The 56,543-nt window shown below is 47.2% G+C and overlaps 1 protein-coding gene, 1 long non-coding RNA gene and 1 pseudogene across 3 annotated transcripts; 1 reads left to right on the forward strand and 2 right to left on the reverse strand.

Annotated features, from left to right (window-relative positions):
- The first annotated feature begins 8,392 nt into the window (after positions 1-8,392).
- B4GALT1 (beta-1,4-galactosyltransferase 1) lies at positions 8,393-41,227 on the forward strand. Of its 2 annotated transcripts, none has more exons than XM_064140762.1 (6): positions 8,393-8,718; positions 22,474-22,709; positions 29,962-30,149; positions 31,455-31,577; positions 33,277-33,381; positions 40,599-41,227. In XM_064140762.1, exons 1-6 carry the CDS (start codon positions 8,445-8,447, stop codon positions 40,660-40,662), a joined length of 990 nt encoding a protein of 329 aa, XP_063996832.1. In that variant the 5' UTR covers positions 8,393-8,444; the 3' UTR covers positions 40,663-41,227. The 2 variants fall into 2 exon arrangements, with proteins under 2 accessions (XP_063996832.1, XP_063996831.1); XM_064140761.1 differs by lacking the exon at positions 40,599-41,227 and adding an exon at positions 34,626-35,403.
- Positions 35,548-37,867, reverse strand: LOC135173674 (SNW domain-containing protein 1-like; annotated as a pseudogene).
- Positions 41,228-53,447: 12,220 nt separating the features above from the next.
- On the reverse strand, positions 53,448-56,058 carry LOC135173677 (uncharacterized). The gene is made up of 3 exons (XR_010301399.1): positions 54,849-56,058; positions 53,876-54,052; positions 53,448-53,789 (listed from the first exon to the last, which is right to left on the reverse strand). It is a non-coding gene; the product is annotated as an uncharacterized LOC135173677 (long non-coding RNA).
- Between the last annotated feature and the right edge of the window lie 485 nt (positions 56,059-56,543).

The following is a 56,543-nucleotide window of genomic DNA, read 5'->3' on the forward strand; positions in this document are numbered from 1 at the left end:
TAAATATATCAGCTCTCATAAGCACATAAATTTTCACTTTCGTTTGGGAACTTGCACCCAGTGTAGTTTACCTAAAAATCAGATCTTTTTGAGTCTCTTTCTCTCTGGATTTGCTTCTGTATGAACAAACCTGTATGGGGACCTTGGTCTTTTGTACCTACTGAGAACAGTGTTGCTAATGCCGTCTTACATGGGACTGAATGCTTCAGCATCCCACATCTAGTATCACGCTGGTGGAAAATGGACAGCACATATCCCAGGTCTGTCCTTCACAGTGATAGCTGCTCTCAGCAAGTATTGTGGAGGACATCTCTTGGCTTTTGCAGGAAAGGTTTGGTCTTCCTGATCTGCTGGTTGCTAAAGCCTCTGAAGCCACCTCAGGATGAATTAATGTAAAGAGGGGTGTAAGAGAATCAGGGAAGTCTTTTTGCTTCTCTGTGCAATGAGGAGCTGTTGCTCAGTGATGCTGCATTCACATGGATCTGTGGCAGCAGGCTCACACAGCTGTGTCTGTTTCCACTTCCTTCTACCTGCCCAACAGCATCCATCTGAAGAAAACTCAAGGAGTAACACTCCAATGCACTGTTCACAGACTGGATGTGTGGATACATTGGTCCTTTGGTCTTCAGAAGAGGAGGCTGAGGGGAGATCTCAACACTTTCTACAACTACCTCAAAGGAGGTTGGAGTGATGTGGGCACCTGTCTCCATGCAACAAATGACAGGATAAGAAGCGACAGCCTCAAGCTGTGCCAAGGGAGGTTCAGGTTGGATATTAGGAAAGTTTTCTTCACAGAAAGGGTTCTTAGGCATTGGAACAGGCTGCCCAAGGAGGCTGTGGAGTCGCCATCCCTGGAGGTATCTAAAAGAGACATAGATGTGGTGCTGAGGGATGTAATGTAGTGGTAGCAGCTTAACAGCAGTGATGGGATTGTGAGCTCTAGTTGAGCAGTTGGACTTGGTGATCTCAAAGGTCTCTTCCAATCTCAACAGTTTTATGATGATTCTATGATTCTATGCTCAGCACTTTAAATTGTAAGAGGAGGAAGAAGCAGATCTCAGTCAGAGATACTAGAAGCAGAGCTGTGTCTCCTTGAGGTTGCCAGCTACTTCTGACTTTAGAGCCCACCTACTGTGCAGGTATCATCTTTTCAAATGGCACATTTGAAAATACATTAATACATACACTTGGGTATGTATGAATTAACACCAGCAAGTGGCATTGAACAGAAGGACACTGTTTCCCCTTGTGAAATCCATCCTGCTTCATCCATCTCATTCCCACAGCTTTTGGTTTCTATTTGTCTCAAAAGCTGCAGAGTGAACTTTGTGGTTTGCAGAGCAGAGATTTCTCTGAGACAGCTGTCAAGAGTCAGGTCTGGTGTGGCCACTAAATGAGTGACAGATGCTTTTTATAGACTTCTCTCACTTCTCAAGGGGACGATAAAGGGAAAAGGGAGAGAGACTGATTGGATAGGAAAGAAATTAGACCATTTGGGATGGAAATAAGAGCAATCCAATGAATCACAGGACCAGAGAATAACAGAATATCTTAGGTTGGAAGGGACCGTACAGATCATCTAACCTCCCTGCCATGGGTAGGGGCACTTGTCAACTAGACTTGGATACTCAAGGCCTCATCCAACTTGACCTTGAACACTGCCAGGGCGAGGCTTCCACAGCTCTGGGCAGCCTATTCCAGAGTTTCACCACCCTCATACTGAAGAACTTCTTCCTAAGACCCAGTCTAAACCTACTGTCTCCCAGCTTCAAACAATTTGCTCTTGTCCTATCACTAGACAGTCTCCAGCCAAATCCCTCTGCAGTCTTCCTGTAAGATCCCTTCAGGCAGCTCTAAGGTCTCCCTGGAGTCTTCTCTTCTTCAGCCTGTCTTCATATCAGAGATGCTCCAGCCCTTGGATCATCTTTGTGGCCCTCCTCTGCACTTGCTCCAATAGGTCTGTCTCCTTCTTATGATGTGCACAACAGAACTGGATACTGTATTCACAGTGGGGTGTCATAAGAGCACAGTAAAAGGGAAGAATCCTCTCTTGTCCTTATGGCTACTCTCCTCTTGATGCAGCCGAAGAGACATTTGCCTTCTGGGCTAATGAGGATGCTGCTGGCTCATAGTGAGCTTCTCATCAATCAACACGTCCAAGTCTCTTTCTTCACAGCTATTTTTAACCCACTCTGTACCCAGCCTAGGACTGACCCAACCCAGATGCAGGACCTTGCAGTTTGACTTGTTGAACTTCATGCAGTTGTCACCAGACCACTTTTCCAGCCTGCCAAGATCCTTCTGGATGGATTCCTTCTCTCAAGTGAGTCCAGCACACCACACACCATGGTGTCATTGGCAGACTTGCTGAAACTGCATTCAATGCCACTGTCCGTGTCACTGACAAAGATGTTAAACAGCACTGGACCCACTACAGATCCCTGAGGAGCTCAACTGGTCACTGGTCAAGAGATACAAACCAATATGCAACCCAACCCTTGATGGCAATTAGTCACCATTGTCACCTCTGGGTAAGTCCAAGACTGGACTCAGTAGCAACCCCATAGAATGGGTAATGAGATGAAGACTCATGAACTTTTTCTGCTAGAGGCATGGGATATCCTCAGTCTGTAGCAGGACCTGCTGGCAGTATTCGAGAGGAAGGGAGGTCAGCAGGAGATGTTCTATACCAGCATCTGCTATTTCAGAGCTCCTTGACACCCTTTCCAAATAGTTTCACTGTGCAGAACCACCTCACAAGAACAAGTCACTATTGGTGGCAGAAATTAAAGAGGAAATGCACAAAAAGACTTCTAGGTTTGTAAGATGATGTCAAATATGAGCCGTGCACTCTGACCAGCTGGGCTAGGCTCAAGCCTTCATTTCGAGTAGTGAGAAATGCAAACTGTAGATTAAGCTTGTTGTCAGGTCTTTCATGAAACTTCTTTCCCTAGAGACAATGCTGACCCTGATTTGATTTTTCTGGGATTTCAGCAAAGTGCAGCTGGATACTGCTATTGTATCTCCAGAGCTTTCCACCTGTCTTCACCTGCTGTCTTGCCTGCTACCTCTCCTTCCAGTTATGCTCAGCCCTTCCCAACCCTCGTGATAAACCAGCACCTTGGCAGAAGAGCTCTGTAGCCCACAGTGGCAAGCAAGTGGCCTTGCAAAGCAGGATCCCAAGAGCAGGAGGTCATGCTGGGACACCCAGCCTTGTTGCTCTGCAGCAGAATGATCTGCAGGAAGTGTGGAGCCATGATCCTTGCTTTGCAGAAATGTGGTGCTTAGTGCTGCTGCCACAATGGTGCTGGAGAAAATGTGCTTGAATGGTGCACTGCTACACACAAGTGATGCTCAGCATGTCCGAGAGTGAAGAAGTAATAGATACAGGGGATGTCTTTAGGGTTTTGCATGCCTGGAAGGGAGAAATGCCCTCAAAGAGGGTCCTCCCTGTCCCACACTGCAGGACACACTCATTGCAAGTCAGGCAATTTTCCCAATCCTTGTGATCCAGCTTCTTGAAGTCCTGAAAGAAGATGCATCCTCCTCACCAACTCTGTAGTTTCAGCAGCTTCTTGGCATGCTTCTGTCTGTCCTGTTGACACTCCTGGAAGAAGCATTTCTGCTAAGGCAGTTCCATTAAAATTTTCTGGAGAGCACAGATGTATGGCATCTGGAATTGAGAGCCTGCATGGGCTGGAGTTGAGAACCTGCGTGGACTGAAGTAAGAGCCTGTGTGGGGTGAATCCAGAGCCTGGACAAGCTGGAGTAAAAGCCTGTGTGGGCTGGAGTCCAGAGCCTGCGTGGGCTGAGTGAAGAGCCTGTGTGAGCTAGAGTCAAGATCCTGTGTGGGCTCAGTCTAGAGCCTGCATGTACACAAAGGGTCAAGGTGCTCAGTGCCAGCAGAGGGCACCTGTGAACCGGGGCACTCCCCGCAGGATTCTCCCACCCAGCTCAGGTGCAGAGCCCCATTGCTACTCACCATTGCCCAGCTGCATCTGGCCCTTCCCTAAATACCCACGTCACCTGCCTGCCTCTCATCTTGCCTGATTCTTGCTTCAGCTGTGATCATTGCAGGCACTGCGCTCAAGTCCTGGGGCAGTGTGCTGTATGTTTTTTCCTCTCATGAGAAGCTACCAGGGCTGTGGGCTTTCAGTCCAGTGTAATCAGAGGTTGCTCTCACAAGAAGGGTCTGATGCTGTCCCTTCCTGAAGCTCAACTCCCACTGTCCCTGGAGAAGTCAATGCTGAACTTGGGGTAAGCTGGTAGGAGAGATACTGTGAGGGCTATGATTCTCTGTGTCCTCCCTGTCCAGAAAAGAGCTTGTGAGGTTTGACACAGAGGTATTTGGAAGGACTAGGCCAGCTCCTGCACCTCCATTGTCCCAGCCACCTTCATGTCTGCAAGGCCACACACTTAGAGAGCCAATGTTTCACTGCAGACCAAGGGAGAGGGTATTTCCATCTGGATACACCCCTACAGTGCTGGTGGCGACCATGTGCTGCTCTTCATGGAGTGGTTGCCACCTGACAAGAGTTGGTGCTACCTCCATGGCTAAGACACTGGCACATTTGGCACATAGCCACATTCTTTCCTGGATTCTGCCATGCTCCTTGAGAACTTTATTTTTCTTCTAAGGCTACAGGACTTATAACTTTGATTTTCCCACTCACATTTTGATGCCTAGCTACGAATGTCTCACCACATTACTGGTGAACTTTCACTCTGTTCCACCCCAACGGCTTGTTTCAGCAGGTATTTTGGATATTTATGAGCTCTTCCAACTGCCAAGTTCAATTAAAATCAGATTTCCAAGTTATTAGGCATGGTGGATGGACAGAAATATTCATGTGCAGCAAAGCAGTACCGTCACACTGTCTTGCCCCCCTCCCCCCCCTTTTTTTTTTTAGGGGAGGAAAAGGCTAAAAATCAGCTTAAAACAAAAAAAAAAAAAAAAAAAAAAAAAAAAAAAAAAAAAAAAAAAGAACACCACCATAAGGAAACTACATCAGGCATGACTGGAAAAGTGAGATTTACAAGAACTCTTCACAGGTTAGGCTGGGGTGGAGATCGCAGTCGTGAAAAACTGGAGAGGGCTGACAAGGCTGGACCCTGCCTGAGGGCGTGCACGCCTGCATTCTTCCTGTAGGTCCTGTGTTTCTGTTCACAGGTTCAAGAGGAAGTCTCTTACCTCCGTACCAAAGCCGGACATGCTGTTACGTGCTTTCACTTACATCCCAGTGTTTTCCCATGGACACATGATTGCACCTTGGTCTTCTGTGCAGAGTGCAAATGATCCTTGGCTGCAGCAGAGGCTTCTCTTGTCACAAAAACCTGCTCTACTTTCAGAGCCTTGCTAAGGGTGAAGAAAACAGTAGTTCCATGAGACACAAAAAAAAAAAAAAAAAAAAAAAAAGGGCAGTATTTTCACCACTACAATTCGTGGTAGAGTGCTATAACAGATCTGTGGCAAAACATGTTAGATAGTTCCTGACTCTCTGATGTTTGCAATCTGCGATGTGTTGAAGCTTCTTTGGTGATTGCTAGCTGGATTTAAGATGTGACATGCATAACAGCATCATGAGAAATCACACTGACTCTGCCTTGAGTCACAGTTGAAGTCTGATGCTCTACAAGGAACTTTTCCCTACACATGCCCAGTTTAAAACTGAAAGAAAGAAATTTTCCTAGCACAAGGTCCAGTATTTGCTGACAGTAATGAAACATGGAGACTCTGGAACAACCAGTAAGCTCTAAAGAATGAATTCCCTAAATGAATTATCAGAAAAGAGTCATATTTGCTGAGTAGCCTTTCAGTCCATAAAAGGTACCTGGAGAGCCTGGAGACCTTGAAAGCTGGGTTTTCTCTTTGAAGAAAGCAGTTTACAAGCTGATCCTCAGTTAAATGTTGACTAAGAATGTCAGCAGTGATGGCATGAGTGTCATGGATGCCAGCATTGTCATTATGAAGGGCTCGTAATGATAGGACAAGGGGCAACAGCTTTAAGCTGGGAGAGGGCAGATTTAGACAGGATACTACAAAGAAATTCTTTATAGTAAGGGTGGTGAGACACTCAAACATGTTGCTCAGAGAAGTGGTGGATGCACTGGGTCAGGCTGGGTGAGGCCTTGAGCAACCTGGAGATATCCCTACCCATGGGTTGGAACTAAATGATCTTTAGGGTCCTTTCCAACCCAAACCACTCTATGATTCTGTGTTTTGATGATTATTGGATTTACCTGTAGTTGTCAGAAAGAACTAAGAGACATGTAGGTGAACTGAAAAGGTGAAGTAGACGTCTCTGTTCCTGCACCTTGACTGCAGGATTACTCATTCCTTTTGAGTTTCTGCATGGTGAAAGCAAAGCCTGTCTTTCAGATGAACTTTCAGGTGGTTGGTGGGAGAGACACTGAGCCCTGAAGTTAATTCCTTGTTCTATAAGGAAAAGGAAATTCCTTTGTCCAAGAGCAAGACAGATTTCTTCGTAATCAAGATTGCCCCTTGACATCACAGGCTATTTCAGGGTTTAAAGACAAGTGCAGACTCTCCCACTGATTCAGGGCAACAGTCACATTTCCTGGGTGTTCTCTTCCTGCTTCTGCTCTCTCAGTACAGCATCACAAACTGAGGCCATGCCCTAATGACTTTCACCACAGCCAGCAGGAAGGAAACCTGTGTGTAGCATTTAACAGCTATAGTCCATGAGATCAGATGACAAAACATTGGCCTGGTGAGGTCCAGCTAATGCAAACCTCAACAGAAACCATGAGAGACAGCCACAGGTAGTATGTGAGCTTACAGAGGAATGTCTGACTGGAGACTAGGAAGCAGTGGTGTTGTTGGAGGTCAAGGGCTGGGATACAGCACACTTCTTCAAAGACCACAGGGTATTAATCTGAAGAAGTACCTGTGGCAGTCATTCAATGAACACTGAAGGAGCATCCAAACATGTTGGACAAGAGCCCAGCTCCACAGACCAGTGTTTTGGCAGCCCACCAGGCAACAGTGGAGGCCAATGCAATGAGCAGACCATGAGTGCTGAGGGAAGTGGAAGTGGCATGTGGGTCTGTGGAGAAGTAGTTTTAACCAATGAGATGAACATAGATTCACTTATCTTTGCAATGACTTTGCTTTTGTGAGACTAAACTAAACAGAATAATAAATAGCAGCATTAAGGACTGCTAGCAGGAGTTATTTACTGCACTTAAAAACCACTTGAGTGTCACCTGGTGTCCCTGAAGCACTCTGAGGCTCTCAGGGCTAACCACATAACGTGCAAACCAGCCAGATCTCCAGCAGATTTTTGCCTGGTCAGCCATCAGTCTCACCTACCCTGTAAGTCACTGATGCCTACTGATTCCTCTCCACTCGTACATGAGCACAATGCCTGCTGCAGCACACAAGGGAACTGCAAGGTTAGTACCTTGTCATTGCTCTGGGCAACACTAAACCACTCCATCATCATCCCCACCACTGCAGACTGAGATGGGGTTACAGGACAGTTCCAAGGATGTTTCTTCCCAGGCTTAATCACTTGCCAATTATAAGAAACACATATAACTTTGCAGGAAGCTGGATGGTGTCCAGACCTGCTTCCCCAGGCACTTCTACTAGCTTGATGATGGACATGAGGAAACTCCTTCCTCAGGAATGTAGGACAGCTCTGGGACAGAGCACCAGGAAGGAGGAGATGCATATGCTGGGCACCTTTCAAGGCTCTAGTGATAAAAACCCGCAGATGACTTCACCTACTGCTGGCAGCTGTCCTGCCCCAAACAGGACATTTGGCTGGACACCTCCAGAGGGCCATGCTAAGCACCGTTGCTGGGTTCCTGTGGTACATTAACAGAAAAGTTGACCTGGCCGATTTGCTTTGCAGCCAATGTGTTGAAACAAGCTCCACCAAGCTGACAGAAAACTGTCCTTCACTCTCAGTTGTGCCAAGGGAAGGCTACCCGCGACCTTCCATGGGTCAGGAACCCAAAACACAGCCTGTGCTACCTTGCAGCACCTCGTAGGGTTCTGGGGTAGGATGACACGGCAGGATATCACGGGGGGGAGAAGATGCTGGGGCAGGATTCCGGGGGGAGGGATGCTAGGGCAGGACGTCATGGGGTTGATGCTAGGACAGGATGCCAGGGCAGGAAGCCGGGGCAGGGTGTCATGGAGGGGTTGCCGGGGCAGGATGCGCGGTGAGGATGCCGAGACAGAATGCCGAGCAAGGGGCGGAGGAATGGAATTCTTGATCGGGCTGTCGAGGGCGGTCCCGCTGGTGCTCCCTGCGGGGGCGGTTCGACGGGAAGCTGCGGGCGGAGCACAGGACACAGATCTCCACCCTCGGGGCGGGCGGAACAGTCGTGACTCCCGCCCCGTCCCCGTCCTTCCCCCGTCGTCGGCTCAGCTTGGCGCGGCGCGGGCGGCGCTCCCCGCCAGCGCAAGCGGCATGAAGGAGACGTCGCTGCCCGGTACCTCGCTGCAGCGGGCCTGTCGCCTCCTCGTCGCATTTTGCGCGCTCCATCTCTCAGCCACGCTGCTTTACTACCTGGCGGGCAGCGCCCTGGGGCCGCCCGGCAGCCCGGAGCCCCCTCCCCGCCGTCCTCCGCCCGCTAACCTCTCGCTGCCGTTCTCCCGCCCGCCACTGCCTCCCGCCGGCCGGCCCCGGCCCCCATTCGCCGGTTCCTCGTCGAGCCTTTGCCCCGAGCCTTCCCCGCTGCTCGGTGAGTGCCACCCCGTCGGGGTTTGGGTGGTTGTTTGCTTTGGGTTTGTTTTTTTTTTTTTTTTTGAGGGAGGTTGCTCCGCTTCCTATCTTTCTGCCACCCGCCGCCGAGGACCGCGGTGAGGCCGTCGGGTTGTAGACGCGGATTTAGGAACTCGGACATCGCGGGCGGCCCCCACCCCGACGGCACCTCCCGATGTCCCCTCGTTCGGTATCTGCCTCCGTGGGGTGGATGTGACAGCGGCGTGGCTGTTCACGGGTGCCGAGGGGAATTGTGGGAGAATCCCCGGGGACCCCAGTGTGGATGAGGAGTGGAGTATCGAAACACGGATGTTCTCGCCAGGAAGGACCCGTTGGCCAAGCCGACACCCCTGGCGCTGAGCGCTCTCTCCCCGTCCGGCTAGATTTCTTTATGGTTGCTGGAGAGGTTGGGTAATTTCCTCTGGGAACTCTACCCAAAGTACTCCCCTTGCGCAATCTCACGGGGAAGGATCAGACGGGCTGTTTGCTCTCTGCAGACTCCCGCAGCCTTTTGTGTGCGCCGACCTGCGGCAACATATTTGGAAGTGCCCTCTGAGGGAGGACCATGAATACAGTTACTATGTATCACTCCATCCATCCCTTCGCCCGTCCATCCACCCAAGTGTTGCCTCCCATGTATTTGTGCTGCGATGCAGTATCCTGCTACGTGGCAGCCTTGGTGCGTGTTACATCTGCATGGCATCTATGCTCCCCGCAGCCTTTGCCAGAACTGACTGGGTGCTAGCAGGCTGTTTGTGGGTTTGCATCTTGCTGGAGGTGTCATTGGTCCTTTGTAGCTATGTGATCTGCAGGCTTTGTCACAAGGTGGAGATGAGGGACAAGTAGGTTTCAGCTCTTTTCCTCCTTGTCATAGAATCATAGAATGGTTTGGATTGGAATGGACCTTAAAGGTCATTTAGTTCCAACCTCGCTGTATGTAGCTGCAGCTCATTGAAGATCCTTACATTCAATAGGTGACGTTTGTTGGTGCAACTTGCTGACATCCCAGTTGATGGTGCCCTGGCCACAAGTTATTTGGGCCTTAGAGCCTGGGAGGATCATCTCCCTCTCCATTAGTGCGCCATATTAGCATGGGTGTCTTTATCACCAGAGATCACAGTGGGGAAGAGACTTTCAAGAAGATACCTGTGGTTTTCAACTTAAGAAACCAACACAGAAATTCACAGTTTCTGTGAGTGCTGGCTGGTCAGCTGTTTATGGATCAATGCATCTGAGCAACAAATGACTGGTTTGTTATTTTAGGAAGGTGGTTTTGAGGTCACTAAAAGGAACTGTGCTCTGTTTTGTTGTTGTTTTTGATTCATATCTTTCACTTTTTTTTCCCACCCTCGGTAGATCATTTTAATGTTGAAAGTGGCTGCCCAAGCCTGCCCTCATGGAGTGGATGTGGGAGTCCTTTATGAATATGGCTTTGCTTTAAATGGCCTCCACTTACCCTGATCCTCTCAGGAGTGAGTCATGTGCTTTAGAAATGACTGGAGTTCAGAGAAATGTTCTTAGTGTCCCCAAGATTCAAAGCATTATCAGAATCAGTCACTGAAGGATCAGATGATATTTTTTTATTCTGCCTTTGTAATCTTCTTGGTGCAGTTTACCAAATTTGCCACAGGCCAAGTGAGGCTGCTGGAAGTAGTTACAGAGTGCTTACAGAACCCTGTAGAATGTACCTCTTTGTAACATGGTAGGCAAAAGGTAGTGGTATAACCCTCAGTTATATATCTTGTGGAATGATGAAGTCAGATGCAGACTGGCACCATCTTGACTTCAAGGTCTTGTAGCTACCAAGTAGAGAAAAAGCTAGGTAAATATTTGGGTGGTTTTTCCTGCCTTTTCAGGTTTTGGTAGCAAAACCTTTTCAAGTTTTTTCCATGGTCTTGTCAGGTTTTGCTAGCACTTGTAGAACAATCATTTTGTGTCTCAGATGTTGGTCAGATCTGAGTCTGCCTTGATCCGCATGTCATGTATCTCCAAGGCCAGTGTGGGGGATGAAGAGACACACACTCCATGGGTATTTGGAAAGCTTCATTGTCCCACCTATAACTCATAAACATTCTTTTTGTTCACAAATCTTTTTATCATTACAAAGGTAACAGGCAGGAACCATCAAGGAACTTGCCATAATTCCTGCCTTCCTGAAACCATGCAGAAGTGTGCTGACAGGATCAAGTAACTCCAACCGCTGTTTCCTCACTGAGCTCATTAAAACTCACTATTTCTTTTTTTCTATCTGTTTTCTGCCTCTTTCCTCTCCCCCATCTTTGGAAAGCAAGTACTGAAATCACACAGGATGCGTGTGACTGAGCTGCTCAGGCTTTTTGAACCCACAAGTAGCCAGGTAGTCATTTCAAAGGCCCAGAATTTTCTTTCTGGTGATGTTTAGAGAGAATAGTTTACAGTCCCTGCCATCTGGCTCTGTAGCAAAATGCACTAGCTGAATGAGGTTTAATCTCCACAAGAAGCTGCCAAATTTTAAATGGTTTTATGGTTCAGTTGCCTTTATTTATAATTTTAAAAGCACAGATCATGGCTAGGGAAATAATACTATAATTTGTCTTTGAATTAAAAGCCCTTAACAGCTATGAAATTCTCCAACATAAGGTCATATAAGCATTTTGGACTTATTCTCTAGGTTAGAGCTGTATGCCAATGAGTATCTTAAATGATCTATTGAGGAGCAGAGGCTGCTCACTGTGGTAAGATTTCAGCCCAAAAGCAAGTAAATTGAGACCTATTCTGCAGGTTCCCCAAACTATTCAGAGTTAAACTGTTGCTCTATAGAGGCAGAATATATATGTTAGCCTAAGTGCTTTCAAGGCAGTCAAATTCTTTTATTCTACCTTTTTCTGTGAGGTATTTGTGTTTTGGTGGTGGGGAAATGCTATGCCTGTTGGTCTTAGGGTGGAGTGCATCTTGACTAGATGATCTTTTACAGTCATTTCCAACCCGTAACATTCTGCAACATTCAGCTGTGAGATTTCTCTCTCTGCATTTCAGAGATGTCATGTTCAAGTCCTGCCCAGCCAAAGGCACATTTTTTTAAGTGGATATTTATTTTAGAGGCTACAGCTGCCTCTGTAGCCATTTTTAGCCCTGGTTTAGATGCCAAGAGCAACTGATAAGGGATAGCAGACGAAAGAGTTGGATTTTTGCCCTCAGCCCCATTAGCATCTCATGACAAAGACAACCCAAGTGCACTACATGTTGCAGGCAGGTGTCTGGCTCAACAGCTTTTCACTCCCAGGTTTAAGATCAGAAAAATGACAAACACAAACCCTAATAATTTAGTGATGTTGACAAAAGAAATACAGGTATGGACCATTGAACTGCCCGAAAGCACCAGCCATTCAAGATGCACATATTTTCACTAAGGTTTGAAAAATAACGCCATTTTCAAATGTCTGTTTGTTGGGAGGTATTTGGCTTCACAAGAAAAGCAACTGTTTCATAGAACCATAGAATGGTTTGGGTTGGAAGGGCCCTTGAAGATCTTCCAGTTCCAACTCCCTCACCACGGGCAGGGATACTTCCCACTAGACCAGGCTGCTCAAAGTCTCATCCAGCCTGGTCATGAACATCTGTGATCTCCAGGGAGGGGACATCTACAGCTTCCCCAGGCGACCTGTTCCAGTCTTTCACCACCCTCACTGTGAAGAATTTATTACTAATATCCAGACTAAACCTACCCTCTTCTGGCTGCAATCCATTTGCTCTCATCACCAAAAAGTCCCTATACTAAAAAGTCCACTTCCTTGTAGGCCCTCTTCAGGTACTGGGTTTTTTTTGAGGTTTCTTTTTCAGGTTTCTTTGAGGTGCCATAGTCCTGGGTAGAAACTGCTGCTTCCCACTACTAGTGAGGCATGTTTGATAAAACAAGAATTGAGAGAAAGGAGCATTTTTGGCCAGCTTGTGTATGAGCAGCCAGGGGGGAGGACATAACTTATAGGCTTTCTCTTCAATGCATTGTTTCTGAAGTCTGCAGCCACTCTAAATTCTAGATGCTGAAGATAAATGATAAGGATATTCTGATGCTTTGAGATTTGTTTGAAGAAGACAGGAGGGAGCCTGTCAGGTCAGTGGCGATGCTTAGTGCCTGTATCACAGAAGGTTGTATGCTGCCTGAGAGGTTAGTGAATTTACAAAAGAAGTTTAAGGCCTCTGTATATGTGTGCATCTTGTGGGCAGTGGTAGAGCACTGGCAGAAGACTAGTGGAGTGTAATCTGAGGAAAGAAAGTGATAGCTTAAGACTTGCTGAAAATTTATTTTTTTAAAAAGAAAACTTTTGGCGGTGACTGTGCTGGAGTGGATACGTAGCTCTGGCATGCCTGGGGTCTGGTTCCTGACACATCACCCATCTGTAGTCCTGGGTTCTCATCTCTCTGTGGGCTGGGGAGTTTCTGAATCTGTGGAGCCACCTGTGGCACCACTCAGAGGAGAAAGCTTTTGCTTTACACACAGCATCTCCCCCTCCTCTCTGGATTTTTTTATTTTTTTTTTGAACCTTACCAATACAGTTTCCATCTCCACCCCCACTCCCCTCCCCCATGATTGAGTGCTACAGGCATTACTTGGCCACATGCTGGAGTTATGCTGTGTCACTTCACTGTCTTGTTTTGAAAGAGTAGAAGAGAGACTCAAATAGAAGAGCATGGAGAGGGCTGGAGAGAGGGGAAGCCTAACATGTAAATCGGTTTGCTCAAAGTTAGGCTTTCTTGGCCTCAAAAGAGAGGTTGAGAAACTGTGTTGAACTTCTCCAAAGCATATGCTGAAGATGTTTGAAAGGAAGCAGACATGGGATCCTGGCAACATAGCTCTGCAGCTACCCAAGTGTTTGGGATCATGTTGTACCTCTGAAACACAGGCTTTCTTGGCAGGCAGGGAGAAGCCTCTGTGGTAAGAGCAGCCTCGGCATTCTCTTATCTGGTCGAAAAGCTGTTAATTGGGCTTGCAAACTGACTTGGAAAGGCACCCTGTCTTCCTGGAGAGCAGCTGTCTCAGGGACATGGCACCACAGAGAGGATGTGCTGGGGAGAAAAGGAAAGTTTTCTGTCTTGTGCATCTGGTGTTTTATAACATGCTTGTTTCTCTGCCAGAACTGATCTGAAGCAACATCTAATTTCCTTGGAAATTGGGCCAAATTTGGGTTTGGAAAGAGACAGATGTTTGTGAGCTTCCCAAACTGCGTTTGGATGCAGAACTGGGTTAAGCTCTTGACTTTGTCCTCGGCTTCTTAGTCTGAATTTGCTCAGCAGATGGACCACATTGTAACTAGTGCAAAGGGACTCCTCAACCCCAAAGATCAGCATCCTGTGCTAATCTGGCTCTTCTGGTGGCCTTATAAGCAAGCTCAAGGCACTGGGCTGCTGCACTCCACCACTTGCTGCCTCTCCTTGCTGGTGGACTGGCCTCTCCAACCAGCATCTTGCAAGAAACTGCTTCCCTCTCTCCCTCCTGCAAACGCTTCCTAGAAAGGGTTTTGGTTGCGGGTGTTTTGAGGACAGAGCTGTCCTGGAGTGGTGGGGCAAAAAATCTGGCGCTTTCTGGAATGGAGATGGAGAAGTGTTCAACTTGACCCTGTCTCTCTGGACTAGAGAAGGACTTGCTTCTCAGCTGTCCCTACCAGGACAGTGTTTTCATTTGTGCAAATCAGTGCCTAGAGGCCCTGCCTGCAAGGAGAGGTGCCTGCTGAGCCAGCTGTGGATCAGCACATCCATTGGGCAAGTGGTGGCAACCATTGGTGCTGGGGCACAGCAAACAGCCTTTCCAGCTGCCTCCTGCTGCTGAGCTGGAAGAGCCCAGGGCAATCCCCCGAGCTGCTGCAGATGTTTGTCTGAAAGAAGACAGCTTTTGTCACCTCCCCTAGCACCAATCGCCAGGCTGGGGTGTCACTGGACTTCCTTGGAAAACGCTGTAAATATGTCTCGCTGAAAATGTCCCTGTAAAGATCTCATCTCATGGGTTTCCACAAGCCTGCATGCTCAGGAGCTGCTCTTTCCTCAGCCATGCCACACCCTGCTCCTGTCCCAGCCTCCTGTGTTCCCCAATGCTGGCAGCATCCCATGCTTTTGGGGGATATGTAAGCCCTGGCTGAGTTTTGGCTAGACAGATGTACTCTTGCCTCACCTGGCACCCAGCACTCACTCATGCTTTCTGGCGAGCACACTCCAGCCCTGCGGCAGCACTGGGATCCAGGTGGTGGGATGGGATGGAATAGGTTGGTGGTTGGGAATGGGATGGATTGGGATGGAATGGGGCAGGGGGAGTCTCTTGCATTTTGGAGCTTAGGAGAGTTCCTGTGTGCTCCTTGTCAGGGTGGGAGGTTCCTGGTCTGGGGCAACTCAGTCTTTTTCTGCTCCAGGCTTCTCTGTTGTTTTGAGCTTGCTCTGTGAGGACCTGGAATTTAATTTAGGGGGCAGCATCGAGAAGGGCTAATTGCATGCAGATTGCCCAGCTCAAAGGGAGACAGTTCAAAGCTGCCTGGACTTGAGCCACTTGTGAGGACTTTCCTTCTCTCCTAGAAGTTTTTAATATGTGTATATGGCTTTTGGTTTTTTTTGGTTTTTTTTTTTTGTTTGTTTGTTTGGTTGGTTTTTTTTAGATGCCATGTGCTAGTGTTTGTGTTGGAACAGGCAGCATTTTGAGCTGGATTCAGAAGTGTTCTTCTTTGTCTGCAGTTGCTTGATTATTCATGCAAACCGTACAGATCAGACCCAGTGTTGCCAGTGTGTGTGATGCATCTTCGTTGCATCCTCGTTTTTTCCAGCCTGTTTTCCTTTGGGGGACCACAGTTGTAGGTGCCAGGCACTGTTACTAGCCTGGCCGAGACAGGGCACAAGCTGATACTGCAAAATGAAACCTTCCATCAGCATAGCTGACTTTTACAAGAGGGATGCAACTTTTCAAGTGTAGACCAGCCAAAGGAAACCTGTTCTTGGGAAGGTTGGGGATTTTTTCCCTCACAGGGATATTTCTAGACAGACTCAAAGAATTATTTTATTTTATTTTATTTTATTTTAGAAATGTCCTGCTCTGCCCTAGTGAGTTCTGGGCTCTCCAGTTAAAGAGAGAGAACTACTGGAGAGAGTCCAGTGGAGGCTCCAAAGATGCCAAAGGGACTGGAGCATCATTGTGAGTAGGAAAGACTGAGAGCCCTGGGGCTATAGGGCTGCTGAGCCTGGAGAAGAGCAGCCCCAGATGGGATCTGATCAGTGCCCAGCAAGAGATATAGGGTGGGGGGCAAGAGGACGGGGTGAGAGTTTTCAGTGGTACACAGTGAAAGGACAAGGAGCCAGGTGCACAAACTGGAGTACAGGAGTTTCCACCTGACCATGGGGAAAATCTTCTTTGGTGTGAGAGTGCCAGAGCCCTGCATCAGGCTGCCCAGAGAGGTTATGGTGTCTCCTTCTCTGGAAAGATTCCAAATCTGCCTGGACACAATCTTGTGCACCTGCTATGGTGACCCTGCTTTAGCAGGAATGTTGACTAGATGATCACAGAAGTCATTTCCAACCCCCATCACACTGTGATGCTGTGTGATTCTGTGAGTCAGGGTTGCTGGCAGCAAGGGGCACCAGCTGCCAAACAGTTTGTAAGGAGACAGAACTGCCCACGTGGCTGTTTTGGATGATGCATCACACACCAAGACAGGGACACCCAGCTGGGCAAGGGGTGATGGGGCTGTCCCTTCCATCAGTTCCGTTCCCCCACCACGGGGCTGAAACCCCACCTCAGGCCTGGCTTGTGCTGCCTACATAAGGCACTGGCACGGCTCTGAAATTTGGCTGATTTTAATAGGAAACACTTGCTTCCACGAGCTGTGGAATGTAGCTACCTGCCTGCCCTGAAGCTGCCACGTAGGTCTAGGGGCTGGAACGACCCCTGCTCCACAGCTTATGGTTGGGAAGGGGAGGAATGGATTTGCTCCCTGCATTTTCAGGGCAGAGTTGATTTTGGTTTTCCAGCCAGATTTGACTGGTTTTTTTTTTTTTTTTTTTTTTTTTTTTTTTTTTTTTTGTGGTTTTTTTTTTTTTTTTTTTCCTTTCTTTGAGTTCTGCTTCTCTTTTGCAGCTTTTCACATAAGTTTTGTCTGAGCATGGCAGTGTGGGTGTGCACGTGGCTCAGTATGTAGAGAGCAGCTCTCAGTCAGGTCTATGGAAATGTTCTTTCCTGCTTTTTGGGGAAGAGATTTTTGTTTCTTTTTCCAGCTTCCATGCTGCATGCTTTTTGCATTCATTCTCATTCAATTAAATATCAGATATTTGCATCCAGGTGTAAGTGTGCAAGTGAATTTTGTTGTTTTTCCCAGTGAAGAGCTTAAGACAGTGATTTGGTCTTGCTGGATCACCTTTCCAAACTTGCCCAGAAGCCAAACTGCTCTCCTTCCCACCTTCTTCTGCATTAGTCTCCAGGGGCATTCAGGTTCTCCCCAGTCCAGTCCCACCTGAACGCCCACCCCCCACCCGGCTACCCTTTGTGGCTGCTGCCCTGTGTTCCACCAGCCACTACCACTTTCTTGGGTAGAGAGTGGCCATGTCCCATTTGCAGCCCACCCTGGGGATGCAGGAGTACGATTCTGGCTCCACGGGGCATTGCTGTTTGAGTTTTCCCAATATTTCTAAGTATCTCTGGTCTAGAGAAACTAGATCAGCCACTAGCTTTTTTACAGCACTAGGCCAAGTGGATCTGGGAGCTTTTTTCTACGAGGGTCCTCTCATTTGGGTCAGCAGGATGAGCACTAGGGAGGACACATGTTGATAGCTTCACCCTGCAAGAGGTTTAGCTGCTGTGGAGAGAGGGGGATGAGAAGATCACATGGAGGGGACTGTGAGTCAGGTTCCTGGGGCTTCAGCACTACACTACCTCTGGCTTTCTGTAAGCCTCACCTTTTGCTTTGTATGAGAAGCTGCTTCATGTTTTTGTGCACCGTGACGGCCCCTCAGCATCTGTGCCTGCGCTGTGCTTTTCCTGTTCACCTTCCTTTGAGCAGAAATGCTTCTGAGTGCTGGAGAGGTGGAGTGGGAGGGGGTTGGCTTGTTCTCTCTGTCTTACCTTACCACAGCCAGCCAAAAACTCCTTTTGCTACCCATTAAAAGTTTGGGTCTTTTTGCAAGCTTGCAGCAGTTGCTGTTTCATTTTGTTTTGTGTTGTTTTCTTGTTTTCTTTGGTTAAAAATATATGACTCTTGAGGCTACTCTGTTGGGACTTTGTATCTCTGAACCTGAATAATGTCTTGACTATGAATGCAGGGCTGTGTGACTGACTGAAGTTGCAAGTCCACATAGCTCTATCATGTTTGGCTGTTTGTTAGGAGGGGTTCAATGGGCAGTGGCTCCTAGGTCAGGCAGTCCCCTTGAACAGAAGCAGGAAAGATTAAGATGGAGCTTACAGGCTGAACATTTTGCCTAGTAAACAGGGATAGGAATACAGTTTTGACTGATGGGACAACACTCACAGCAAACTTCACATGCTTTGTTTGCATCAGTAGACCATGTCCTAAGCCAGCTTCCTTGGAAGACAACAGCCGTGGGGCTGTTTACTGTCCAGGTAGTCAACTTTTGGTCAAAAGCATTTAAAAATTAACAAATGGCACTGTGACTCTGTGGCAGTTGGAAAACCTCTATGTGCAGGAATTGGCTTCAGCCTCATCTTCCTTGGGGAAGTGAACTTGGGAAGTGAACTGTCAAGTTGCAGTGGGTGGCAGGTCCCTATTGCTTTTTGGCAGCCATGTGGCTTTATGAAGTCTATCTTGTTTTAGCTGTTCTGTATTTGAGAACCACCCATTCCGTTTCTTTGCTTTTTGATATTCTTACTGACTCCTATGATCATATCACTTGGGTGATTTGCTTCAAGCCCACCTCGCAAGCAGCCAGCTTGCTGGATGTGTTGGGAGTAGACCTTGCTGCTGGGGAACCTGCATGTTGACTGCATCCCTCAGGGCAGTATTTTATACTACCATTAAAATCAATTTGGTTAACTGGAGGTCAGAGCAGTACAGATGATTTCTCTCCTGCAACCTTCAAGACTCTGAATCTGTTAAAGCTCTGTATTCTGTATCTGTTTTTTATCATTAATGTATTTTCCTCTCCCATGTTTTAGTTGCTGATGTTCTAGCCTCCTGAAGGCAAACAAAAGCAAGTACCGTCTGGATCAACAGCCCTAAGGGGCTGCTGGGTTCCAGCCTGCAAAAATCCCTGTTTGCAGTGTCGCATCTTGTGGCAGTCTTTGCCCAGCTGGAGCTCACAAGCCACCAGCCAGAGATTTCCCCTGTAAGTTCGCCTAAGTGGCAAACTTTTGTTTCCTCCCCAACAACACTGCCCAAGTGCAAAACGTTCAAAAAAGCCCTTTGTTCCTTAAACCAGAAAGCATCTCCAGGTCTGGTGGGGCTTGTGTCTCTCTCTTGGGAACACTGACTGGGAGCAGAGAGCACAGTGACTGGGAGCAGAAGGCACAGCACTGGGAGCGAGTAGCACAGCACTGAGAGCAGGACTGGAAACAGCACTGCTTGAGCAGTGCTGGGAGCAGCACTGGGAACCGGCCGCGGCAGGAAGGAGCCTGCTCGGTGGGACAGCATCCGCCCGGCGCCTGGGGCTGGCAGGGCCCCACCAAGGGCTGTGCTGCTTCCGCCTCCTGCTTCCTGCATCCTCCCCAGTTCTGTCCCTCTGCTAGTGCTGGGAACTGTGGGCAAGACTGGAAGAGAACATCCCCAGGCACAGATACCTAACGTCATCCCCTTGGCAGGCCATGGCCCATTAAGTGGCATCATGCCCAGTGCAACGCCCTTTGTTGTTCTGCATCATCCTAACTGTGAGCAGCGGTCTCCAACTGGAGGTGATGCTGAGGGGCAGAGGAGTGGGCAGGGGGAAGCAGGGAAGGAGGTGGGTAGGAGGCAAAAGGCTCTCACCATCATGGTAGCAAAGATGTCTTGAAACTGGGAGGAAATGAGGTTTTCTCTCTCACTCCTGCTGGCATCTCTGGCCTGGTGCTACCCGCTGCCTTTCTCACTGGCATGGGGGTGGTCCCCAGTCCTTCTCTAGCCCAAATCGTGCCACTGCTTATTCCTTCCTTTCCCAGTTCCTCCCATTCTTGTGTATTCCTTCTGCTGCAGATCGCCCTTCAAGCTCTCCCTGCAAGCTGCCCTCTGACTGGAGAAGCTCTGGTTCTGGGCATGGAGTTGCAGGACCTAGCTTGTGCCATGGGGCAAAGATGGTGTGGAGCTGGGCAGGTACAACATAGGTGCAGCTGGGAGCTGTGGGAGTGCTGAGAGCCAGGGCAGACTGGTCCCAGTGTCTGCAGTCTGAGAAACCTCTGTCTTCTCCTTCTGTGTGAGGGAAACCTGCAGACTTGTCCATGTATTCTGCAAAATACAGAGGTGTGGAGATTCTGTTGCATCTCACTCATGATACTGCTTTTTGCAAGGTCTTTCCTCCATGGTACAGGCAGCAGAACAGGCATCAAAATTTCCTCACTGTCCCCACAGGAACTCTGATCACCTCTGCCTGTTTGGCAAGTCTTCTTGTCATCTCCAGCCCCAGTGAACACAGGTTTGTGGAACAGCAAAGCCAAGCTGAAAGAACTTCCTCTAGATAAACAAGCAGGGAATGTGCAGTGTACCTGGAGTTTATTTCTGCTTTGCTGAGCTATGCACAAGGTAGATTGTGATATTCACTGTATTCTACAGTTCCAAAACCCCTTGTGCCCCTTCTCAAGTGGGTCCATAGATGCAGTGTAGTCACCACTCATGTATCCAGAAGTATACACTCCATGTGTGTTCCTGGAGGGAACTGGGGATTTCTTAAGCACGTGCAAAGAGGAGAGAGTATTGAGATGGAAAGGGCTCTGGAGATCATCTAGTCCAATCTTCTAGTAAAGCAGGTTCACCTAGGTTAGATCTCACAGGAACAAGTCTGGCTGAGTTTTGAAGGTCTCTGGAAAAGGAGACTCTGCAAACTCTCCAGGCTCCAACACCTTCAGAGTGTGTGTGCCTGCAGGCATGTACATGTCATCACACCCAAATGGAGGAGACCAAGAGGGTACAGCAACCAAATCTTTGAGGAGCAGTTCCCAGCCACCACTTATGGTGAAGACTTGCTGCTTTTTGGGCAGGAGCCTCAGCATCCCCACCTGCTGCTGAGGTTTTCATGGGAGCTACATGTGCATGCAAAGCCCACCTGAGTGGCTGGAGGCAGGACATGGCGGTTGGATGGGTCCTGCAGGCAGCTACCATGCTTGTTAGGCTTTTGCAGCAAATTCTGTTCATTGGGGCTGGAGCAGCTGGGAAAAAATACTTCAGAGAGGATAGCCGCAAAACGGCTGTGGTCAGTGATGGCATGTTTAGCTGCAGACTCATGTAAGTCTGTACGGGAGTACCTACTTCTGACCTTACTTGGCAGAGCAAAGACACCCTGGCAAGCAAAAAATACTCATGCAGACACATGAACCAAAGTCTGGCAAAGTAGGCTCTCATCACCAGATCCATCAATGCCTGGTGCTGTCACTGCCCGCTCCCCATAGCTTGCCTTTGAGCAGCCCAGAGGCTGCCATCCTCTCTGTGGTGTCAGGGGGGCTCCTCAGTTTGATGTACCCATTTTGGTGCAGGTTACTGTGGTGGTTTCAAAACTTACCACTGCCGAAACTGTGCACAGGAATTGCCAACTTGCATGCAAATCTGGATATGGCTTTTTTTAGCATTTCTAATACAGGACTTCAAATAAATCATGGGCATGCCTACAGAACACTGAAAGTATCTATAAGGGAAAAAAAATCAACCGAAAAACAAGACCAAACCAGAAGGGGGGTTTATTCACTTTGCATGTGGCTGACCCTGGCATAAGTAATTACGTTGGTAGGAAAGCAGGACTAATTTTGAAGCATACTGCATGAGGTGGGTGAGAATGCAGAAGGCATTGCTCTTCTCTAGGCTGGTTTTGTGGCACATGTGCCATTGGGAGCACAGCTGTTGGTTTGCCACACAGATAGGAGGATTTTCAAGACTCTTTTGGCATCAGCAACTTGAGTGGGGTCTGATACAAGCAACTGCAGCATTTGTGAGTTTGTCTTGAATCACAGAATCACAGAATCATGAAATGGTTTGAGATGGAAGGGACCTTAAAGGTCATCTAGTTCCAACTCCCCTGAGATGGGCAAGGACATGTCCCACTAGATCAGGTTGCTCAAAGCCCCATCCAGGCTGGTCTTAAAGACACTTCCAGGGATGAGGTGTCCGCAACTTCTCTGGGCAACCTGTTCTGATGTCTCACTGCCCTCACAGTAAAGAATTTGTCCCTAACAATCAATTTAAATCTACTATTCTCTAATTTAAAACCATTGCCTTTTGTCCCATCATTACAGGCTCTGGTATAAAGTGCCTCCCCAGCTCTCATGTAGTCCCCCTTCAGGTGATGGAAAGCCACTCTTAGATTTCCCCAGAGCCTTCTCTCCTCCAGGCTGAACAACCCTGATTCTGTCAGCCTATTCTCATAGGAGAGGAGCACTGTGATGATCTTTGTGCCCCTCCTCTGGCCCCTCACCAACAGAACTATGAATGGTGTTGTGTGGTTGTTTAGGGTATGGCCAGTGAAAGCTTCAACATCTGCATGCACTGCTGGGATTTTGTTGGCATCCAAACCTCTGTTTTACAAAAAAACAACAAAACCCAAAGTTCCACTGAGGGAAGGAAACTGTGTGTGCTAATTTGATTTATGCCTGCCTCTCTTGCAGTTGGTGCACTACGTGTGGAGTTTTCCCAGCCAGTGAACCTAGAAGAAGTGGCAAGATTAAACCCAAAGGTCAAAGCTGGAGGTCGTTTTGCTCCAAAGGACTGTGTGGCACTTCAGAAAGTAGCAATCATCATACCATTCAGGAACCGAGAGGAGCACCTGAAATACTGGCTCTATTACCTGCATCCCATACTCCAAAGGCAGCAGCTAGATTATGGAGTCTATGTTATCAACCAGGTAAGTTGCTAAAGGGCTTTAGACTGCTCTTGTGATAGTGCCTATCCTCACCAAGACAGAAGAGTGGTTACTTTACCCCGAACAGCAGTGGGCTGGCAGGCAGGAAGGTTGTTTTTAGGGAAAAAAAGACCAAAAAGGCTGTGATACCATTAAAAAAAAAAAAAGGAAAATTAACATGAGTGATTTTGATAGAAAACCTTAGGTTATCTCTTCAAGTCAGGCACAAGAACTTCTGGTTAAAGAAACTTTGTAAGGAGGGTAAAAAAAAATCCCTAATAGCACAGCCCAATCTAACATCTCTTCCCAAATGTTCCTTTTTCCCAGCTGCTGCAGGAGTTGCAGCACCCTCAGGTAATGTAGTAGCATTAGTGCCAAACCTGGCATTGAGTGCACCAAAGCTGTGAGGTTTTGTTGACTTTCTCAAGCCACTTCTGTTCATGTTAGTGGTGGTGCACCAAATGTCAGGATGGAGAAGGCAAAGCTGTGGCAGTGGAGCAGGCGGGTGGCTGTCTTCAGGTGAACAGAAGAGAAACAAGGAGTGACAGGGGGCTGTTGTGGGAATTTTTCTCGTAATACCTGCCTCTAAAAATTTTAAAAAGGTCTTATTTTGCTCCAAACAAGTTGTAATGGTGGTTAAATAAGTGTCCATTGTTCACTCTTTGGAACATTTCAACTGTGCAGACATTTACATGGGCTGCAGCATGAAAGGGTGGATGCAAGTCTGAGACCCCAGCAGAGACCACCTACCCTGTTTGGACAACCCTGCCGTGGAGTTTCTGTCTCAGATATGTGTTTATATCCTGTTTTCTCATCTCTGAAAACATGAGGTGAAACAGCATGCTTCTTTAGGTGTTGCTCTTTAAACATGCAGGTCAGGTGATGCATTTTGGCATGTTAAACACCATGAATATTTAAAAATGGTCACCCAAGCAATAAATTCCCTCACAGAACTGAAAGTAACGGGAGAACTATTTCTAGAAAGAAAAAATGGTGCTCTTTTACTATGATTTCTCTTATTTCGCTCATTTCCAGAGTGTCTGGAGATCTGGGCAAAAGTTTGTGGGGAGTTAGTGGTAACTCTTAAAGACATCAAGCCAGATACTCCAGTGTTTGCATCTTGAAGACACAAAGCTGATTCTGCAGTGTGTGGACTGGCAAACTGTGCCCTAAAATTAAGCCATGTGAGGACACCCTTCTTGTGTAATACAAAGAGCAGCTGCTGCTGCTATGGTCCAGCAATGTAGGGCCAAGCCTCAGCCCTTTGTCCTTCAGGCTGCTTTTCCTTGCAGTTGCAGCCTTTGTCTTGGTGCCAGGTGTTTGCTTGATTCATGGGGTTGCACCATGGGGTGCAGTGGGGTGAAAGTGGCAGGGCAGCATGCCTCCATTTTCTGAGCATGGCTCTGAAGTGAGGATGTGATGTGGCTTCCAGCAATGGCCCTGAAGCAGGGGCTGCTGTGTATTTGGCCAGACGTGGCTCTACAAAGGACCATGGAGAGCTGCCCACCCAGAGGCATCACTTGTGGGTGAACAACTGTCTCCATGGCAAAGCTGGGGCTGCTATTTCCACATCAGTGGCATTCAGGGGTAAAGAGAGTGAAGGGCTTGATGATGTGGGGTTGTGCTGTTGCCCAGAAAGTCAGGGCAATGTTCAAAGCCTAGTTGGAGTTCCCGCGCTGCTGCTACAATGATGCATGCTGGCTGGCATTGCCCTGCATTGGCTGGCTCCCTCTCTTCTCTCGTCCTGTCCTTCAGTGCTAGGGCTGTCTGTGTGCTCTGAAGTTTACCCTCACAAAAAGTCCCAAAGAAGATGTTGGGAGTTTCCTTGAGTACATCACTTGAGCAATGTTGGAGCAGAAGTGACATACAGCACACAAGGTACATTCAGCAGTCAAATGTAGTTAGCAAGTAAGGCAGCTTGATTTGTGCAATAAACATGCTCCTTCTGCATTCCTCTAACAAGCTGTGTCTGGAAGAGGCAGAGTGGTCAGTGGTAGTAGAATCCACTGGATGCATCCCTCGAGGGTGAGTGGGAACATGGAAGAGAGAGAGTTGCAGGAAAATGTATTAGTTCTGCCAGAAGTACAGTAGGAAAATGGTCTTATTTCTCTGCTGTCTTGACATTTGCTTTTCTCTTTTTCTTGTCTGTCCTTCCCTTTGCATCTGCCCTCTTTCCCTCCCCCCCCCTTTTTTTTTTTTCCTTCTAGTGGGGAAATGTTACCTTTACTTGTTAATCCTGTCTATATCAATCAATGGAGCAAGGAGAATTACTTGTGATCTGGTTCTTACACGCTGCCTACCTGCTCTTCTGTGCTCTGCATCTCAATAGAAAGAAAGAGGAGCTCTGAGCCCTGCTACTGCTGCACTGGTAATGTCAAACTTCTTCCTTTCAGCACAATGTGTTTCCTTCACGAATCCGTTTGTGTCTCCACCACACTGCCCTTGTGTGCCTGAATGCCTCTGAGCAGGATTTGGCAGAAGAGGCATGATGTTTGTAAAATGCCCAATGCCTAACAACAGGAGCCAGTGGAAACTATCTATTATGCTTCACTTTCCTCCACAACTCCATTCCCTGCAAAATTGAAACCTGGTGCTTGGAGTAGCACTTGGGTCTTTCAGATGAATCTGAAATGAGTACATGCAGCTGGGCACCTGTAGCACTTTTTTTTTGTAACACCTGTTTGATGCTGTGCAAACCTGACTCAGGAAAGGAGAAGGTAGCAGAGACTTTGTGTGTCTTCTTCAGTTCTGCTTTTGCTCCTGCTGTTGCCTACATGCTCTCTGGTGCCTTCAGCCATTGCCACGTGGGTGGTTAGGTCTAGAAATGAGTTTCCTCACAAATGGTAGGGGCTGGAAGGAACCTTTGGAGGTCTTCTAGTCCAGTCCGTCTCCTCACTGTGGTTCAGCCTGAGCAGACGCCCATGCAGCCAGGCTGAAGTTTGGGATGGAGGAGACTTAGCCTGTTCCCTGAGAAGGGTGAAGTTGTCCACATGTTTTCCACCAGCTTCTGGCATCACCTGCAGTTCCTCAGTAGCAGTTTTCCAACATGTGTATGTGTAAGTGCAGGGTGATTGGGACATCAGACATGTCATTTTGCAGAGCGTATCAGGAGTCCGGTAGGTGAAGGAGAAGATGGTGCTTGGCTCCTGCTTAACTTCACATTCATGGGAGAGCAAGTTTGCTCTGTGGTAGCTCTGTCCTGCTGCTCCACGTAATGGTGCTGAGGTTCATAACACACTCTGAAAAAGAGACTGCAGAGTTGTCTCCTGGTGTCTGTCTGTGGCCTTGGAAATCTAGTCCTACTTTTACAGGGACCTTGTATGTGTGGTTGCAGCTGTGTTGGTAGATCCCTGACTTAGCTAGCAAACTCTCATTGGAGGTGATGGCTCTCCTAGCCAGACAGAAACACATATCATCACCATTACCTGCCTGAAACCTGGCAAGTTTAGGATCTATCAGCCACAGGTCCACTGTGCTGCTGTGTTGTCCATAGGAGGAGTCAGAGAGCTGCCTCCTACATGGAAGTGGAAGGAAGGTGAAAACCAAGACAGGTGGCTTCTTGTTGGTCTGCAAGCCCTTTAGCTTGAGAGACACTTCCTAAACCCCTGACTTTATCTGCCTGGATACTTTCATAGGTCTGTCTGAGCAAAGCTATGGGGTAGGAAATAAAAAAGCTTGGATGTTCTTTTGCTCAGGGTTGATCACGTCTAGGTGCAAGGAGAAGTTAGTTCCAGACCCTGCAGGACTGGGGCAGCAGGTTGTCCCTCTTTAGCCAGTCTCTTGTTGGCCAGGGAATGGATTTGGGCATGCTAAGAGAGACATACAGAGTAAAATCAGGATCCAGAAGCAGGTGCTGGATACCATCACTGAACTTAGACATGGATTGAGTTTCATGATAAGAGAACACAGGGGGAAAATTGTCAGAAGAAAAAAAAAGGACTACAACTTTTCTGGTTGAAAGCCTAGGAAATAAGCATGGAGGCTACACCCACGTCAGTAAAAAAAGCAGTAGCCTGTGCACTGCCTTGCTCTTCAGGATGATTCCTCTTTACACAGGCAAGTCCAAACAGAGCCATTTCCTTGTGGCAAATAACAGGGAGCCTCCAAGGGATGAGGAGCTGCCAGGCAAAGATGAGGGCTGGAGGTTTCTTAATTTCTGATTTATCTGTTCTCTCTTGAGTTGCCTGTGGTAGTGTGTGTCCTGTGCCGACCTTAAAGGAGCAGCAGCACAGAAAGATGTCCCAGCTTTGCCTTTTGCTGCTTCCTTTCAAAAAGCTGGGAAGCAATCAAAGATGGAAGCCTGCAGCACACTTCTGAGTTCTGGGAGATACAGATCTCAGAGGCTGTAAAGCACTTCAATGCTGCCTTAGGTAATGGAACAGAGCCTTCTGCAAGAAAAGCAAAACCTTTTCTCAATATATTTTTTTTTCTCTCTATTGCATGTTGCAAAGCTCTTTATACCATCTGGGACAGAAAACCAACCTCCTGCCACTGCAGGAGCTGCTGCTGATAACAGTATTGCAAGGTTTTACTGCATGAGCTACCTGCAAAAATACCACTACAGCTGCAAAAAAAGGGCTTGGAGATAAGTGTTTACTTTTCTTTTTTGGTTATGATGTGTAGGGTTTTTTTCACCCAAGACTTTGAAGAGTGAAGCTGTGTGGCTCTTGGGATGGGGACCATTTGCCATGTGCCTGCTCAGTCTCCATGCATAGGGCTCTGCTGAGGTCTTATAGGTGAAGCAGTGGGGTGGATCCTGATGTTTTTGGTTGAGACACTGTGCTGTGCTTTGGCATATTTTGGGGGCTGTGCTTTGGCATATTTTGGGGAGAGGGTTAAAAACACAGCTCCTCATAGCACTGCTAATCCCCAGGTGTCACCCAGAGGAGTGAGAGGCTACCTGAAGACATTGTTTAATTACAGCTGCAGCACTGCTGGTAGCAGAATCTGTGTAAAGTGTCCTTTACCTTCAAATTTCATTATGAAAAGAGTCACCAAAGGGTGTGAAGACTATCTCCTAGACTGGAACCAGCAGATGCTTTGAGGTGTGAAGTTTTGCACCAGCACTGGGAAAAGCCATTCTTAAGATTATGGAGCCAGACCTGGGCTTGGTGCCATGGGAACTGCGAAGTGCATGGCATATGGGGCTGGGCAGTCCCCCTTTACCATGAGAAGAAAACCATCTGACCCTATAGCCTCAGCTGCTGCCTGTCTCTGTCTTCTTCTTTGGACTTGTTGTCCTTTTCTACTCTTGAATCTTCACTGCTGTTACATATGCGGTATGGTAATCATCTTCCCACCATCTGAGTTATTGGGTGAACCCTTTTGTTTTGGGTGAGGATGCTGAGAATTTGCTCAGATCTTCCTCCACAAAAGCTCATTCCTCCTTGTGAAGTCATTTATGCCTGAGGCAGGTGATGAATGTTTTTGAAAACCTTGATTTGACACTTGCATGTTAAACCGTTCTTTTGGAAGATACTTGTGGCTGTTTCAAGAGCCTCCTGTGGCTCTGCTAACCTCAGATCCATTAACCAGTTTGGATTAAGCAGTTTCCAAACTGATTATTTATTAATCAGTCTGGAAGGAGGTGTTGTAAGTTGCTGCTCCTTAGGCACAGTATTTTAGCTGTCCTTGATTTGTGTCCCATGCTGGGTGCAGGTACAGCAGCAATGGCTTCAGTAGTGGGAGAGTCATTCAGCTGGACATGAGGAGGAAAATGTGGGGTGTGATAGAAGATAAAGAATTTGGCAGCCTTGGTTTCTAGACTGGAAAAAAACCCTTCATCCTACTTCAGCAATTCCCCCTGAATACCTTCCCCCATGCCTTGCCCCTGCTGCACAGGATTTGGATTTGAAGCTGCTGCTGCAAATCTGGGTTCTGGATTGGAAATCCCTGCTCAAACCACTGGTAGTCTCAAGTTTGTGGGTATGATCCTGCCGAATTTTGCAAGCAAGAGATTTGCAAGCCCATACTTGTACTCCTAGCCATGTATACTTTTGAAACATTTCTGCTTGAGAGAGGCCAAACTGATTCTTCTCAAGTGCCTCATTGCTCGTGGAGGAGAGCAGAAATCTGGTTAAAGATGTCCGTGCATACTGCAGGGAAATTGGTCTAAATGACTTTCAAGTGTCTCTTCCATTCCAATGTGATCTATGGTTTTCCTGTGCCACTCTCTGCAAGTCACTTTGTTCCTATAGGTCCCTTCAGTAACTATGCCTGCCTTGGGATAAACATGTCTTACTGTGGTATCAGCTCTTTCCTGTCACGGTGACAGCCCTCCTGGCTTTGTTTCCGCAGTGAGATCCCTGGGATCATACTGTTCTCTGGCTGGCAGAAGAGCAGCAGAGATGAGGTTGTGCAGTACAGCAGAGGCTGGCATTTGGTGCACGAGCTGAAGCCCTTGCAGGACACAGCTTACACTACCTGCCTTCCACTAGACAAGGCTGTGCGTTGCAGCCAAGTCCCAAACCAGCAGCACCCTTTCCAGGGCATGGGGAGTGTCCTGCTCCTGTACATGCATGACTGCCTAGGGCTTGGCACAGAAGCAGCAGCCAGTGGAAAACTGTCAGAACTTAGCTCCTGGTATCACCTTGTGCTTTGCAAATCAGGTCTGGCACGTGCTCACACGTGTTGCTGAGCAGAGGCTGTGCCATGGTCCCACACCTGTGTGGTGGCAGAGCTTAGGAAGAGTGTATCAAAATCTTGGCCACAGAAAGGTTTTTGTTTGTGGTACTTGTTGTGACTTGTGAGCTAAAGTGCTGTCCATAGAATGGGCCCCTTCTTCCAGAGGAGCTCATCTCTCTTTACTTTCCTCTACTGCTCTGGAGAGACCCATCTGTTTGCTCTGGTGGTCCATCAATTGTGCCACAAAAAATCATTCCTGAAATGCCTGTGCACGGGGTTGGGATGGAGGGGACCATTCAGCATCAAACCTGCCCTCTTGAAGCCTTCTAACAGGAGAGGAGAGCTGAGCCAGGTTCAGCCTTTCCTCAGCCATTTTGACTGCCCCCATGGTTTGCTTGGGTGCCTTCATCCCACGGGCAGCATTCCAGAGGGAACATACTGTGGACATCCCATAGGTAACATTCCAGGGGGGACACACGGTGGTTGTCCCATAAGCAGCATTCCAGGGGGACAATCCCATGAGTGCTGCAGAGATGGAGTGCTTGGGCTCAAGCCCAGTGACAGGTAAGAAGCTGTAGATGTCAACAGTTAAATCTGAGTCTCTTAACTGTTTTATTTGTTTTGAAATTAGGATGGAGAAGAGGAATTTAACAGAGCTAAGCTGCTGAATATAGGATTCACAGAAGCCTTGAAAGAGTATGACTATGACTGCTTTGTGTTCAGTGACGTAGACCTCATCCCCATGGATGACAGGAACACCTACAAATGTTACAGTCAGCCACGTCACCTCTCTGTATCCATGGATAAATTTGGATTTCGGTGAGACATCTTTTAAAGGTTTTGAGTCTAAAACTGTTGTTAGCCTAGGCACAGGGCTACACATCCCTGCCCATGCATTGAAAGCATAGGAAAATGTCCCTGGAAAAATCCTGTCTTGGTATGTGTGCCCCTGCAGACGGTGGGGTGGGCTGGAAGAGAGGAAGGGGGAGAAGCTCAACTGAGCACTGTATTCAAATACACAGCTTCTGGAAAGTGAAAGATAGGGTTGAGGGAAAAGCTGAGAGCCCATGGTTCCACTGATGCCCAGCTGGCCCTTCTTGTGTTTCAGGCTGGAAGCTGGAAGACAGATAGAGTTTCCACACAGTTTGAAAAGTGAGACACTCTCACGCAATGAGAATTATGGGCAGCTTTAAAAAGACTGCATCAGACACTATTTTAAGAGCTAAATGTAATATTTTGGGCTGCTTGGGTTTGGGCCATGTGAGGGACTTACCCTGGTGTCTGAGAGCAACACAAAAAGGGAAGCCTCTTGGCATGTGTTTGGGTTCAGCATGCTGCAAGCAGAAATTTGTCTGGCTATTTCTTTTTCTTTTTTTTTTTTTTCCCCCTACCCCAAATCCTCAAGTGGCAGTTTAAAAATGCATCTAAAAAGTGAATAACAGTTGTGCCTCCATGGTGGCCAATAGTACCAAAGACACAGCAGTGGTGTTGGTGGTGGCAGCCCTGCATGTCTCCACTCCAAATCCAAGCCCTGCGTGGAGCAGGACTGTCACCAGCACCATATCAGCTGCAGTTTTTTCTTGCAGCTAGGTGAAGCTTAGAGCAGAAATGCAGCCTCCAGGTTTTTCTTCTGCTTGTTGAAGCAGAGATGAGGTGTGTGGTAGGTCCTGGTGATGCCTGCATTGGTCTTCTCATGCTGTTTGTCTGAATTTCATCTGTCTCCAGGCCACTGTTCTGAGACGGTTTGCTCTTGAGCATGCAGGGTCATGCTCAAGATAAGTTTTGGGTTTGGAGCACTGAGCTCTTGCTGCTTCTGGGGCATGCATGTTGCCCATTTGCCCTTTGGCGACATGATGTGCATCTCACTGTCCTTTGAGGACAGTGCACTTTTTGGTGAAAGGCTGCAGCTGTTGCCACTTGCAAAACCCCCCCTAGCAGTACCTAGGACTGAGCCTGGAAGTTCCCTCTGCCTCAGCCAAGTCCTGGACACCAGAACACAGGCAGGTGACTTGTGGCAGGTGCTGGTTTGCAATGGGCTGGGGTGAAGGCCAGTGCCAAGCCTCTTTTGTGTGGGCAGGCTGTTCCTTGGCTTTCTCTGATGCCTTTCTTCTCCTTGTTTCCCAGGCTACCTTACAATCAGTATTTTGGAGGTGTGTCTGCCTTGAGCAAAGAGCAGTTCACAAAGATCAATGGGTTCCCAAATAACTACTGGGGCTGGGGTGGCGAAGACGACGACATTTATAACAGGTAAATAAAGACACCCCCCCTCTTTGGCACCTGGCGTGCCTCTAGGGTGGGAATGAGCACAGGTCTGCTGCTCTCACCTGGGTGTTTGGGGAGGCACAGGATGTCTTTTCACCCTGACTATGGCAGCCTCCCCCCTGGCTAGGAGGCAGAGGTGATATATGGGTGATTTGATGGGTGCTGGCCTCCTATTTTGCTTCCTCCAAGGTGTGCTGAGGAGTAGGTCTGGCTGGAAAAATCCAACCCCTGCCCCCAACTGCACATCACTTGTTCACTGTGCAGCCTTACAAGCATCTACATGGATGCACAGGTTGGAGCACACTTTTCTTTGTCTTCCATGCAAAGAAAGGGGATTTGGGGTGCATGGCAGCATGGAGAAGACCTTGACCCACCTAGCCTAGTGCAGCAGGAGGCTTGCCTGCTTCTGCAACCTAGTAGTAGCGACCTTTGTTCCCTGGGGAACTTTGTTTGTCAGTGGCTATAAATAATGATCTGTCAGAGTGGAGGAGACCTTGACCCACCTAATCCAGTGCAGCAGGAGACCTACCTGACTTTGCAATCTGGTAGTGAAGACCAAGGCAGAGGGTGGATGCAGGTTCATGCTACACTGCATCCTCTGGGTAGTTGCTATCAGAAATCATTGAGGAAAGGTCACATTTGGGAAATCCTCTCCATATTTCTCAGTGGAAAAAAACACTTTTTGTTGTCCTTTCGATGGGCTTTCAAGGCTCTTCTGTGCTCCAGGAAGGGTATTCCTGATTACATTCCTGAGGATCAGCACTTCTGTTCAATAAACCAAACAGGGGGCAACCCTCCTGTGGAGCAGAGCATTCAGACACCACTATTTTGGGGGACCTCAGGCTTTGAGGAGCAGAAGATGCTCAATAAGAATGAAAGCAGAGACACAATCAGGAGGAAAACAGATGTTTTTCCAGCTGCACGGTGCCTTACAGAGAACTTGCAAAGAGAGACTGCTCCTTGACCGGTGGTTCCCAGCTGGGACTGTTGTGGCTCTGACCATGGCCCATTTACTTCTTCACTGTCATTCCCTTCAGTTTTACCAGCACTACAGCTTTCACATTCTCTCAAAATGAATGCTCTTCTGGCTCCTCTCCAGAAGAGTTAAAAGGTAGATGCCTCCCATTCAAATTCCAGTCTGCAGCTTGGATCAAGGCTAATGTGGGTGTTGGAGGAACTGGTGGTGCTGGTGAGGGTACAGTGAATTAGAAGATCCCTGCAGTTACCAGGTTGCTGTCTTTTCTTCCTTCCTCATACTGATACATCTGCTTGGGAAAGGACTGCTTTTCCCACATTTTGGTGTTGACAAGCCTGCAAACACATTTGGGATCACAGAATTACCAGAGTTGGAAGAGACCTCAAGGATCATCTAGTTCCACCCACCTTGCCATGGGCAGGGACACTTCCCAATAGATCAGGTTGCCCAGAGGCACATCCAGCCTGGCCTTAAAAAGATGCAGGGATAGGGCTTCCACCTCCCTGGGCAACTTGTTCCAGTGTCTCACCACCCTCATGGTGAAGAATTTCTTCTTAACATCTAATCTAAATATACCCTCCTCTAGCTTGGATCCATTCCCTGCAGTCCTATCACTACCCTCCCAAAACCAATGATCATTTGAGGAAGGTGCAGGAAAATGTCCATCTGTCACCTGTAATAAGTGTTTGCTGTACTTGCTCTTCTCAGGCTGGTGTTTAAAGGCATGGGGATATCCCGTCCAGACGCTGTCATCGGGAAGTGCAGGATGATTCGGCATTCCCGGGATCGCAAGAACGAGCCCAACCCTGAGAGGTGCGTCTGCTCCCCATGTCCTGCAGCAGATCCAAGGGGCACCTCCTGCTCTAGGTGCTCTGGTTACTTGGGTTTCTCCTTGCTGTGCCAAGGGCCCCACTGTGAAAAGCCTGCAGCCATCTCTACCCTTGCTGACCTCTTTGTTCCCAAAAGCTGGCAGTTGGTTACCTTGTTAGGAACCTTATACAGAACCATAAAATCACAGATTTGTTTTGGTTGGAAAAGACCTCTAAGATTGATTCCAACCATCAACCCAACACCACCATGCCTGCTAAACCATATCCTAAACTACCATGTCCACACTTCTTGAGCACTTCCAGAGATGGTGACTCCACCACCTTCCTGGGCAGCCTGTTCCAATGTCTGCCTACTTTTCCATAAAGAAATTGTTCCCAGTCTCCAACCTAATCCTCTCCTGGCACAATTTCAGGACATTTCTTCTTGTTCTGTCACCTAATACTAGAGAGACCAACCCCCTCCTCTCTGTGACCTCCATTCAGGTAGTTGTAGAAAGCAATGAGGTCTCCTCTAACCTTCCTCCTCTCCAGGCTGAACAACCCCAGTTCTCACAGCCACTCCTTATAGGACTTAATGTAAAGACCCTTCACCATTTTTGCTGCCTCAAAAAAAATCACTATGGCATAAAGAGCTCTCAGGTTTTGGTTGTAAACACAACAAAATGAGATCCAGGCAATGGTTTCCACCCTGTCTTTGGTGCATAAAACCAGGCCTGGTGATGTAAAAGCTTGGCTGCTTTTTTCTAGCTCAGGTTTGACACCGTAGTCTTTGCCTGCTGCTCAAATCTGGGGGATTATGGGACCTGTCCTGATATTCAGATTGTTCTTAAAACACCAGAGATGCCACAGAACCACAGAGTGGTGGGGGCTGGAAGGGAACTTTGGGGATTATTTAATCCAACCCACTTGCCAGAGCAGGTTTACCTAGAGCAGGTTGCACAGCACCTGAATGCCTACCTGGACTCTCAGGTAGGAGATGCCACCTGAGAGGTTATAAAAATGTCATGCCAAGTTTAGGTTGTTTAAACGTTTTTTTCCCCTTTCTTTCTTTGTTGTGTTTTTTGTTGTTGTTTGTTTTGTTGGTTGTTGTTGGGTTTGTTTGGGTTTTTTTGTTTTCCTACCTCCTTCCTTCCTTGTTGGTTTGTTGTTTGTTTGGTTTTTTTGGGGGGGGGGGTATTTGTTTGGTTTGGGTTTTTTTTGTGGGGGTGGTTCTTTCCCCTTCTGCAGGTTCGACAGAATTGCTCACACAAGGGAAACAATGAACTCCGATGGCTTAAACACACTGTCCTACAAGGTATTAAGGACTGACAAGTATCCTCTGTACACAAAGATTACAGTGGATATTGGCTCACCAAACAGCTAACATCATGGAGATAACAACAGAGACCTTACCTATGTTGCCCAGGACATCTGGCCTCAAAGATGCTTTATATCTGCCAGTTTTATAACAATTTCAACGAACTACAACAACAAAAGCCATGTTTCAGCATGCCAAAGCATCTCCAAATTGGACAAGTGCTTTTATTTTTACTCTTCCTTAGTTTTGTTTTTTGTCTTTTTAAATATCAAACTTGATATTACACAACTTTCCAGTTCTCCACAGTTTTCTAAGTCCAGAAAAGCTGTACATAAGAGTTGTAAATAATTTTACTTTGCCAGAAAAAGTTAAATCTGATCCAATTTGTGACACATCAACTTTATTACTGGACCCAGATTTTTTTTTTACTGAGTACAACTGTGATGCCTCAAGCAGTTACTGCCCTTGGTATTTTAGAATGGGGTGGGCAAAAGCATTCCTTTTTAATTAATTCATGGTTTTTACTTTATGAAGGACTGTAAAATGCTGCTAAAGTTGTACAAGTTTATGCTTTGCATTAGATTTTATTGTTGTTGGTTCCTGTTTTTTTCCCCAATGGAGAGTATATCATTTAATTCTATTTTTTTCTTTCTCTGAACAGTGACCAAACTAAACATTTGTGCACAGAACAAGTGTTGAACAATCAAATCAGGATTCAAGGGGTCATTGTTTCTTTTTATTTGTCTTAAAGGAGGATTTGAGTGAGTCGAGTCAGAGTTTCCAGAGTGAGTAGGATGGGAGCTACAACAGATGTCATTTGTTGCAAAATAAAGCAGGGGGTATAGCAGAGAGTTAACAAAAGTATAAATTATTTATTAATTTGGCCAACATCATGGGCACCATACCTATGAGTGGTAGCTTTACCAGTACAGGTTGGCCCACCCATATCTGGACTAGGGATTTACCCTTTGGTCCATATGGTATGTGGTCAGTGTCCACTACTGGTTCAGTGGGACAAAAATGCAGTTCTTCTGGGTCCCACTGGAATAAAAATAAAAGGTCAGGATTATCAGACCGTTGGCATGCATTTACAAAGTGGCAAGAGGCCTGGGAGACTCACCACCACATTTAGTCTTTTATATAGCCTGTAGATCCCTGATGATGAGGTATTGAAACGGTTAACTTTCTTGCTTGGAGAAGCGCCTAAGGGAAGCCGCTCTTGGGGGAGCAGGTGGCCACCGCTGCTGCTTCTGCTGCCGCTGCCCCTACGAGCTCTTTCTCTGCTGCTGCTTTGCTGTTTTTCCCTTAGAGCCTGTATCACCAGTTGGGCATCTGCTTAAAACCACCAGCATATCCAAATCAAATGGATGCTCTTCAATTTGAACTGGTCAGTCTCTGCCTCTCCCTCTTGTATTATGGAGTGAGTTAGAAAACTCTCTCAGGAACAAACCTGGCAATCTTATTCGAACCTCTAGATCATCACCATAGATGATCCTGTCCAGAATTTTACTTGGTCTGTACATGTTTTCGGCCGTAGAGGCATTTAGTCCTTTCTCCTCTTTTTTTCTCACAGTCATGTTCTTTAGGATGGCTGCTATCTGATGGCTGTTCAGAACAACCATGTTGCTTAGCTTCTTCCAGAAACTTGTCCAAAGCAAATAGGTAATCTTCAAACTGAACTGGTCCGTCTCTTGTATTATGATCTGAGTTAGAAAACTCTCTGAAACAAACCTGTTGCTCTTTTTTTAATGCTCTAGCTCATCACCATACATGTTCCTGTCCAGATTTTCATTTGGTCTGTAGCTGTTTTGAGCCATGCCCTTGCCACTTCTCCAAGGCCAGGCATAAACATTTTAGCTTTCATCCTCTCCTCCAGCAAATCCACTGTCCATACCCTTGCTTTGATTGAATAGCCTCTGGTCATATTGGATTTCATTGGATGGCTGACCCTTAGGGCAGTAACTTCACTGGTATCTCTGTTCTCATTTCTCTGCAGCTTTGACATTTTTTCAGGGGCTGCTCTGGAAAGATTTCTGTCACACTGTCTCTCTTTGCACCGGTCATGTCTAATTTAATCTCTTTTTCTGGCTTCTTCATCCTCTTTTTCAACCTGGGTTTTGATACCTGCTCTTTTCTCCCTGGCTTTCTAAGTCATTTCTCAAAGCTTTTCCTCATGTTCTTATTTTTCTTTCTGAGCCATGTTCCTCTTTACCTGGGCACACATCTCTACTGCCTCATGAGCTTTTTCTGTCAGCTATAGAGAAAGCCTCAGCAAATTTGGCAAAGTTTTCATTGATATGAACAGTCGGCAATCCTCTGCCACCTGCAGCCAGATGCTTATCTAATGGAATGGTGTAACCCTTCACATTTTTCCAGTTTGAAATGCACGGAGGAATCTTCCACTCTTCCTGCTCTTTCACAGTCATCTTTCTACTAGGAGAGTGCATTACAGTTGCTGAAGGAGAAAGCAGTCCCCGTGGAATCTTCTTGTTAATTTTGACTCTTGGAAGGATCCATAGGATCCTTCTGCATATCCACCATCCGAATAACTCTCTGCTTTACTCCAGAGTTGAAGGCAACACCTTGCTAAGATGGTGTGTACCAAATGTACTCTGCAGCAGCTGCAACATTTTGGGAGACTTTCTCCAAAGCTGCTCTTGTCTTCTCTGTTACCTCTCTAACTATTTCCTCATTGGGTCTCTGCAGTTCAGGATCATCCACATATATCACCTTTTTTGGCACAAGGTCTGTATATTTGCTGTAAACAACCTTGTCTATTGATTGTCCTTGTTGAGCAATTGCATCATTTTATTTTTCCTTCTGCATCCACCTGAACAGCCAAAGCATTGGACATTTTCTTTAGGCCCATATCCAATGGATACTGGGACACATGAATTTCTGGGAAAGCACCCCCATCTCCAAAACCCTCCAGGACCCATGGTATCCATTCTTTGTGGTAACTGTAGTGGGGAGTTTCCCTTTGTGATGAAACTAGAACAGTCTGCATAGATCTTGCTCTTTCTTCTAGTTCTAGCTTGTCTTGAGACAGCTGAGTTGGAGCTGGCAAAAAGGTGAGAACCACCTTGCCACCTGTCTTCTCAGGAGCCAGGCTGCAGTGGAGGGGGGCCTTTATTTCACTAAAGGTAAAGAAACAAAAATAAAGATTGAGAAAATATGAATATTTATTTTAAACCAAAACACAACTGTTCTCCCTCCTTGTTCAAACCAGCTGTACAGCCAGGCTAAAGGAACATTGACTCAAGCTTCCCAGCATTGATTACAGCACAAGACCATAATTACATACAGTGGGAAGGCTTTTAAGAGATAAAGCTACTCCCAATTTCTGTTGAATTGGTTCCATTTTGTTCCAGTTTTTCTTAGACCGTTCCAAATCAATAGCTTTAATTTCATAGCAAATTTTCAGAAGACATTAAACCACTGAATACTCTGCTTGCTTTGGGGGTGAGGCAGAGAGTTCATGAAAATGTAAACTATTAATTCAAACCCTGACACCCTAACTGCCCCCAGCCTCCGCCATGGAACTATATACAAATTATGAAAATCGTACAAGGTCGTTCCTTGGTGGTGAATGCCTCCCAGGATATAGAAAGGGTTACAGTACTTGAGAAGCAACGTTCGGAAAAGATGAAAATCCACAAAAGTGTGACCCGCTAAGAAGATTCAGGCTTTACCCCGGCACGCTCTAGGAGATATTCCCTCGGTACTCGCTCTAGGAGATATTCCCTCGGTACTCACCAAGCAGCATTTGTAGCTGTGAGAACTCCTCTTATGGTCTCCCGTTGCAGAAAGCCTTTTCGAAGTGCTTATAGTTCAAACGCGAGATGCAAAAAGCCAGACGGAGGTAGCGCTTCGCTGGGAAGAAAGCTTTGCCGCTTTTCTGCTCTTCTTCAGCTCTCGGCTCTCTCCCTTCAAATAAAGAAGCGGGAACCTCAGCCTATAGCATCCCAAAGGGCCGGTGTTCTAGCACCTGACGTGGAGAAGGGTCCTTGTCCACTGCCCCCGGCCCTGACCCCCTCCCATGCTTTTTTCTCCAACCTCGACTACGCGGGGGGAGGAGGAAAGAAGGGTCTGCGTGCTTTGGCACAATCATCCGCGAAACGAGCTGGCTGTAGATAGTCCTAATTCTGGATGTGCTAAGTGTTTTTACATTGCCTCAGCACCGCATCACCTTGGATTCTTCGGTAAAGTCGAGGTAAGGGGGGGAGGTGGCAGCTTTGTCTGGTTTGGATGTGGTCTTTTTTTGTTTTCCTTCTCCCCCTCACCTGAAGCGAATCAGTTTAACTGTCTGATGAAACGACGGCCTCAACAGTTTGCTGACACTTGTTAAGAGAGTTACCGCACTATTTAAATGTTGTCTGAAACTTCCTGAAACAAAAAGCCTTTCCTTGTGAAAGATCGTGTGTAAAACTTGAATTCACTCATTGCTGTCGTCACGTTTTTGATAGCTTTCTAAAGATATTTGTATAATCATAAGCAGTATATTTAATACCAGATTAAACTAGGGTGCAGCCTAATAGGATATGAATCAAGTCTTCCTTGTTTTATGTGCGTCATGATATATAAACCATGTATTATGTTTGCTCTGCACATTTGCCCATGAAATCTACTGCGGTGCTGAGATACCCACAGCAGGACTGACATCCAGATGATTTTTTTTTTCTCCTTCATTTAAAGCCTGTTACCACCACGTGTGTCTTACTCCCTTCTGATTTGCTCAGGCTTTGAGTGACATGCACGTTTTGGAGTAGGCTTCCTGTTGGCTGTTGGGTTTCCTTTTTCTTTCAGTGCACCAGGGCCAACCCATCCTGTGCAGGCATCCTGCTTTTTCTAATCCGTGGAAGCCTCGAGTGCTGACACCCTCAGAGATGTTTTAAAAGTGATTTAAAGCTTAAACTTAGAACTTATTTCCTTCTGGTGAGTGCTTTGCCACCAGCTCTGACCACAGCAATTTGCACTTGCTTGGCCTGTGCTGAAGGCTGTTAAAATCAGGGACACTCTGTTGTATTGGGGATCATCTTCAGCACTGCCTCTTTTTGTTAAAACTTTATTTTTTATTTTTTTAATCAAGGCCTGAAGTTTTTGCTGAACCCTTGCACTGTAGGGGTGGGATCCTGCAGGGGCCATGGGCCAGCACATTTCATCTTAGGCCACTGTGGCTCAAAAGTCTGTATGAAGACTTTAATTACAAGAGAGGCATCCAGCTGCCTTTTCATTCACACTTTGGACAAAGTGTTTATCTTCTTCACATAAAAGCTGTTGCTGGCAAGCCTGCATGGAGTAGAAATGAAGCACAAGGAAGCAGGCTTGAGCTTTGGAGCTGCTCACTTGTACTTAACATTGCATTTTAAAAGCTGACTGTTTTAGCAGGTCAGGCTTGAACTCTTGCAGATACAAGGGTGTGCAAAGAGAGGATGAGTGACAGAAGCCAGGTCAGATGTCTACCTGCAAAATATTGTGTGGTCTGCACCAGTAATGGATACACAGACAAAGACTTTATTCTTTCATGCTTTAAAATGTGCCTTAGAAGCAGAGCTCCATTCCCATCAGTGGCAGATCAGCACCAGAATTTCACCATAGCTCCACTGAAAGTCCTAGGTCTCTGCAGAGAGCACTTCAGTTGTGTGTTGAGCCTTTTCTCAGTTGAAGAGTTAGGACCTTAAGCTGCAGTGGTATCTGTCTGCTATCAGGCTATGCAAAGGGGCTACCTGTTGTAATTGAGTGGTTGATTGGTTTGTTGGGTTTTGGTTTTGGGTTTTTTGAGAGGGAAATGCACCTTGCCTTAGGATGATGTGAGGATTAGAAAAAAAAGTGCAACAACTCTGGTTTGGCTGTATGCTGAAGTCATTGGTGTCATGGAGCTGGTCTGGGCACTTGTTTTCTAGCTGCTGCAATCAAAGGTGCCTTGAAAGAGGGAAGAAATGGAAACTGGAAAACCAGGAAACCTGAAAACCATTTTCAGTAGAGAGAAGCTAGAGGTGCAAGCAACCATCCCTGCTGCTGAAGCCACAAGCCATGTGAAAAAGGAAGTGACCCTTCATTGCTTGTTTCACCCACTGAAGCTGGCCTATAACTTCCAGATCTCCTTGTGCCTGTTCAAGCTCAATGAAACCCTCTTGACTCAACCTGGCCATCAATTTTTGTTTGTTTGTTTTTTGTTGTCTTTTTTTGGGCGGGGAGGATTGTTGTGGGGTTTGTTTTTATTCTTTTCCCATACTGGTAGCAAGACTCAGAGTGATACTGTGCATTAGCCGTTGAAACCCACAACAAATATCTGCAGCAGAAATGTTATGGGCTTGTTTTCTTTGGGATTTGCTGTTTGCTTGTTAGGATGAGGGATCTGGGCACTCAGCTTTTCCCTGGGATGTTACTTGTGTACTGGACTGAGTTTCCTGTAGATTTTTTTTTTTTTGGTGCTTTTGCATTTTTATCCTTTATATATCAAGGGATATGTAATCCAATGTTCCTACTTTACTATTGATAGCAAATAAAGTATTTTCAGTTATGAAAATTATCCCTCTGGCTGGATGAATTTCTGGTTGATGGGGTTGGCTAGGCCATGCTTTGGCCTGCTTGTAGTCACCTTCTCCAGTTTTGCTGTCCTACATCTTTCCCCACCCTCCCCTCCCAAGAGAGTTTCTTTCTTGGTGCTGTAAAATTTTTAACCAGAATTAGAGAAGTAGATCCAAGATGACACCAGAAAGCAGGGATGGTCTCCAGAAGAATCTTCCAACCCGCGGAGGAAGGTTGGAGGAGGGTGGCTCAGCAGAGAAGGACCTGTGCGTGTCGAGTGATGGCTGACATATGACTGTGAGCCAGCAGCGTGCTCAGGTGGCTAAGAAGGTTGATGCCATCCTTGCTTGGACCAGCAACAGTGTGGCAAGCAGGTCGAGGGATGTGATTTTCCCTCCTATATTCAGAACTGGTGAGGCCACACTTGGAGTAATGGGTTCAGTTTTGAACCTCTCATTACAAGAAGGGCATTGAGGGAACTACTTGAAAAAGTTCATTGCAGAGCCACAAAGGTGCTGAAGGGAGGGAAGCCATCTGAGGAAAGGCTGAGGGAGGTGGGTCTGTTAAGCTTGGAGAAGAGTAGCCTCAGGAGTGACTTCATTCATGTTTATTAAGATGTGAAGGGCAGTGTTGGGACTCTGCTCAGTGATGTCCAGTGACAGGACAAGGGAAATGGGTGCCAGCTGAAGCACAGTCTATGTGAATATAAGGAAAAACAGTTTCACTGTGAGAGTGACAGAGCCCTAGAGCAGGCTGTCCAGAGAGATTGTGGAGTCTCCATCTCTGGAGACATTCAAAACCCACTTGCATGCCTTCCTGTGTGACCTGCTCTGGCAGGGAGGTTGGACTTGATGATTGTTTGAAGTCTCTTCCAGCTCCTGACATTCTCTGATTGAGGTGCTGGAGCATATCCAGAGAAGGGCAATGAAGCTGATGAAGGATCTGGAGGACAGGTCTTGCAAAGAATAGCTGAGGGAACTGGAATTGTTCAGCTTTCAGAAAAGGAGGCTGAGGGGAGACCTCATTGCTTCCTGCAACTCCCTGAAAGGAGGTTGAAATTATGTGGGGGCTGGTCTCTTCTCACATGCAGCAAGTGATAGGACAAGAAGAAATGGCCTCAAGTTGTGCCGAGGAAGGTTCAGGCTGCATATTAGGAGCATCTTTTTCACAGAAAGGGTTGTCAGGTATTGGAACAGGCTGCTCAGGGAGATGGTGGAGTCATCATCTCCGGACGCATTTAAAGGACATATGAAGGTAGTGCTGAGGGACATGGTTTAGTGATAGCAACTTAGCCATAGAGGTGGGATTCTGAGCTCTGTGTGAGGGCTTGATGGACTCAGAAGATTTGATGATCTCAGAGGTCTCTTCCACCCTCAGTAGTTATGTGATTTTATAACCCCTACCATTCTGTGATTATGGGGGTGCAGCACACAACCCTCTGCTGAAACTAGGCAGAGTACAAAAGCTGTCAGCTGCCTGGGTGAAAGAGGCCACTGCTTGCTCCCTGTGTGCTTGTGGGTTTGGCTGGAGTGGAAACACAGAAGTAATTCCTGAAAGTTGATGCAACATTTGCTTGTGTTCCTTGGCACTTTCTCATGAAAACAGTTTCCATGGAAGAGATCTTTCTGGCTAAAAGACTGTGGCAAAGACTAGGCAGCTGGTGTGAAGTCTCCAGTGGGTTTATTTCTAGCTGGGATCAATTACCACTCTAGAGCTCAGGCTGTCATAGTGGGCAGGATATAATCAAGCCCCCGAAGATGATTGGAGGCTTGCTCTGAAGACCCTGTTGACAGAGGGCTCTGTCACTGAGCACTGGCCTCTGTCTCTTTCAGCCTTCCAGGGCTGGCTACCTGGAGTACTAAGGACAGTGCAAGAGCATATTATTGCAGAACCACAGAATCATTACGGCTAGAAAAGATTACTGCATCACTGTATGGAAGCTGCCAGCAGACCAGGGTGCAGCAGAGGGCATGCATGGGGATGCAATTGGGAAGAGTAGGTGGTTTCTGTGCCATCTTTCACTAGCTTTTGGACACCACCCCACAGAATTACCACAGTTGGAAAAGACCTTCAAGATCATCAAGTTCAAACATTGTTTAACTCTACCAGCAGCACTACTGCACCATGTCCTTGAGCACCGTATCTAGATAGCTTTTAAATACATCCAGGTGTGCCTGCATATGACCTTCTAAGGCATTGGACAGGAATCATGGGCATTTTCTTTTCATGGTTCACAGCTTGGTTTCCATGGGAACAAAAATGGTCTGAAGGTGAACTAATTTCTGCTTCTGTCTGCAGAGTACTGAGCTGTGCATCCTCTCCTCTTCTGAGGTGGGTGAGGAATAGGCAGGAGTTTCTGTGGCCGGAAGAAACCCCGTTTGTCCTTTGCTGAAAGCAACAGCTGAGAAGAGTCAGTGGGATTTCACCCTTCTCCCCACTGATCAACAGTGCATCCCTGGACCAGAGGTGGCTTATAAAGTACCCTTTAACTCTTGTTGTGAGACCATACTTGCTCTAGCAGAGCTTCCTTCCACACCTCCAACTCCACTTGCCTGCCAGCAGCCAGGATGAATAAGCAGAGGTCTCTGACATTTATATCACATTTACTCTGCTGCACCTTCCTGTTCCTCAGCCCATGGGAAAAAAAAAAAAACACCAACAAAGAAAAGTCTGTTGTTAGAAGGAGGAAAAGAACTAAGCTGGAGTTTACTGACCCCTTTCACCTCCTTGGAAGGAACATGAAGTGGGTGTGCTTGCCCTTTGCTCTTGCACTGTGTGTTAGCACAGCAGTGCTGACACTGGATCTGTTACTTTTTATCTACATCTTGTTTCCAGGATGTCCGTGCACTCAAGAACGATGCACCCATACAGAAACTTCTTGTTTTCTGCCTACCCAAGGTAGCAGCCCCACTCTTGGAGCCTGTTTTCCACCCGCTGCTTTTATGTTACTACCAGCAACGTGGATCAGTGCACAGAGACATGATCTTTGCAGAATCAGAGGTGACTGACTAGATTCTTGTGATGGTTTGGGTGGAAGTTCCCTGTCCCCCACACTTTAGAAATCAGACAGACTAGTCTCTGCTGGCTCTGGGAATATAAATGAAGCTATTTATTTACAGCTAGCACAATATACAAGCAGATATTTACAGTATATACAGTTATAGACAGAAATATACAAGGTAAAAGGTAATACAGAAACACAACTCCCCTCCCAGAAACCTGAGTCCCCAGGAGGGGCTCTCAACCACCCCTGCACCTTCCCCCTGCCCCTCTCAACAGTGCCCCAGTCCCAAGGAAGAATAGAGGTTCAGCCAAGAGGTTAAGAAGCAAAGGTGGGTTAGTCCAAATGGAGGGTGTGTTACAGAGTAAGATGTTGCTCAGCCAGCAGCCCAAGCGAGAGTGAGAGAAAATGGCGAGAGTGTTATCAAAATGTTTTTGTTTCTTGTTCCCATACTCCTCAGCGAGACTGTGAGGGAAATAGACATCAGCCTTGTTTTCCTTTCACAGCCTGTAATCTACTTCTTCTCACCAAAACATTCTAGCTAGCTTCAAACTAGCACAATCCAGCAGAGCTAAATGGGGTTAAGTCTAAAGCCTAGAACTGTGAACTCTTCCCAGTTACCTTCCTGCCCTTCACATGCTTGAAAATAATCTCCCAAGAAATCTCTTTTCATGATTTTTGCAAGGATGGAGATACTGCTTGCAGACTGCTGTTTCCTAGATCTTTTTCCTTGTCCTCCTTCAACTCAGCCCTGTCAGAGAGTGAGATAAACAATATGTCCCAAGGTCTCAGGAAAAAAAACTTGTTTTGATCTAAATTTCTGAAAAATGGTAAGTGAATATCCTGTTGGTACTCACTATCCTGAAAATCCTCTCCTGCATGAGCTCAGACCCACAAGAACTCCCCAGTATGCAACAACTGGACAGAAGACCAACTGGGTAACACAGAGTGAGCTTTTGCATGCCACCATGGGACCACATGCCTGACTGCTTAGCTTACATGGACTGAGAGATCACAATTCTGTGCCACCACACCTTGAACTGAGCCCCTGTCACTTACCACATATAGGAGGTGAAAGCTTCCTTTTGTCACAGGTGATGCTGAATCCAATCCAACCACAGTCTAGTAGCTCCTGGTTTATTGACGCCAGCAATCATTTCATAGAAACCAGATGGACAAGGGGGGAGCTTAATTCTGGAACCCTCCTACCACATCAAGCATGTCCAACACCACTGGGCAATGGGTCTGGCTAAGCAAATCATTCCTGGAAAATGCTAAGGGATTCTCAGAAAAACATGCATATTCAATAAGGCAGCCAGGTAAAAGAAGAGAAGCTCCAAACTGCAGATGGAAAGTTCCCCACCCACTCTCTTCAAATGGACTTTTGGGACACCAAATGACTCTGGGGTGACCTCTCTTCTCTTTGCTTGGAGGTATTTCTTTCTTTCTTTTCTCTTCCCCCCCCCCCCCCCCCCCTTTCTTACATTCTCCCTCTCCCCATCTCTTTCCTCATGTAAGTCATGTGAATGCAGTAAAGCCTAGCCTATGTGTTTGACACTGCTTATGCCTTCATTTTGTGCCCAAGAATCTAAACCACCCACACCTTTGGGCTGGGACAAGCCCTTTCCCTGTTGACATAATATTGCACTGTGACCAACAGCAGCTTTATTCACACCAACCAGTATCATTATCTTCCTTGAGTGAATGCTTCCCACCTCAGTGGATATGACTGTGCCCATCTTCTCTAAGCAGTTCTTGAAAAACATGTTTGGCCCTCACATCTGCTTCCCAGGCCATGCTGGTAAATGCAGAGACTACCTGTGAAGGTGCCACAAAAATCCATTGATCACTGCAGCCTTTTCCATATTGTCCATTACCAAGTTTGCATCCCGCGTCCATCAGCATGCCTGTCCCATAATACTACCCTTGAGGACCCTCACTACTCTGAGCTGTAGGTGGTCTTCATCTGCCTGATACCACCTCTAAGTACCCAAGCAAGCAATGTTTACTGTGTTTTTTTGCTACCTATTGTATTTCCCATTCTTACATGCATCTTCTTTCTGCATTTTAGTGCAAGAGGTCCCCTGTTAGTCAAACAGGACTTCTGCTGAAATAGTCTGCCTTCCTGCAGAGGGGAAAGCTTGAGAGGTTCAGGATGAAGTCTCAAGAAACAGCTTCTGCAGGGAAGTTGTGCAGTCCTGGGACAGCATGCTGGCATGGTGGGCAATCTCCATCTTCACAGGTTTCAAGAGTTACTCAGCTGTGTGACCAATACAGCAACAAAGCCCCTTAGGAGAACCAAGCCAGAGGCAGTGGAGCAGCAGGAGAGCCCAGTCCCTGTACAAAATGACACTGCTGCTTTAGTGGCCAGGAGCGATGCCATGGGTGATGCTAGCAAGCACAGAGAAGCCTGCAGAGCACTGCCAAAGCCAAATGGTTGCCTGCGCTTTCCAAACCCACTTTACTCTGAATCTCAATAGCCAAAACTCAGTGTGATTTTTAGCACTGTGAGCACCTGCCCAGATGCACAAAGGGAAAGGGAGCAGCTGTGAAGCTTTAGACACCTGGGTCCAACTCATCCAGAGCTGGCAAGGGGACTCTGAGACCATGCCTGGGAGTATTTCTGCCAGGTCTCTCTGGAGGTGCTGGCTGCTGGCATGTAGAACATTGTAATAAGAGCTCATTGACAGCTGTCACTCACTGGGCTTGTTTTCACACCCTCCAATTTTGTCTCGAGAAGGAGAGAAGAAGCTTGGTTAAAAAAAAAAAATGTAAACCATTGGCAGATTTCCATGTGAAACTGAGACAGGCTAAAATTCATAACTCAAACAGTGCCCCACCTATCAAATTGCCCCAGTTTTATTTAACCAAATTGCACCTGGAGCAGAAAAAAATATTGCTTGAAACAAAGCAAATAATATTTTTTAAAAGGCAGAATCACTGTATGATTTGTTTTGGAGCTCAATGATCTTTAAGGTCCCTTCTAAACGAAACCATTCTGTGATCACCATACCCCTTTCCCGTTGGCTTTGTGGTCCACTCTAAAGGAAATGCACTGACAAGTCCTCATAGGGAATACCAGTGCTGATGAAGGTGTCTAGGATCACATAATCACTCTAGGGGAAGGATGGCATCTCTGAAGCATAATTATTGTCCTCTCCATTTGCAGAATACTCTTAGAGACACATAGACCCAAAGAAGAGCATGACATGATGGAGATCAGCACTGGAAAAAGATCAGATTTGAAGGGCAAAGAGATGATTTTACTATTGGTCACCCAGTTTCTTTGTCTTTCCAACTGCAGCACAACCAGGACACATCTGCTGTTGCAGAAGAGGCAGTGCTAAGTTCATCCCAAGTGCTGGGTTCAGCATATAGTTCACCTTTCCATTCATTAAACATCAATGCCTGGGGACATCTTGAGACAAGGAAAAGTGAGGATATCGAGTGGTGTAGGTGAGATGGAGTATGGAGGTGAAACATGTCCAGTTGTGTACTCAGAATGTCTGATTTTTGCCCATTTGAGGGACAAAACACTGACTTTCCACCTGTATCTGTGCAACTCACTTTATCACCCAGCTACTGGGAGTTTGCACCACATGTTCTCCAGATCTGGACAGTTTTCCAAAGTTTGATCTATGTGGGGAGTCTAACTATGGTAATGCATTCTGAGGACAGAAACTCCCAGGATTGCACCACATCCAGTATCCTGGCATTTCTTCAAGGTGTCTGAGTTCCTCAACATCTCTTAGCCCTTATCCTCCACCCCCTTCTCCACGCTGTGCTAACTGGTGGTGTTCTCCCATGCTGCAGCAGGTGCCTGACCTCATTGCTTAGATGTGTTTCCCACTGCTCAGCTGCTGCTGCTTTTCTTTAGTAGGTTTAACACAGGCTTTCCCCAGCTTTAGAGGCTGCACACCTAAGCAACTGCCAGAGAGTTATTTATAGTCCTGCTCTCTCTTGCTTGTGCCTTGTTCCAAAATTTTCAAGGCTTCTGCTGCTATCATGCTTGCATTGCACATTAATATCAGGAGGCACCTGGTACCATGGGCCAGTTCACACACCACTGTGCCTGATGTGGAGAGCATCCGCTCTTTTCATGCAAAGACTGGGACTGTTACCACCAGCAGCAATGCCCTTCCTGATGGAGCCCTAGGTGACAGCAGATGACAGTAGAAAAGTGAACAAAAAGTCACAGAGCACCACAAAAATGCTGCCAAGGCTCACCCTGCAACTATGCAGCTAAAGCCACTTTGAGACCCCACTGTGAGAAGGGGAATATTTCTATTGAAACTAAGACAATTTCCTCAGTGCCACCCCCTGTGTCACAAGAATGCCCAAGGTGAGAGCATCTGAGTGGGTTGTCCAGGATGCCAGCACCAAAGCACAAAGAATCTGTGTCTGGGGACGATTAATGGCCATGAAGAGCAAATAGGACACTTGCTGCTGAGGTTTTTCCATGGCTCCTGGGTTGTTACCGCACTAAATGCAAGGTGATTTTTTGCACCCATTAGTTTTGACTCTTGCCTTTTTGTGCCCAGTAGAAGCTGATGGTGACCTTGGTCCCCTGTCTCTCCACCCTGCTCCTCTTCTGGGAACCATTAAGATGCTCTTTGTCTTCCTATCAGGACACTTTATGTGTCCTACCCTGTTCCCTGTCTTCCTAACTCTACTTTTAATGGCTTCAGTGTAGCCTGTTTTAGGTTGCTCCATACTTCACAGTATTTCACAGTATCACCAAGGTTGAAAGAGACCTCATAGATCATCAAGTCCAACCTGTTACCACAGAGCTCAAGGCTAGACCATGGCACCAAGTGTCACGTCCAATCCTGCCTTGAACAGCTCCAGGGAACTCAGACACCTTCTCTGTTCTTGGGGTAGTCTAGAAAGGAGTAGGACCTCTGTAATCAGCTAATGCAGGTGCCCATGTCCATGGCTGCCCTGCCACTTGTTCCTGCAGGTCTTCCCATACCCACTCACTCTTCCATTCACAACAGTCAAATGCAGCTCCTGGATGAGAAGGAAAATTAGCTCAGTATTTCCATGAAGATAAAAGAAGTAAGGGCAAGAGAACAACTGGCCACTTAACCACACATCAGTTTGGCAATTTGGATCAATACAGACGTTGAAAACCTCCTGAGGCATAGCCTTGTTACAGAAATTTGCTTTCTTTCATTTTTATCTTTAAAAAAAAAAAGGGGAAAGGAGAGGAGAGGAGAGGAGAGGAGAGGAGAGGAGAGGAGAGGAGAGGAGAGGAGAGGAGAGGAGAGGAGAGGAGAGGAGAGGAGAGGAGAGGAGAGGAGAGGAGAGGAGAGGAGAGGAGAGGAGAGGAGAGGAGAGGAGAGGAGAGGAGAGGAGAGGAGAGGAGAGGAGAGGAGAGGAGAGGAGAGGAGAGGAGAGGAGAGGAGAGGAGAGGAGAGGAGAGGAGAGGAGAGGAGAGGAGAGGAGAGGAGAGGAGAGGAGAGGAGAGGAGAGGAGAGGAGAGGAGAGGAGAGGAGAGGAGAGGAGAGGAGAGGAGAGGAGAGGAGAGGAGAGGAGAGGAGAGGAGAGGAGAGGAGAGGAGAGGAGAGGAGAGGAGAGGAGAGGAGAGGAGAGGAGAGGAGAGGAGAGGAGAGGAGAGGAAAGGAGCACAGCACAAGGTCACTGCTTCAATCTGATAAAAGGAACAGTGTTTCTGTTACATGATCGGATTTCCTCAGAGCATTTTTTACTTAATATCATCTGATGCTTTGGTAAGAGCTGTGCCTTATGCAAAAGAAAGCAAGCTTAAAAAGTGGGTTCAGTGACCTTTCACAGCAAGTAGCTGTGTTGCAAAATCCTGGTGAGGTTGGCAGATAGTAGGAATCATGGTGGCACAGCAAATAGTGTCTCTGTTGTTACAAGGAGGCTATGGATTTTAAATAAATCATTATGGTCTGATGAAATTAACTTTAATAAATAAGTTACAGAAATGTAACTGGAGGCAAACAGTGCCAGAAGTGAGATCTGCCTTGGAAAGCACTTCTGAAAGTGTGTCTGTGGGTAACACCACGAACTCTTCGTGCTGTGGTTAATAGGGATAATGCAATCTCCATTTGTGAGTGGGTTAAGGGCATTAGAAACAAGGTTTTTTGCTTTCATGCACAGCCCTGTTAGGAAGAGCACTCAGCTGCTGTTTATATTTCCAGAGGAACAAGGAAACTCGCATAATTCAGAGCATCAAGGAGTGGCACAGCAGCAAGATGGCCTTGTGCTGCATATCTGAGAGGGGTAGAGCATCTCTGAGCCCTGTTCAGAGTTACAGTGCAGCAAAAGGGGTGGCTCCAAAATGGAGAGACCATAAGCAGCTGTGCTGGTGCCTACAGGCTTGTTTGTTTGTTTTTACACAAACCCTTAGCTCAGTTCCTTCTAGAAGGAAATTCGTGAAAACTGTTTTTTCTTTTGCTGTGAAGGGTAATGAAGCTGGTGAAGGATCTTGAGATTAAGTTTTATAAGGAGCAGCTGAGGGAACTGGGGTTGTTCAGTCTGGAGAAGAGGAGGCTGAGGAGAGACCTCATTGCTCTACAACTCCCTGAAGGGAGGATGGAATGAAATGGGGGTTGGTCTCTTCTCACAACTCACAACTGGTAGCACAAGAGGAAATGGCATCAAGTTGTGCCAGAGGAGGCTTAGGTTGGACACTAGGTGAAACTTCTATACTGAGAGGGTTTTCAAGGACTGGAACAGGCTGTCCAGGGCAGTCATCAAATTGCCACCCTGGATATATTTAAAAGCCATCTAGATATAGTACTCAAGGGTATCATGTAGTAGGGCTCTGGTAGGGTTAGATAAGGGTTGGACTTCTTGAGCTTAAAACTCTTTCACAAACACAGTGACTGTGTTTCTGTGAATAGCCCTCTCTGGCCTTCAGTCTTTCCATCAATAAAGTCTCTGCTTTGCTGTTGCTTTTTGTTTATTTGTTTGTTTGTTTGTTTTTACACTGGGAGTTTGTTTGACATTGACAGCTGTGCAGGTAACTTCTGTGACTGCATTGCAAGAAGTGACTCAACACCAGAGCTCAGGCTGCAGATCTGGTGACCTGCAAGGCTCAGGAAAAATATCCCCTTTCCTGGTCAGCTGCATTTTCTGTTTTAAATCCTCACAGCTGATTTATCAGAGATGAAAGTGCTGACTGGGCTTCACACTGCAGTGAGTTAAAATCACCAGTGTATGCGGGATGCTCAAATGGCACAGGGTGGACAATTAAAGCTGAGCACTCTGGCATGCCTGGATAGAGCTGCACTTCTGAAGCTGTTTCTTTGGGTGGACAATTTCACATTGAAGGGACAACATTTTTAATTCTTTGCAGGCTCTTGACAGATCTCAACACTCAGGACACCCCCTTCATATCTGGGTGCACAGCATGAGCCTTTAGCATCTATCTGTCCTATCACTGTCCATCTTTCCTTCTGCAGGCTGTCCAGACAGGGCACTTATTTTCTCTTACCATTTATCTGCCAAGGCACAGATGTGTGCAGTCCTGGAAGAGTGACTTCTGCTCTGCCAAATCCCTTATTGCAAGAAAACTCTCCACCAGCATCAAGTGTGAAAGCCCTAGAACAGGATCAGCAGAAGTGGATGTGGACATCTGATTTTAGCAAATAAGTTTTTCCTGAACTCCAAGCCAAAAGCAAAGCAGTTTTTCTGTCTGAGCCTGAGAGGAAGAGACTAGACCCCAGACTTAAGATGTTTTCCAGCACAGCATTTCTACAGGACCTTCAGCTATTTGCCAGGGGAATGCCACATGGCCAGAGAGATGTTAAACAGAGCTGTTCCCTGAGGGGAGCAGTGGAGTGAGCTGGGGAATCTTGACAGTTGAGTGCAACACAGACAAGGATAGGGAGAAAAACAGATATGCCCCCAGAAATGCTGCTGGGAAGACAGAGGAGGGCAGTTGCATGGCTCTCTGAGGAGATGCTTGAAACTTGTGTGTGCTTTTAGCAACCACAAAGTCAGAGGGAAGCCTGGCAGATGGCTGCTGAAGAGAAGAGCAGGGATGGCTCACACAGAACTGCACAGAAAAACAGAATCGTCAAGGCTGGAGAAGACCTCCAAGGTCACCAAATACAGCCATCAGCCCAATACCACTATTCTCACTAAACCACATTTGGAAGAGTGACATTCATGCTTTCCTTGAACGTAGCTACAGAAGGGAGCATGGATAGATGCTGTCCCATCACCCTGACCCTTTTTCTTTCCCTGCATGTGCCCCAAAGCTGCCTCCCCAACCCCCTCCAGCAAAGATGATGTTACACAGCTGACTGCCCCAGAGCAGGGGGAGATGGGCTGCAGAATCCCGTCTTACACCAGCCAGCTCGGTGCAGCTGTCAAGTCGACTGAGTTCTCCTTATCTCTGTTGTGATTATTTCCTCCCCCCTGCTGCATTCCTTGAATAGCAACATTTGTTTTGGAAATTCCTCTCCCCAGAATGGTTTCGGCCTGGAAATCTTGGAGGATGCAGGATAGGGATAGAGGTTGCACTTGTCCTGGTCCTGTGTCACAGGCTGCCCGTATTTACTCACATTGCACCCACCAGAGTGGCTGGGGGAAGCAATGGCCGAGTCCTGCAGCTGCAAAGCATGCAGATTTTGTTGTCCCATAACTCATGGTCCCGCTGTGGATCAGCATTTCACTGCACAACAGTGGTGCAACAGCAGAGCAGCCCACTCTCTTCACTCTTGCTGCTTCAAATCCCAACTCCTGACCTGGTTTTGGGACTGTGTAAACCAAAGGAGAAAGCGCTTCCTGTGGCAGAAGGACCACAGCTCCTAAGGAAGGATCTGGCATCATTGCTGCCAAACCCTTTGGCACGTTTTACTTTCACAGGTAGGCACCATGCTGCTTTGTGTTACTGCCCACCAGGAATTCATAGCCATGCTGTTTGGGGTAAGCCATGCAATGCATGGTTTGGAGGACAGCTGGTAATGAAGAGGCTGTTGGGGCACACTGAGAAACAGACTACTCTTTGGGCTGTGTCCTGGAAGTAATCACAGGAGGGAAGGGGCTGTGGCATGCCTGTGCACTTTTCACCCCTGGACAGCTGCTTAGTGTCCTGGCCCCCTCAAGCGATAGTTGTAAACCAAGTACACAAGGACCATTCTGACCCAAAGAGGACTCTAGAAGAAAAGGCCTGTTGGCACTAAACTGGGCAGCTGTGCCCTTAGCCTTAGCCCAAAGCCAGCAATCACTAGTTTGATTATGGAGTAGATCAGTGTCACAGACCAAGAACTCATACGCCACCTTTCTGGGGAGCAGGAGACATACCAACGTACTCACAAAGAGTACAGAGACATGCCACAGCATACACAAAACATCTTCCCACCTCTGAAACCTTGGGGAGGCTGAAGGAGGGACATCCAAGTCGGTCACTGTGCATATGAAATGAGAGCACATCTCTTGCTGGCAGGGATCATGAAGATGACAAAATGCCACTCAGCCTGGAAGCTTGGACCTCTAAAATCTGCCTGCTACAAAGCTGTGATGCTTCCAGTGAGCTGTGAACTTTGTTCAGTCGCAGAGGCATCCGCTATCCACCAAGCAAGTCCTTAAAGCAAAAGTGTGAGACCTTTGAACTGCAGCCTGACCCCAGCAGATCCACTGTGTGTGGAGGAAGATCTGTGTATATCTTACCCTGGGTCTACCATTTGTGCCAAAACATCATCTTGAGGACCATGTACACCTTTTCTGTGTGAAAAAGCAGCAGGGGCATCTTGCATTGGACCACAGGACAGAGAAGAAGGCTGCTGGGCTTGGAAGCTGACATTTTGATGACTCCAGGCAAATTTGGGTAGTTGTGGAGGGTTGGACCTGTGGGTTTGAGTCAGTCCTGTGAGTCAGAGCACAGAAGACAAAAAACACCCTGCACAATACCCACAGCCTGTGGCAGAGAAAGCCTGAATTGCAAAAAAAATTGGGGGCAATGTCCAGGAAATAAATTTGGCTGCTTTCACTGCAAACGCAGGTTACAGACACATGGTGAGACAGCTGATGACTCCCGGGAGCTGTGGCTCTACTGGGGAGAGGAGCCTGGGCTGTTCTGGCCCCAAGGGCAGGTTCCACTATTGCTTGGGTCAGCACCCTCTAACCTGCTCACATGTTGCAGGACTTTAAAGTAGTCTGGCCACCGATTTGTCAGTAGGGAATTGTGAAACCAGCAGACTGAGAGCAATGGGCAATTAGAAGCAAATTGCCAACATACTCATAGAAGAGAGGACAGTGACCACTCAGCCAAGAGTGACAGGGAACTTGGGAGGACATGTTTGTGCACCTTGCACTTCAGTTGGGCTGGTTCCTGCTCACAGTCCTGCAGTGAACCCAGGGGAAGCACAGGACCTTTCTCAGAGAATTTTTGTGTTTCAACAACAACTCACTCCCAGCACATCACTATTTACACACTGGTCTCAAAACAGAGCACTTAAGGAAACACTGGGGAACTTCCCCACATCCTCACCATGTCATTTGTCACCTGAACCTGCTGCTTAGGTGGGAACAATGAACTGGTAACCTGAATCTGTTCACACAGCCTGTGGGCAGAAGCTGAATTCTCCAGCCTCCACCGTCAAAAGAACACAAATTTTGTCACACATATCAGACAGAAGCCTACCTCATTATGAGCAGATGGTCACAGGCCCAGGGCTGCATGGTGAACTCACTGGGAATTCTTATGTCTTCTGACTCCCACAGCTACAGAAGGCAGAGTTTGTGTTGCTGCTGCTAGGGTAATTTGCAGCTTCCTGCTCTGTGCAAGTCACCTACACAGCACATAGTGGTGCTTCACACTGATGTATCTTGCTCTTGAGGGACAGCTGCAAGGAGTTATTTCTGTGCTTAGAAAAGGGCCATGCTTCAGATCCCTTTTGCTCATCTCTATGAATATGAGACAGTATGTGACTGGACACAACACTTTGCACACCTGCACAGCCCCAGCCAGCACATGGCAAGACCACAAACAGATATACTTGGAGGAAGCTGAGAGGAGCTTCTCCAGCAAACATGAGCATGTGTCCCTCAGGTGGGCATGGGCAATCACAGAATTGCAGGATGGAGAAGCTTGGAAGGAACCCGTGAAGATCACCTAGTCCAACCCCTCTGCAAAAGCAGGGTCTTCCACAACAAACTGTACAGAATCACAATGCCCAGTTGGGTTTTGAAAGTCTCCAGAGAAGGAGACGCTACAGACTCTCTTCTGTTCACAAGCTTACTTAAGGTTTTATCTTCTGAAGCAGCTCAGTCAATGGTCCAAAAATGGCAAACTTTTTGTCCACCAGCACTCCCAGATCCTTCTTGATGGAGCTGCTTTCCAGCAGGTCACCCTCTCACCTGAACTGGTGCAGGGGGTTATTCCTCCCCAGGTGCAGGACCCTACACTTGCCCTTGTTGGATTTTATGAGGTTCCCTTCTGCCCATCTCTCCAGCCTGTCCAGGTTTGGCTGAATGTCAGCACAGCCTGATGGAGCATCAGCCACTCCTCCCAGTTTGGTATCATCAGCAGATTTGCTCAGATTGCACTCTGTCCCTTCATCCAAGCCATCGATGAAGATGCAGAACAAGACCAGAATCAATATTGACTCTGGAGAGCACCACTAGCACCCTGCACTATTGATCACAACCCTCTGAGCATTTTTGTTCATCCAGGTATCAGCCTACCTCACTGTCGGTCCATCTGATCCACACTTCCCAAACCACCCCATGGGAGACAGTGTGACATTGCATTATGTGGAAGAGATTGCCGTATTTAGTGGGCAGAAAAAAAGAACAAAAACAATACCAAAAAGCACACACAGACACACACACACAAACAAACAAAGCAAACAGTTTGACCTTCTCTGATGTATTTCCTGCTCGCGGGGTAGGTAGCTCAGACCTTTGCACATTCCTCCGCCCTGCCCTCGCGTTGCCTTTTGGTGTGCCATGGCAGGAGCAAAGCTGGAGACAGCAGTCCTGCGGGCTTCTGGCCACCGCCGCAGCGGCGAGATGCTGACTCACGCCTGCAGGTTGCCTTGGCAACCGCAGTCATCGCTCCTGCAACGTCGTCATTCTCCTTTCTGCGAACCAGCTTCTGCCAAGCCCCGGAAAAAGTCAGATATGGGTTGCACCACCTTCTGTGAGGCATTTCTCCAGCCCACCACCGGCAGTTGCAAAGGCAGAGAGGCTCACCCTGGCACTGATGCATGTGCCAGACACTGAGAAAGCCACATCCCCACTACCATCTCTGCTAATGGTCCCACAACGGCTGAGCAGAGCAGGAAGACAAACAAGACAGATTTGAGCTTCTGGAAGCTCTCTTTTATTCTATTTT

This window comes from Pogoniulus pusillus, chromosome Z, assembly GCF_015220805.1.
Source record: "Pogoniulus pusillus isolate bPogPus1 chromosome Z, bPogPus1.pri, whole genome shotgun sequence".
NCBI classification, from domain to species: Eukaryota; Metazoa; Chordata; class Aves; order Piciformes; family Lybiidae; genus Pogoniulus; species Pogoniulus pusillus.

Coding starts and splice junctions, on each gene's coding strand:
- B4GALT1 (XM_064140761.1), top strand. CDS start 8,445: ATGAAGGAGACGTCGCTGCCCGGTACCTCGCTGCAGCGGGCCTGTCGC. Junction 8,719..22,473: donor CGAGCCTTCCCCGCTGCTCG/GTGAGTGCCACC, acceptor CCTCTCTTGCAG/TTGGTGCACTACGTGTGGAG. Junction 22,710..29,961: donor GAGTCTATGTTATCAACCAG/GTAAGTTGCTAA, acceptor TTTTGAAATTAG/GATGGAGAAGAGGAATTTAA.